The sequence below is a fragment of the Clarias gariepinus genome, chromosome 1, assembly GCF_024256425.1.
Source record: "Clarias gariepinus isolate MV-2021 ecotype Netherlands chromosome 1, CGAR_prim_01v2, whole genome shotgun sequence".
NCBI classification, from domain to species: domain Eukaryota; kingdom Metazoa; phylum Chordata; class Actinopteri; order Siluriformes; family Clariidae; genus Clarias; species Clarias gariepinus.
In genome coordinates, this window is record NC_071100.1 from 21,433,674 (window position 1) to 21,497,762 (window position 64,089).

General features: G+C 39.7%; 2 protein-coding genes across 4 annotated transcripts; both read right to left on the minus strand.

Annotated features, from left to right (window-relative positions):
* Nucleotides 1–491: 491 nt before the first annotated feature.
* Nucleotides 492–21,979, minus strand: LOC128526220 (butyrophilin subfamily 1 member A1-like). Its single transcript, XM_053497845.1, has 3 exons — nt 21,965–21,979; nt 11,200–11,332; nt 492–1,018 (listed from the first exon to the last, which is right to left on the minus strand). Exons 2-3 carry the CDS (start codon nt 11,327–11,329, stop codon nt 531–533), a joined length of 618 nt encoding a protein of 205 aa, XP_053353820.1. The 5' UTR covers nt 11,330–11,332; nt 21,965–21,979; the 3' UTR covers nt 492–530.
* Nucleotides 21,980–35,475: 13,496 nt separating this feature from the next.
* Nucleotides 35,476–56,879, minus strand: LOC128526199 (E3 ubiquitin-protein ligase TRIM39-like). Of its 3 annotated transcripts, none has more exons than XM_053497820.1 (13): nt 56,787–56,879; nt 54,606–54,632; nt 50,295–50,321; nt 48,682–48,708; nt 47,357–47,383; nt 45,286–45,306; nt 44,029–44,055; nt 42,944–42,970; nt 41,695–41,721; nt 41,433–41,459; nt 41,163–41,189; nt 39,232–39,252; nt 35,476–36,336 (listed from the first exon to the last, which is right to left on the minus strand). In XM_053497820.1, exons 2-13 carry the CDS (start codon nt 54,628–54,630, stop codon nt 35,786–35,788), a joined length of 834 nt encoding a protein of 277 aa, XP_053353795.1. In that variant the 5' UTR covers nt 54,631–54,632; nt 56,787–56,879; the 3' UTR covers nt 35,476–35,785. The 3 variants fall into 3 exon arrangements, with proteins under 3 accessions (XP_053353795.1, XP_053353801.1, XP_053353808.1); XM_053497833.1 differs by lacking the exon at nt 35,476–36,336 and adding an exon at nt 36,780–37,520; XM_053497826.1 differs by lacking the exons at nt 44,029–44,055; nt 45,286–45,306; nt 47,357–47,383; nt 48,682–48,708.
* Between the last annotated feature and the right edge of the window lie 7,210 nt (nt 56,880–64,089).

Here is a 64,089-nt window from a genome sequence, read left to right on the forward strand (position 1 = left end):
TTCTGATTGAATAAAAATCCTGGAGATTTCATCACTGAGGCTTTGTTTAGTTGGACAAAAATGATTATAAACTGAAATGCCGTTTTTTTTTTATTGATTATAGCACAAATAAAAAAAAAATGTAATAGCCTATTAACAATAACTCAATTTCATATATGATTATATCCAAATACAAAATATATAATCAAATTATATGATAAAATATATCTACATATTTAGTTATAAGGCTAATATGATGTTTTATTGAAAAAATAAACAGCACTAAGCAGGAACTCTAAATTTTTAAAAGAACTGTAATATTTTAAAGAGGGGGTTGGCGTTTTATCCTGAACACACTTCCTTACTTTCTCGACATGTTTTGTCTGTTTACAGTGTTTGTGTTTATTTCCTGCACAATAACATTGTCTTAAATCATATTTTACATGACTTATTTGGATTTTAGATGTACATTATATGATGATTTTGGCCTGCTGTAAAAAAGAATGGTATAATCTATAAATCAGGTATTTATTCAGTAACGTCAATAATAATCACTGGACATCATTTTTCCATGTAAATAAGTATGCATAGAGGTTTTCATTGAAGGACTGACCAGTAAAAGAGTAGATATGAGATCGGGACTCCACATCATAAAAGGAGACCAGACCCTCGACATAATCCACAAACACCCCCACTTTCTCCACCTTCTCTCTCAGTGGGAGGGGGACATCAGTATCAGCGTTAGCTCTGTAGTGATTCCCCAACTGTGACACAGTCCAGAATCCATAATGAGGTTTCCATGCTAACCTCTCCTTCCTATTAACGTTTTCTCTTACCACTCCTAATGTCCATCCAGTTTTCTCTACGACCTGAACCTCATAATAAAATATCTTAGAGGAGAAACTCTGCTTGCCCACAACACTGTGGTTATCAGAAAACCTCTCTGGTGGATCTGTGAGATTTTCCTGTTGTGTGTCTCCTTGTGGTACTTTTTGTCCTTCAGCAGTATAAGCTGTATCAGGATCCAGAGTCACATCCACTGTGAGGGACACACACACACACACACACCAAATTATTTATTCAGACAAACAGTGGGGCTACACACACTGCAGTTCTTATATGGAAAAATGTTAGAAATAAACATTTATGAACTTCTGTCTCTCTTTATATATCTTTCTCACACAAACTCTCAAGATATCTTTATTACATTACTCCACTTTTTGCAACATCAATGAAAGATACAGTAAGCAAGCATTCCTATTCCCATTTATCCTGGATAAGAATATCAAACAGAAATTGTATCAATTCAGTAAAATTGTGAGCAGCATGAGAATAGTGTCTGTAAACTGTAAAAACCTGTGCAGAAGCATGTCGTCTCGTTTAGGCCTACAGTGACCATGTTTCTGTCACACATGAGGGACACATGACTGTGTTTTACCAATCACATGTAGCAACAATAATCACATGACTGTTAACTAATTAGCCACAAGAACAATTATCATATGTAGTCACATGACCACCCACAAACTGGTGGCATAGCAGGAAAAACCTCTAGCCGTGGTAGACAGAATGAGAACAAACAAAAATAAATAAATGGCAGAGGCATCTGTCTCCAATGGTACAACAGAAGAGGATGAACACCCCTGAAATCATATACAAAGCACTTACATACAGTGCAAAAGAACAAATTCATAATTCAGTGTTTTTTTCTGTCTGCCAAAACAGACAGACTCTTCAGCATATAAAAACGTCTAACCTGAGGAAACATGTTGCGGTTAGTTTAGTTGTTTTATTTAATGTTGAAATGTTAGCATATATAATTAGCAAATAAGCTAGATGCTAAATATATTATATTTATTACATATTTATTAAATATATAATATTTAAATACGTTTCTTATATTTGTTCTGCTGGACGGAGTTTATGGTAAAGTGAGACCGCTTATACACATTTTAATGTTATTTTCTATCTGCTGAGACATTTGGAGGGCAACTGAATATACAATATATACACTAGTAATAGGTTACACTATTCAAACATACATACAGTATGTTACCTATAGTAGGTATTTGTTTCAAAAGTTTTATGTTGAGAAAAAAAATTTATTAGGGAATCTGTGTTTCTTGTTCCTCGATCTGTTATTTTGTAATTATATATATATATATATATATATATATATATATATATATATATATATATATAATTACAAATATATATATATACACACACATATACATATATACACTGTCAATGTGTGCGCCTGTGATAGGCTTGGCCTAAACCTATTATCGCTCCTCGCTCACTCCGTAGGCTCTGCCAGGTCGGGCCGGCTGGCAATGATTGACGCTAATGGACCGCGAAGCGCGAAGTTTAATTCGGGTCTGAAAACACAGCAAAAGGTCACACGGTGAAATCATAGAAGAGTGGCACGACAGCAGGGCGATGTTATGTGCCTTAGAGACTTTAAAGGCAAGACCGGAAGGCCGCTCCTTTGATCCCTGCGATAAGGACAGGATGGGAAAAAACTGCTTGAGCTCCTGCAGCACATTCAGTCCCCCACAGAGCACGACTTCGCATCCCCGCCGCCGAAGAGGAAAATGCCAAGAGGACTTCACTAAGGCCCCTCATCCCAGCCAGGAAAGCCAACCCAGCTGACGGACGTCTAGGAAAGACTTCAGTCTGTGCCACCGGTGTACAAGAGTCGAACTCATTACAATATTGTAATGTGTTGTTGGTGGTCTTTTAGCTGCTCCCGGCAAGGTGTCGCCACAGCACCGGTGGCACATGGTTTAACGGATGCCCTTCCTGACGCAACACTTCTATTTTATCCAGGCTTAAAACAGACACTGCATCCAGTGGCTGGGATCTAGGCACTGATGAAAATAATAATAATTACAGTATAACAGTGATCAGTGCTGTTTGTTTGTGTGTATGCGTGTCTCTCTTTCTCTCAAACACACACACCTTTCCCTCAGTCTTACCCATTCTTTCACTCTCTCACTCTCACACACACCTTCCAATCTGTCTTACATGTGTGCTCTCTTACACACACACAGACCCTGTCACGAACAGGGTGTTGTGGCAGGTGTTAAACGCCGTGGGCGGAAGGAGCAGGCATAGAGGCAGAGGGGTTGTGTAATCAAAAAGAGTCTTTTAATGATGGTTAAACACAAAATATAAATAAAGACACAAACAAAGGAACAAACAAACTCAAACAATACTTAACTCTGTGCTAACAGGGGCTCTCTGGCAAGACACAGACTGGAGGACAAACACACATCCTGTGGAGAGACACAGGCAGGGGGACACAACACGCCCTGTGGCGAGACACAGGCAGAGGGACACATAACACGCCCTGTGGCGAGACACAGGCAGAGGGACACATAACACGTCTTATGGCGAGACACAGGCAAGGGGACACATAACACGTCCTGTGGCGAGACACAGGCAGGAGGAGGACAAACACATAACAGGACACACAAACTATGCGTGGAGCTGAGACCGGACACTAGAGGGAGACACTAGAGAGAGGGGAGACACTAGAGGGAGACACCAGAGAGAAGAGAGACACCAGAGAGAAGAGAGGCACGTAGAGACTAGAGGGAGACACGGAGAGACTAGAGATGAGAGACCAAGAGAGAGACGGGACGAGGGCTAAAGACATGGCAATCAGCTAGGCATGGCTTTTAGCTAAACATGGTTAAGCTGTGCTTAACCATGGCAGTTAGCTACACATACACCTAGCTAAGCATGTCTTTAGCCCCAACATGCACTAAGTTACACTTACCTAATAGCTTAACACACACTAGGGAATGGGGGCACAGAAACACAGACAGAGGATACCCAGTGGCTAGGCGAGGCGGCCCTCCAAGACTAAGCGAGGCGGCACTAACAAGCTAGTCGGTACTCCAAAGCTAGGAGGGGCGGCACTCTAAAGCTAGGCGCACTGAGACACTACGGGGATAGGAAACACAGGACAGCTGGAGACACAAAGGGGCTATGGCTAGAAGCATGCTAGTTACTGTAACTCAACATAGATTTTAGCTAAACACGCTCCTAGCCAAACACACACCTAACTACTTACCTGACTCTAGCTAAACACACAAGAACACAGGAGGACAACAACCACAGTACTTACGTACATTTAAGACAGGACTGAATCAGCTCCACTAACACAGACACACAAAACATACACAGAAACATTGCCAATAAGAGAGCCCAAGTCAACACAACTAAAATCAAAATAAACTAAACAAAGAACAAAAACAAACTAAAACTAAATGCCCACACAAGTGACAGTGGTGATACCAAAAATGTTCGACCCAGTTTCCCAGTCTAAACAGCTAATTATAGAGATGGATTGATGGCTACCTCGGTTCAGGTGTGCACTCGCATCACCTGACCGAGGTGCCTGCTGGGAAACTGAGTCAGCCAACAAAAAACTACAAAATGAAACAGTGACCTCTAGTGGCGGACCCTTACAGTACACCCCCCCCCCCTTAAACCGCTCCTCCGAAGCGCTATTGGTGGTCCCGGCTACTGGACGAAGGTGGGGGTAAAAGGTGGGGGCCTCCACATGAGGCTCGCTGGTGTTGCTGGGACCTCCCTGTGGCGCTCGGCGGCTGCTGCTGCTGCTGTGGCCTCCACGTGAGGCTCGAAGACGCTGCAGCTGTGGCCTCCACGTGAGGCTCGAGGATGCCGCTTTGAAGTCCCAGCCCCCTCTGCTATGCCTTGGGTGGTCGAGCATTCTGTAACGAACGGTGTGTTGTGGCAGGTGTTGAACGCTGTGTTAATCTTCGACAGACATCGTTATAAACCATCTAACGTAACAAAGGTAAGCATAATATAGTTTTCCGACTACGTACACAGTTTGCAACTAGACAATCACCTTAATGCATTGTTTATTATAAACGGGCGATTAGGGATTATATAGAGACGGATGTACACAGAGAAGAAGCCATAACCATGTTCTATGAGAGTATAAGTTAACTTACACTCCGCATTCATCGTGATTATTAAAAAAAGCGATCTGCAAAGAATCATAGAAAAAGAAATTACTCACTGAGCCTGGTGAAGATTTACATTTACATTTAGGCATTTGGCAGACGCTCTTATCCAGAGCGACTTACAAAAAGTGCTTTAATGTTTACATCATTGGTTATATACTTACACTGGGTTAACTAGGTTAATAACTAAGTGCCATTAGTCCAACACAACTGGAAAGAGGTTTTTTTTTTTTTCCCTTGGGGGGGAGTTTAGTCCAAGTACTGGAGAAACAGATGCGTCTTGAGTCGTCGTTTAAAGATAGTCAAAGTCTCTCATGTACGGACATCTAGAGGAAGTTCATTCCACCACCTAGGTGCCAGAACAGAAAAGAGCCTGGATGAATGCCGCCCTCGATCCCTGAGAGATGGTGGGATGAGGCGAGCAGTGCTGGAGGATCGGAGGAAACGTGGTGCAGTGCGTGGTGTAATTAGCGCAGAGAGGTAAATGGATGCTGGGCCATTTTTAGCTTTGTAGGCAAGCATCAGTGTTTTGAATTTGATGCGGGCAGCTACAGGAAGCCAGTGCAGGGAGCGGTGGAGTGTGGTGGTGTGGGAGAACTTGGGGAGGTTAAAAACGAGACGTGCTGCTGCATTCTGGATCAGTGCTGCTGCTGGATCAGTGCTGCTGCATTCTGGATCAGTTGCCGAGGACGAATCGTGGACAGAGGCAGGCCTGCCAGGAACATGAAGCATTAGTACAGATCCATTTTTCAGGAGCTGCTTCCTAGTGAAACCTGCTTTATATTGACCCGCGTTTATAAAGCAGTCTGGTGAAAAATGATTAGTGCAAACATGAAATCATTTAGGTAGATCGGTGGGGACGTCAGCTTCAAAAACAAAATTCAGCCACTGTGTCCTCAGCGGCTCAGATGTCGGTAGTGAATGACGACTGCTGTGTTTGCTATTACACCCAACAACTGTACATCACACTCGCTTAGGCGACATTTTGCTCCAGCGGCGAAAAACAATGGCCGACAGCTTCTTCTCACTCGGGGCGGGTCTTTGCTAAAACACCAGTGTCAATCAACTAGTGTACGAGCGGCCTCTTGTGGTGTGGCGTCACAGTGACAGGCATTTGCGATTGGCCTGATTTCAGAAAGTTATTGTATTAAATGAAAAGAAAACCACTGGACGGCTCTATCATCGTAGAGTGGTTGTGTACGCACTCTTCTAACACACAGTTCAGTCCAAACAGCTTAAAAAAGTGCATGTAGGCCTGTATGACCCCTTTAAGTTATTTTCGCACGGGATTAGTATTATCTGGGGAACTCATGTGATTTGTAATAATTGTGGAGCTTTTCTTTGATCTTAATCTTAATTTTCTTTGATCTTAATGCCGTGCTCCCCTGCAAATTACTTTCCATATTTCACCGAACATGAGGTCCTGTAATAATATTAGTTCCGTGCAAATCAGCATGTTGGCAGGGTCATATACTGTATATTTGTTTCAAAGTTTTTGTTTCCTGTGCGCCTTTTCTTCCGTAAAGTATGGAGGCTGCGTTCTAATCTGACTGCGCACCATCTAATCATTTAATTCATGCGCGTCCACATTTCATGCAAACTTCCGTAATATTCTTTTGATTGTGTAAAGCTGTTTTTGTGACAGTGACAATTGTTAAAAACGCTATACAAATTTTTTTTAATTGAATTGAATTAAATAGCGTTGGAATGCTTTAAAAGTATTTTGAGTGCCAGGTCATATGACATTTCCAAACAAAAGCCTATTTAAAATAGTGCACAATTAAGTGAGGAGGTTCACATCATAATTCGAAGTAAATTTGTTACAGATCCAGGGTACAGCTCAAGCTATTAGATTTTAACCGAGTGAAATGTAAATGACAAAGGGCACAATAACTATATATATATATATATATATATATATATATATATATATATATATATATATATATATATATATACACGCAACTGTGCAATGAGCAGCATAAAAAGTGACAGTGAAATTTAGTATGTGTGTTATAGCAAAGTATGCAATAATTAGAGTAACTGAGCAGATCCTGAAGCTAACAGACAAGAGTTATGTGTGTTCTACCGTGATGTAAATAGCAGACTAGCCTAGTCTAGATCCACTAGTCCACAATCCCTACTATATGTTCTTGTAGTAAGGTGTTGAAGAGCCGAATGGCTCTAGGGACAAAGGATTTTCTAAGTCTGTCGATTGAGCAGCTTCGCGACAGAAGTCATCTCCAGCTGCCATACAGACACTCCAGCTGCCATATGGTTAAATTTGCAGATGACACAGCAGTAGTGGGACGCATCACTGACAATGATAAATCCGATTACAGAGAGGAGGTGGAACAACTGGTACAGTGGTGTAGGGATAACAACTTCTGCATCAATGTAAAAAAGACCAAAGAGATGGTGGTGGATGTCAGGAAGGACAAGCGAACTCCTCTTCCCCTACACATTGATGGAGCTGCTGTGGAAGTGGTCCCCAGCTTTAAGTTTCTGGGCGTCCACATAGCTAAGGACTTAACTTGGAGTGTTAACACCTCGGGCCTGATTAAAAAGGCCCACCAGCGCCTCTACTTCCTCAGGAGGCTAAAACGAGCAGGGCTTGGGAGGCTGGTTCTGAAGAGTTTCCATCAGGGAGCGGTAGAAAGCATCATCAGCTCCTATATTACTGTGTGGCACAACAACTGCACCGCAGCTGAGAGGAAAGCCCTGCAGAGAGTACAGAAGTTAAGGCTGCACAGAGGACAGTGGGTAGCAGGCTCCCCTCTATCACCGAACTGTACACTGCAAGATGCAGAGGAAGAGCCCTCCACATTATTAAGGACTCCACTCACACTACACACAGTCTATTTCAAGCTCTTCCCTCAGGCAGAAGACTAAGGAGCCTTCAGTGCAAGACCACCAGGTTTAAAAACAGCTTCTACCCTGAGGCAATTAGACTGCTGAACTCTAGCCATGCACTGTAGGCCCTCTCCCATCAAACACAATTATACACAATCACAAAATGCTAACAATAGATAGTATTTAATTACAACATATCTCTATATTTTAAGTGCAATATATAATCCTATGGTGCAATACATATATAACTCTACTAGCCCAATGTACAAAGTGTGCAATATAGTTTCTGTAAATGTGCAATACACTATGTATAGCTTACATCTAATTCTTGCATAATATATCTCTGACTGCTCTTATTTATATACATGTATATACATATATAAATCCTCATATTTATATCACCCTGTTATTTATGTGGCTTAAACGGGACCTGGGTACTAATTTCGTACCATAACATGGAAGTGTGCTGGTATGACAATAAAGAATCCTTGAATCCTTCTGCTGGACACACTCTTCTGGTTGCAGAAAACTTTGTGCAGTGGGTGGTTGAGGTTGGCTTATGACTGACTCATGACTCATGTTGAGGTTGGTGATGACTGACTGATAAACCATCAGCACAAGCTCTTTACAGATGTTGAAAGATTCTTGTCTCCTAGGGAAGAACAACTGGCTCTGACCTTCCTTATACAGATAGTCAGTGTTCACTGACCAGTCCAGTTTATCATCCAACTGTAACCCCAGATATCCATATGACACGACTTTCTTATCATCTATTCACTCTATGGAGACAGGTACTGTAGCAGGGGAGACCCGGACCAGCAAAAGTCAATAACCATCTACTTGATCTTGATAATATTTAGTTGTAGCTGGTTTAGATTGCACAAGCCACAAAGTCCTTGACCAGGCTTCGGTACTTGCCATCCTGTCCATCCCTAATACACCCCACAATGGCAGTGTCATCTGAGAACTTCTGCATGTGGCATGACTCGGAGTTGAGTTCTATGTAAAGTCTGAGGTGTACAACGTGAACAGGAAGGGGATGAGGACAGTCCCTCGTGGTGCTCCTGTGCTGCTGTTAAGGGTTTTAAAGATGCAGTTCTGTCATACCTCAGATGTGATTTCTAAATCACACGAGGTCCCCAGATAATACTAATCCCACTGGAAAAGTACTTTACTGTCTTTCTCTCTTACACACAAACACACACACACACGCACACCCTTATCTCAGTCTTATACGTGCTCATTGCACTATTTCCATACACACATAAACATTAATTTTCTCTCACACCTGCACTCTTCTAGCACAATTTCACTCTTGCATTTACTCTTTTAATGACACACATACTCTCACTTTATTATCTTGCCTTACATTTAGATTTTCATGATTGTTAAAGTTAATAGTTCTTATAGTTGGTTTGATCATCTTTAGCTTTGATCATGGCGCATTCACTATGGCATTATTTCAACCAACTTTGCAATGTTAGGTTTATTTTCATGCACACATTTTTGGCTTGACATTGATAATGGAAGAGTCAGACTGCTCCATAAAGTCTTCTCCATCACATCCTAAAGACTTTCAATACAGTTAATGCCTCTGATGAGGCCAAATCATGCACTGATGGAATACCCATAAAATACCTTATTTTATTTTTTGCCACATAACATTGCTGAGCAACTGAAACAACCCCAGTCCATAATACTGCCTCCAAAGACTTGTACAGTAGCCACTACGATGGGTCCATCACTTCATGTGCTTTTTTTTCTTACCCTGATGTGCCCATCTCTCAAAGTCCAATATTTATGCTTCCTAGCAAATTAAGACCTTTTTTCTGATGAGTCTAACTAACAAGTGGTTTTCTTATAAACATGCAGATGATTACTTTCAATCCAATGTTCTTGTTCTTGAATTACATTCATGTGTAGAAATGTTCTTAGTTGAAATATTAAATATACAAGGGGCGGTCAAAGTAAGACTTCGTCAGTGATTGTGCAGAATAACAGAACACAGTTATGAAATTAAAAGCTCTCTTCATTTTTCTATATAATCCTACAGTATGCTACACTAATACACTTATTCCAGTGTTTCACTAGTGCTTGAATACAATCAAGGTAGAAAGAATCTCAGTACATCAGAGCCGTAATTTGACTGCCTCCTTCATGTCTGTAATGCTGGCCCCAAGGAACTCCTTTAACAAGCCAAACATGTGGAAGTGGCTTGGAGTGAGGTCAGGGCCGTATGGTGGATGTGGCAATAAAAAAAAAAGGTGTTGTTGAATGATTGTGTGTACAGTTTCCAGACAGATGCGTCTCTTCCAAAAGTTGGAGTCAAGTTATTCATTGATTTTTAAGAAACAGCGTTACAGTTGCTGAATGTTTACAGGAACGACTTCAGTGGGCTCTGAGCCAAATTTCCTAGAATTTAACTCTTCCCTAGAACACTTCAGGGTACCTGGCTACTGACCTCAGCCTCAGATTATTTGCCTATCTTTTTTCTTCTTAGTTAATTTTTTTGCTTCTTTCTATTTGAGAACTAGACACTGTAACAACCTAAAAGAGGACACTGTTGGTGTGTCTGGTCATACACTGATTGACACCAGCATATTGCAACAGTGTTCAGCAGTTATATTGCTAAGTATAAAAGTGCTTTCATGATCATTTTTGTTGTTGGTTTTATTTTTAATTGAATAAAATAAATTGTAATTCTGCTGCAATGAAGTTGTATTACATTACATGTTTAGATTGTAGACATACTGGCTTTATCTCAATTGTGCATACTGTAGTGGTTCGACAAGTGGAGTTCAAAGGGGATGAAACCGATGGGGGCTTGGGGAGTTTCCACAAACTCACCACAAAGATACTGCAAAGAGCACACTCAGAATAAGCTGATTATAATCCCCCTTCCACTTGTCCCCCACTACCTGTAGCATGCTTTTTAGTGTCTCGTTGAATCTTTCAACAAGGCTATCTGTCTGCGGGTGGTAAAAAGAGGTCATATGCAACAGTTGGCGCTGTCTTCTGGCCATTCAGGCTGCCTGGATTTCTTTTATATTGTACTGCTGGGACACAAGGTGTCCAAAAGGTGTGAAATATAATCGGTATGATGCCAGATGCATAATTGTGTCTGCGTTGGCTTGTGGCACTGCAAGGAGGTAGCAAGCCTTTCCGTGCATATGATATGCATATGATTCCGTACCAGGAAGTACAGTAGGAGGCATGCTGGGGCTGCAGGGTTATGTCGGCATCACCTTCAATCTCTAGTACCTGTTCCCAGCACTGTTTTAGGCGGGGTCATCCTTTTGTTGTTGCACAAAGCTACCATCACGCTTTACCTGCTGATACAAGAGAAATGGATTAGCTTCACCTTTTGCCTCTGCGTCCATGTTATCATCCGGAGATTGCCCCACCCACGAAGGTCTTCGCCACCTGGCAGAAATGTCAAACACATTCTTGGCATGTGATTCAGCTTTGCCGGAACAAACCAGACCATTCATAACCTAAAAGTAAAGAGACAGGCAGATCAAGAAAAATACCCGCTTTTAGATTGCAGAGCTCCATTCACTTTGACGCAGGGTGTGGGCGCCACAGCAGGTTCTTTGACCCATTTGTGGTCCACACAAAGGCCCTTGTTGGTTGTCCAGCTGATTTCTGGTTCGGACAGCATGGATTTATCGCGGAATGACTCCATTCTCGGCAGTTGTGAAGCCAGTACGTTGAGGAGCACAGGAAAGAAGCAGGGGCTTTTCTCTTGCGGATATTACCCCTAAGGGCTGAGTGATAGAGTAGTGAGAGCATATTTCAGCATGCACAACATACTGTATTTCACATAGTTGTCATTTGTTGCATCACTTTTCTCTTCTCTTTCAAGAAGGAGCAAGGCACACAGTTCATCTTGACTCTCTCAGTGACCTTGAATGAAGTGAGATGCTCAGGCTGGAACCATCAGATTGCGATTTGTGACAGGCAATCTGGCTGAGCTCTTGGTGCAGTGTGTGGGTCATATATCCACCTGTGGAATTTATGTGCTAAAGAGGTCACAGTGTGCAAGAATGTGATCATAACTTTCGGCATCTTCGTCGGAGAGAGAAGTATGCATGATGTGCTTCACCTAGGATAAGAATGCTGCTCCACTCCCTTCAAGGCCAGCCTTCCTGCTCTGTAGTCTTTTCAAAGATGCGTAGAAATGCCTCAATGTTGTCATGCGGTGTGAACTTGGTTAACAGGTGCTGCACATCTCTCTATGGGTCAGGCAGGGTCCAGCAGAGCTCAGTGCAGGTTGAGTCCCCAGAGTCACATCACAGCGTGGCAGCACGTGGCACGGAGCAGGAGGCGGCAGAGTGCACATGAGGGCATGCAGCAGTCTTCTTCCTTCTAAGTAAAGTTTGTCAAAAACTAGTGGAATCCGTGGAATAGGACATACACATAAATACGAGTTATGCCTTCCACCAATATATATATTAAAAAATAACAGATCAAGGAACAAGAAACACAGATTCCCTAATTAATTTTTTTCTCAACATAAAACTTTTGAAACAAATACCTACTATAGGTAACATACTGTATGTATGTTGGAATAGTGTAACTGTAAGGGTCATATTTCATTCTTGTGATTTGTTGTTGTGTTTATTTCGTTTCAGTCTATCAGTTAGTTCAAGTTCAAGTTCAAGTCGGCTTTATTGTCACTTCAACCATATACAGTTAGTACACAGTGAAACGAAACATCGTTCCTCCAGGACCAAGGTGCTACATGCAACATAAACTTTCAACATAAATTAACAGAGAAGCTATACTAGCTAACTAAGAGGCCTAGTTAGCTGGCTAGCAGAGACAAGACAGTCCTAACATAAATTACAACATAAATTAACAAAAACTAACTAAAGACTAACTAACTAAAAGACTATCTACAGGTTTTACAGACAACAGACAACATAAAGTGCACGTGCAAATGTGCAAACGAGCAACAACAAAGTGACAGTGCGAGTGCGACAACAACGACATATCAGAACATAAAATATGGTGTTGAGGTAGTAAAACATAGCAGCAAGAATTGAGATTTGTGCAAAAAGTAATGAATATTGTGCAAAAGAGATAAACAGTGAGGCATTTACAGATGTGTGTACGATAGTTTGGTGGTGTAGGTCAGTGTGTCTGCGCTTGTGTTGATTAGTCAGTCCAGTCTCAATGTTTTGATGTATTGATGTAGTTGAGTTAACCTGAGTGATAATGTTTGTGTGTGTGTGTGTGTTTATCAGTTCAGTCCCTTTTTGTTGAGGAGACGGATGGCTTGTGGAAAAAAGCTGTTGCACAGTCTGGATGTGCGTGCCCTAATGCTGCGGTACCTTTTTCCAGGTGGCAGGAGTGTGAAGTGTGTGTGAGAGGGGTGTGTCCGATCAGCCACAATGCTGTTGGCTTTGCGGATGCAGCGTGTGGTGTAGATGTCTTCAATGGAGGGAAGAGAGACCCCGATGATCTTCTCCGCTGTCCTTACTATCCGCTGTAGGGCTTTGCGGTCCGATATGGCACAATTCCCAAACCAGACAGTGATGCAGCCGTTTAGGATGGTCTCGATAGTCCCTCTATAAAAGGTGATCAGGATCGGTGGTGAAAGCTGGGCCTTTCTCAGTCTTCTCAGAAAGAAGAGACGCTGTTGGGCTTTCTTGTGTAGGGAGCTGGTGTTGAGGGACCAGTTGAGGTCCTTCTCCAGGTGGACACCCAGGAATTTGGTGTTTTCGACAATCTCCACAGAGGAGCCGTTGATGCTCAGCGGAGAATGGTCGCCTCGTGTCCTCCTGAAGTCAACAACCATCTCTTTTGTCTTGTCCACATTCAGAGACAGGTTGTTGTTGTTGCACCAGTCCGTTAGCCTCTGCACTTCCTCTCTGTTCGCTGACTCGTCGTTCTTGCTAATGAGACCCACCACAGTCGTGTCATCAGCGAACTTAATGATGTGATTTGAACTGTGTGTTGCTACACAGTCGTGAGTCAGCAGTGTGAACAGCAGGGAACTGAGCACACAGCCTTGTGGGGCCCCAGTGCTCAGTGTGGTGGTGCAGTGTGGTTAAGCATTAAGCACTAAGTATCATACTTATAATTTTTATTGTGACATCATTTCATGAGTTGTTCTGTGACATTATCTCACAGTTATGTATTTATGTCTATCACGCACGTTAGTTGTTTAGTTGTTGTTAAGACACGGAAGGATACAGAAAGGTGTGGAACACACAAGCTCTTGACCGTGAGACAGTAAGCTAAAAGGAATACAGTAAAATGAGTTGAGTAAAATGAGTAATCTATCGAAGCAACAGAACACAGCAAGCGACTTGTCGTGACCACAGTGGATTTATGCAAGAAACTGTAACAACCATTGTACTTTGATGTTAAAAATAAACAAGAGACAAAGAAATCAACGAAATGTCTGGAGTCTTCAGTGACACTGTGTAACAAAAGACACGCGTCAGAACTTGTGAATAATATGCACGTACAGTAACCTATTACTAGTGTATATATTGTATATTCAGTTGCCCTCCAAATGTCTCAGCAGATAGAAAATAACATTAGAACATGTGTATGAGCGGTCTCACTTTACCATAAACTCTGTCCAGCAGAACAAATATAAGAAACTTATTTAAATATTACATATTTAATAAATATAATATATTTAGCATCTAGCTTATTTGCTAATTATATATGCTAACATTTCAACATTAAATAAAACAACTAAACTAACCGCAACATGTTTCCTCAGGTTAGACGTTTTTATATGCTGAAGAGTCTGTCTGTTTTGGCAGACAAAAAAAAACAACTGAATTATGAAGTTGTTCTTTTGCACTGTATGTAAGTGCTTTGTATATGATGCTCCAGTCTGGCCGTGGAGAAGGGCTGACAACCTGGCTGCCCATAGAACAAAGAGTGTGTGCTCATTTTATGAGAGATGCGGTCACTTGTGCACATAACACACTCACACGCTCTCACAGACAAAAGATTAAAAGATAAATTTGTTTTTACCTGAAAATGTTTTCTTCTTTTTCAAAAATTCTGTGAAGTATGAAGCAATATATTTTATATTTTTATATTTTATATAAATTTAAGTAAATATAATTAGATCCAAGAAAACATAATAAAATAATTAATATTTGAATAATATTAACTTTTCATAGTTTTTAATTTGTACTCAAAAATTCATATGTGGTACGTGCACAATCTCAGATTATACTTAAAAGCAATTTTGACATTATAGTTTGACCATGCAGAAAATACAGAACATTTTTCACATTATTCTGCCTTCAGCATATTACTTTTTGTTCTGTCTTTTTTGCACATTTCCTGAATTATCCTTGACATTTGGAAACCTGAATTTATTTTTGAAAAAAAAGGCAAACAGTACAACACAATAAATTACATGAAAAGAGTGTACCTTGCTCAAAATCATTTGATTATGTCTAACAAGCAAATATTTATGTCAGTGAACATGGAAATGCTATCAGAAAAATTCTTTCTGTAATTGTTTATGAACAAGGTAGTCACAATACTGATTTGGTCAGTATAACAGTGCACTCTGAAAGTATTTACTAATCAAACCTGGGACTAATAATTGATGACAATAATTGATCAGTTTCAAATAATAATCAGTTTCAATAATTCAGCAGTGAAAAGTCACACATAACTGTATTTGGAACAATGATTGCAAAAGATGTGACAGTATTTACTTTTAACCTTTTTCCTAATTGACAAGACAAAAGACAATGCTGTTTTAAACTAAAAAAGAAAAAAATGCGTTGGAATTAAAATGCTGTTATTTAACACTTTCCTGACTGTCAGGCCACCTATTCTCTTTCACATCACAACACAGAACTCAAAGACAAAATGTAAAAATTTTAAGTATAATTAAAGGAAACAGCAGACAGATGTCCATAACCATTTGCACAAGTGACCAGATAAAATAAAGGTAGCAAAATTTGGTTTTGAGAATTTCAGATTTCTTATTCAAGGCAGCACAGTGGTGTATTGGCTAGCACTATGGCATTGCAGCTCCAGGGCTAGGGTTAGATTGCTAGTGTGCTTTAGTTTTCTATATTGGATTCTTCTCCACTGGTAAGGTAGGTTTTTAACTTTTGTACTGTTTTTGAAACACGATTGATTCTTACTGTATACTGTACTAGTTTTTGCTGTTTGGTAGTGTTGATTGCAGTGTGATTGAAATAGGTCTAAAGCAATTTGTTCTCAGGTAATTAATAAAGAGTAGTTTCAGGCTTCCTTAAGGTGTGAATTGTGGGCAGGGCTTAGCTACATATATTGAAGGTGGCTCAATATATACTCAGCAAAAAAAGAAACGTCCTCTGACTTTCAACTGTTTTTACTTTTAGTAAACTTAATGTGTAAATATTTGTATGAACACTAAAAGAGTCAACACCATAAGACATAGACTAAAAATGTTTCACAATGTGTCCCTGAATAAAGGGAGGCTCAAAATCAAAAGTACCAGTCAGTATCTGGTGTGGCCACCAGCTGCTTGAAGTACTGCAGTGCATCTCCTCCTCATGGACTGCCTATTGCGGATAGTCTGAGCACTGATGGAGGGATTGTGTGTTCCTGGTGTGACTCGGGCAGTTGTTGTGGCCATCCTGTACCTGTCACGCAGGTGTGATATTCGGATGTACCGATCCTGTGCAGGTGTTGTTACACGTGGTCTTCCACTGCGAGGATGATCAGCTGTCCTTCCTGTCTCCCTGTAGCGCTGTCTTAGGCGTCTCACAGTGCGGACATGGCAATTTATTGCCCTAGCCACATCAGCAGTCCTCATGCCTCCCTGCAGCATGCCTAATGCACGTTCACGCAGATGAGCAGGGACCCTGGGCATCTTTCTTTGGGTGTTTTTCACAGTCGGTAGACAAGTCTCTTTAGTGTCCTGCGTTTTTAAAACTATGACCTTAAATGCCTACTTTCTGTAAGCTGTTAAGGTCTTAATGACCATTCCACAGGTGCATGTTAATTAATTGATTATGGTTAATTGAACATGTGAACATGTGCAACAAAACTGTACTTGATAACACATCTGTTCTGGAATAGTTCTTGCAAAGATTATATTGATAAGTGCATTTGCAAAACCCATCATGCACCGTGATGAAACTGGGCCTCATGAAGGTCATCCCAGGGAAGTAAGACCAAAACTTACTCCTGCTACAGAGATGTTTGTTTTGAGCTACCAGCCTCAGATTAGAGCCATTATGAAGGCTTTACACAGCATAAGTAGCAAACACATCTCAATATCAACTATTCATAAGAGATTATTGTATATTTTGGGTGCCTTCAGCACTGTTTTACAATGTAGATATAAATGTAAAAAAAAAAAAATTAAAAAAAAAAAATATATATATATATATATATATATATATATATATATATATATATAATAATAAATAAATAAATAAATAAATAAATAAATAAAAAAGACCATGTAATTAGATGGTGTGTGTGCAACCCTTTGACTGGCAGGGTGTGTGTGTGTGTGTGTGTGTGTATATACACACACACACGAATGAGCACTGGTACTGGTACTTAAAAAAAAAATATATATATCTAAGCAAAAAGTACCAAAGAAATCACAGTGATAAAAAAAAAAAAAAAAACATTACAGCGCATGTTATGATGAGTTTCATTTTTAAGGTGTGTGGAATTCTCTGTCTCTTCCATTTCAGGGATTAAAAACGGTAACAATGTCCATCTTGTCCTTTACCACGCTACGTAGAGTTTCAGTGGTACGCGCATAATCTCTCGCGGACGAGCCTTGTTCTGAATGCGCGTTCCCAGCGACAGTTTCACGGGCTGGGGCTAAGAAAACACATTTCGATGAAGGAACCAACCTGTTTGTATTTGCTAGAGAAGCTACGGAATATGTTTATTAATCAATTTTTTTTTCTGTTTTCTGTTAAGTTTTCCTTAAATTATTTAAAGGTCCTACACATTATATTTTTCATTAAATGTTAATATGATCTTTATGGTCCTAATGAAAAGTTTGCATTATACGTTAATTAAAAATTCAAAAGGATTGTGTAAAAAAACCACTACTTTTACCTGATAAAAACTAGCTCTGTTCTCAGCAACCTGTTTCAGTACTAATTTAAATGCTCATGACCTCTGCTGAGCCCGCCCCCCCCGTTCTGTGGGGCGTGACACGTGGGGTATAGCGACGGAAGTGTAGTCCAGTGCGGACAATGCTTTGGACTGCATTACCCACAAAGCATTGCCACAACGCAGTGCTTTGTGGGTAATGCAGTCCAAACTGGAAAACTATGGATTATAGAGCCCGAGCCTGTTTTCTTCAGTCGTTTTTGGTTTGATTTAAGTACGGAACCTACGCGGAAGTTTGTAATATCGCCTGACAGCACAGAAATTAAAAGAATGGACATGCATCTGTAAGCATATTTTAATCAAATACGTATGCATGTTTCAATCAACTTATATTCATGTAAGCATGTTTAATTAATGTACATTTGTGCAGGCATAAATATAAAAGGCCTATAAGTATACCAGTATAACAGAAAGACAGGACAGGAGCAAGTCAGAAACAGTGGTACCAGGAGCTTGGGAAATACCTAAAAACTGCCCATGCAGATAAACAGAAACCAAGGCAATAAGAGAAAACATAGAAAAACCGCAAAGACCAGGTCATAGGAAAAAAAACAGAACAATGAGAGAAGTTAATTAAGGGCACAGTAACCTATGTAATAAATTATGTCCTCGAAACCAAACTTAAAAGGAGCAGGAATTTCCCTAGAACATAGGTGTAAGGCACCACGGGCACAGGCCGGTACGAACAAACAAAGAGCAGAAAAAATCAGAGACACAGAGCCAGTCTTGTGAATAATATAGTTTAATAAGAGTAGATACAGAATAAAAATGTGTATCTACATGGTAATAATATAAAAATACAGAGTATAAAAGCCCAACGTACAATACAAAATCATAAGGGGCCAGGGTGAAGCATCAACAGAAATAAAGTTACATATCAAACCTTCTTTGAGCTAAAACAACACCAATAGGAAGGTCAGTGAGAGGAATAAAAGCAGAAATGCCACGATTTAACAATGGAACAGGTGCTTGAGGAAAATCTGTTTGAGTACCAACAGTAGCTGTCTCGTTGGTCTGTGTACTAACAGACACTTTAAAATCAGTTTGGGTACCAATACTTACATACCCTCTAGGCTTTCTGACAGATGGAGCCGGAGTACTAGACTCTGGCCTTACTGGCTGAAAAGAACAGTGAGGACTCTCAAAATCCAAACGCCGTCTTTTAGAAGGACCAGGTTTGGAATCATCTTTCCTAACATAGGTAAATCCTTTGTCACGTAGATAATGCATTAAAGAACCAGACAACTCAGAATCAGTTCGGACAGGACTCACGGAGGCCTGTTCCATAACAGGTTTAGTCGGGTTGTAGTCCTCAGAAGGAACACGATCTGGACTGCCTTGGCTGTCTGAATTATCCAAAGGGATAAAATCATCAATGGAGAAGTCGTGGTTAGCTATAAAATAGAACAAAATACATGAGAAACATTGAAACAGGTAAAATAAGGCAAATAAGTAAAATAGTGCAAAGGAGATGCTTACCCATGGCTGGTCTCTTGAGAAATGAAGAACAAACCAAAGAAAAACGAGAAAAAGCCTTGAGAACAAGCACCACCCTATATTTTTTATAAGAAAGATACGAAAAGTGAAAAGATAATGGAAAATAAATATTAAAGAAAACGATTTGTAATGGGAAATTAATAAACGTAGGAGGAGTCAGATAAGCGCAGGGAGGAGTCAGATAAGCGCAGGGAGGAGTCAAAAATAAAGAAATGTAATTATAATGGAAATATTAATTGACATAAACTGGATTATAATGGAATAAAATTCTGATAAGGTCAAACGAGGTGAAGGTACAGGGGAGGAGACTGGAGATCCCCCCCCTCAGAAACTGTATAAAAGAAGCATGATTTTGACTGAGAAAGTAGTCTGATTTTGGCATTGCTTGTGATCTGATCTAAAGCATTGCTAATCCGGCTCACCTGGGTTCTTATTGCTGCAATAAAAGCCTGACTTACTTCATCCAGCTCTGCGTGGCGTAAACTTCTTTGATTCTTCTTTAATTCTATTTGTTTATGATTTGTTAACTGATTGATATTTTAAACTAACAGCAACATCAACAGGTGGAAGAATTATCTCCCACACATCGACTCGATTTGTCTTTCTCATCACTGCATGTGCATGAATTAACGGGCTGTTGCGCTGCCGCGAGCAACAACAGCAAAAGCGGAGAAGCTTACCGAGAGAGATACGGACGCGATGTGTTTACTGATGTGTTTACATGACTTCTTAATCTTCGACAGACATCGTTATAAACCATCTAACGTAACAAAGGTAAGCATAATATAGTTTTCCGACTACGTACACAGTTTGCAACTAGACAATCACCTCAATGCATTGTTTATTATAAACGTGCGATTAGGGATTATATAGAGACGGATGTACACAGAGAAGAAGCCATAACCATGTTCTATGAGAGTGTAAGTTAACTTACACTCCGCATACATCGTGATTATTAGAAAAGGCGATCTGTAAAGAGTCATAGTAAAATAAATCACACTCACCGAGCCTGGTGAAGATGAAGCAGGAACACGAAGCGTTAGTACAGATCCATTTTTTAGGAGCAGCTTCCTAGTAAAACCTGCTTTATATTGACCTGCGTTTATAAAGCAGTCTGGTGAAAAATGATTATCGCAAACATGAACGCATTTAGGTAAATCAGCGGGGACGTTAGCTTTAAAAACTAAATTCAGCCACTGCATCCTCAGTGGCTCAGATACCTAACCCTAGGTAGGTACCCTAGGTCACTAACCCTAGGTAGTGAATGACGACTGCTGTGTTCGCTATTACACCCAACAACTGTACACAACACTCGCTTAGGCGACATTTTGCTCCAGCGGCGAAAAAACAATGGCCGACAGCGTCTTCTCACTCGGGGCGGGTCTTTGCTAAAACACCAGTGTCAATCAACTTGTGTAGGAACGCCCTCTTGTGGTGTGGCGTCACAAGGCAAGGCTTTTGCGATTGGCCTGATTTCAGAAGGGGGATGTTACTGTAATAAACGAAAAGAAAACCACTGGGCGGCTCTTTATCATCGTAGAGTGGTTGTGTACGCACTCTCCTAACACACAGTTTAGTCCAAACAGCTTAAAATAGTGCATGTAGTGCTGTATGACCCCTTTAAAAGCGTGAATAAATTTTGAAACAAAAGCCTATCTATTTAATGAATTAAATTAACTAATAAAAAGATCTATGAAATTGCATAAAAATATCACACAACTCTAGTTTCCAACAGGTACTGATCAGACTCACACTGTTCTGGTAGATTAATGATATTCTATTTGATTAGATGGTTGTTGGTGCCAGATAGTCTGGCTTGAGTATTTCAGAAACTGCTGATCTCAGGAATTTTCACACACAACAGTCAGACTGACTGGTCAGCCAAGAGTGACTTTTTTTTCTGTGTGTGAAAATGCCTTGTGGATAAGAGAGTTAAGAGGAAAATGGCGAGATTGAATCAAGCTGCTATTAGGGGAATATTATAGGTTTTTTTTGTTTCCAGTGTGGTTTTAAATTAGTAAATGTTTTATGGTTTTGCAGCGCACAAGAATTTGCATATGTTTATGAGCTACCGTGAGCATGTTGACAATTTAATGCATCTGTTTTTGAATGTGCATGCTTTTTCTGCATCTAAAGAGCATGCAACATGTTGGCCACCACGATTTTCATAAAGAACTTTTTCTTTAGAAAACACACAACTTCACACATCACCTGTGTGCACATGTTTGTAGAATGGTGGCACAGGGTTCTTTATTATTTTATTATTTCATGATAATAATGAATAACAAATACTTGGATATACACTATAGCATTTGGAAAGTTACCAACCAAGAATACCAGCAGTTTTTTTTAATGAATATTAGCCGTGAAAGTCAGCATGTCTCACATATACAAGGAAGGCAAGATTTTATAAGTTGTATGTCCCTAACCACCCCAAAGATCAGCTTTCTCAATAAATTTTAATTCAACCCTCCTGTGCACATGAGTGTATAAGTGTTTTATACCTGAATGAGCTTCCATAAAGCTGTAGAGAATCAGGGGAATTACACACGAAAACATTACTCCTGGAAGAAAAATTTTCATTATTGGTTCAGGCTTTCATGAAATAAATAATATTTAACAAATTGTAACGGAAGCATTCTTTACCACATCAGTTCTATTAAAAAACTTTACTCATATTTATTTTTAAGGTTTATTTATTTATCTTTATAAGTACTGTATATGCGAAAGTCTCACTAAATTAGTCAACTTTCTGGTCTGCTGTGCTTTTATTTGTTTAATCTGCTTTTAATACATTTTTTTTTCCAAAACCATAATTATAAGAAAGTTAGGCCCTTTGAGGTAAACAGCTGTGCTGACCATTACAATTGCCCAAATTAAAACAGATTTATTTATTGACCTTATGCAAATACAGTAAGTACAAACAATTTACAATATGATAAAAATGTTTATGCTCAGAGGTTTTATGTAAAAAAGTTTTTTTTTTCTCCATTAGTATAGAGTGAACTTCTATGTGCCTCATGTCTGTCATTTTATTGATATAAGTGTCGAAGGTCATTACGATCAACTTTGAAACATCTTCTTTTGCTCCTACACACTTGTTTAAAGACCAGGGTCCATATTTACTAATCATTTAAGAATTACTCATAGGAATTGTGCTTAAAGTTTATTTAGGACTGAAAATATTCCTACCTCAACGTAGGACATAAAAGTTATTCATAAAGCTTCCTATACTTACTTTAGGACTGCACAGAGGAAAACATGTGACGTCACTTTTTACAACACTGAGAGCCGTAAAGTAGGCTGCATGTTATAGTGGGTGTTGTAGTTTATACAGTTTTTAGTAGGTTTAAAACAGTGACAAAGCAACAGTGCAAGAAATAATAAATCAAACTCCGCTCTTACAGCACCGCATAGCATGCACAGATTCATACATTTCCCCATCACACAGGGTGACATGAACGAAAAACAAGCTGCATTCGTGGAATTGTGGTCATCATCCATGGCACACACATTAAAATAATCACATCTATATATACATTTTATAAATGTATATTAAACTATTTGAGTGTACACTTTTGTTTTTCTTTTGATTCTCCATTATAAGCAGCACTTCATCAGTTCATTAACATGGCACATCCCTGTTTTTCACACTCCTCGGGGGTACGTCGGCAAACTGACACTGATGCTTTTACAAATTGCGGTCCACTCCCTGTTTAACTTTAGAGGTAAGAGTTAATGAAAGCAAAATTTTGCTTTCATTATGTCTTCACATTTTACTCCCTTCTCCGCAAACAAACGCTCTCATCCTCATTCTCCTGTTTCAATTTCTTTTTCGAAATCATTTTGATCAGATTGACAGTCCTACACAGCACTATTATGGAAGCTTTAAATAGTAGGACTACAAAACCTCCGATAACTGCAACTATAAAAAGGATAAACCATAATGTGCAGTCTACTTTGTGGCTCTCAATGTCATAAACAGTGATGTCACATCCTTTCCTTGGCGCAGTCCTACTCCTCGATAAAAAAATAAAAAAAATAAAAAAATAGAGTAGGAAGCTACTCTGAGCTAGGAATATTTTCAGTCCTAAATGAACTTTGAGTGCGATTCCTAGGAGTAATTCTGAGGTGCTTAGTAAATATGTGCGATTAAAATTACTGAAACTGGGTTAATAACCCTTTAACACATTATTAAAACCTATTAGGACAGTGCCAAACCTTTAAAATCATGAAAGAAATGTGGAAAGAAAACTAATCATGCATGTACTGTAGATCACTTAAACACTTAGTAAAGATGCTTGATTATTAAAAACAGTAAAAATCACAGCTACTGTATGTTTAATAGTGGATGTAAGGCCATTTCCACAAACTTACAGGATTGGGATTTAACAGCTGTGTGGCCATAATGAAACCACTTGATAGTGAGACTAATCGGGGGGAAATAAACTTAAATTAGCTAGGGAGCATAAACATTGAACTTTGGAGCGACTGATGACCTGAATGTACTAAATGACCAGGTTATTATATCTATGGCGTTCTTCCTACCTGATGGCAAACAATGACGTTGGAGTGAGTTTTTTTTTTTTGTTTGTTTGTTTGGGCCAGACAGCTTATGTAAGTGTAAGTGTACATACTGTATGTTTTTTCTTCTAGAAAACACTTTGAGTCAACTGCTGCTGCTTTAAACATGCTATTTTAATAAAATGACTTGATTTGGCTAGATAATTCCCCAGTGCATTCTTTACTTTGTTCCCATCTCAGTCTGGTCATGATTGTGAAAAAACTCAGACAAAATTTAAATAAATGAGCCACCAGCCCAAGTTTGGCAAATAAACAAAAAGATGCAATCAATCAACAAAAAAGAGATCCAGGAGGGGAATATAGGGTAAATGTTCTGTTTTTTAAGCAGGCAGTAACTGTACACCGATTAGAAGATGTGCTGTCTTTTGAATTAATTGTTGATTCTTTTATTTTAAAATGGAGGACTTTTATTTTGAATGCGCCAGTTACTTCCGGGTTTTAATAGGGAGAAAATAGTTGTGTTAAAACTGTTGGCAAAAACTTTCCTCTGGTTCAATCCCTCAGAAAGCAATGGCTTTTCACTCCTGTTTACTGGGTCAAATTTGAGGAATTAAAAGGAGCAGATGCTGCTCATTTCTGGACTCAAACGGAGTTTAGCTTGCTGTTATTCCACGTCAACACTTGAGAAGTAATACACGTAGGAGGGACAGTACAGTGAAAAGCCATGAATCAGAGGGAAACGAATTTTCCTAAGGAAGGGGAAAATATCAGCCAAAACATGCAATTACAGACCAATGCACAGAGAGAAAAAGCACAATCAGTGACCAGCTCCAAATGTTCTGTAACTAGTGCTGCAGCAAAAGCTAGGGCTGTGGCAGAAGCAGCTCGTGCCAAAGTTGCATTTGCTAAAAAAGAGCTTGAAATCAAAAAACAAAAGGCTAAACTTGACTTGGAGATGGCGGCATTAGAAGCCGATCTAGAGGCTTTGGAAATAGAAAAAGAGGCAGCTGCAGCAATAGCTGAAGCTGAAGTTTTAGAAGCTGCTGCTGCCAAAGAATGCTTTGATGCCCAAAGTATTAAAAGTAGCATCGCAGCACAAGTCACAATGCAACGACTTGAGGAATATTTACAGAACCAGGCTGAAGTCAACAAAAATTATACCAACCTCACTACTTCTTCTCTGCACAGTTTATCATCTCACCGTATGAATGAACACTCATTAGTGGAACAGTTTAAGGATGCCGTATATGATTGTGATCAATGTGTACCATCAATACTGAAGCAGAATCAGGAAGGCAAGTTTTTACCATTAATAAAGTTAGCTAATAGCCTGCCTCAGATCCCACACTCTACTCCATACACATGCAAAAAGGCTTCACCTGAGCTAAATATCTCTCCACCTTCACCATCTAGACACCCAGATTATTCTAGTTGTCATCCTCAACTAAGTGGACAAAGTCAAGATGTAAATATGTTAACCTTTGCTAAATTACCAGGCTTACTAAATTTGATGATCAGCCAGAGAACTTTAGAGCATGGCAAAGTTCATTCCTCAGCACCATTCAGGGCTTGGAGCTGACCGCCAATGAGCAGCTAGATCTCATGGTAAAATGGCTTGGAAATGAATCAGCAGAACACATCAAGAGAATTAGATCTGCCTATGTTTCAAACCCTCCTGCTGTTCTTCACTTGGCATGGACGAGACTTCAGGAGTGTTATGCGACCCCGGAAGCTATAGAGAGTGCTTTGTTCAGACGTTTGTCTCAGAGAGAAAATGTAAAGCTCAGAGAGCTTGGAGATCTCTTCATGGAGCTGCTTTCAGCTAAAGAAGACGGCTACTTACCTGGTCTGGCGTACCTAGACACATCACGGGGGATAAATCCCATAGTCGAGAAACTGCCTCCAGGTCTTCAGGAGAGGTGGCTCTCCATTGGCTCACAGTATAAAGAGCAATATGGGGTGAGTTTCCCTCCTTTCTCATTTTTTGTCCATTTTGTTTGTACTTAAGCACATGCAAGAAATGATCCTGGCTTTATCTGGTCACACAATACTAGTACTCATAATAGAAATTACAGGCCCTTGATGAAGCAAGATGGCCATAGAATTCCTATATCAGTACACAAGACAAACGTGTCGTCATCAGTAGATTCAGCTTACGAAACAAGAAAAGACATTGATCTAAGCAAGCACTGCCCACTCCACGATAAACCTCACCCACTTTCAAAATGCAAAGCCTTCAGAGTGAAACATTTTGCAGAGCGCAAAAAAATTGCACAAAACCCCACAATGCACCATTCGCTCAACGATTAGATCTTGGATGGGTTATTGTAGGTGAAGTTTGCATCAATAAAACTCACAAACCAACTGTGAATATCTTCAAAACAAATGTCCTTCATAACGGCCGTCCATCTTTTCTTGCTCCTTGCCAAAATCAAGTAAGAGTGAAAGAGAAAGCAAGTTATGGTGGGGAGTTTTATCCTGGTACGTCTTTTCCTCATGTCTCCAGGGACACAGTTAGTACTACATCAGCAGTAGACACATTTGCATATGATGTGTTTGCAAAAACCAAACATGACAATAAATGTGCCATGTCTTTTGAGGATGAGGTCTTTCTCAAACCGATGAATAAAGAGTTCATGCAAGACGAAAACAAGAGCTGGGTTGCCCCTTTACCTTTCAGGGAACCTAGACTACATCTTCCCAACAATCGAGAGCAAGCCTTTAAACGCCTTGTTTCTTTGCGGCACACACTAAACAAACGGCCAGAAATGAAGGAGCAATTTGCAGCTTTCATGCAGAAGCTATTTGAGAACAAACATGCTGAGGAAGCACTCCCAGTCCAGGAAAATTAAGAATGCTGGTATTTACCAATTTTTGGAGTGTACCACCCACAAAAACCAGGCCAGATACGCGTCGTGTTTGATTCAAGTGCTCAACATTGTGGAATTTCTCTCAACAGTGTCCTACTGTCAGGTCCTGACATGAATAACTCACTGCTTGGAGTGTTGATAAGGTTCAGGAAATAACTTTTTGCAATAACTGCTGACATTGAGCGAATGTTCTATGGTTTTTTGGTTAGAGAAGACCATAGAGACTATCTGAGATTTCTTTGGCATAAGGATCATGACTTTACCAAAGAAGTGAAAGATTATCGCATGCGAGTGCACGTTTTTGGGAATAGTCCTTCCCCAGCAGTGGCTACATATGGGCTACGACGAGCTGCCCAAGAAGGCGAACAAGAGTATGGGTCTGACACACGTCATTTTGTCGAGAGACATTTTTATGTTGATGATGGGCTTATATCACTACCTAGTGAATCTGACGCAGTGGATCTGCTCAAATGCACTCAGGCATCACTCCAAAAATCAAACCTGAAATTGCATAAAATTGCCTCAAACAGCATAAATGTGATGCAAGCCTTCCCGTCTGAAGACCGGGCCACAGGCCTGAAAGATTTACGCCTTAAAAATGGAGCCCTGCCCATGCAAAGAAGCCTTGGATTGAGTTGGGTTATAGATTCTGACACTTTTACCTTTAAAGTTGCAGTCGATGATAAACCGTTCACACGTCGCGGGGTGCTTTCCACTGTCAATACTCTTTTTGACCCCTTGGGTTTTGCAGCACCTGTCACGATCCAAGGCCGAGCACTACTGAGAGAGCTGTCTGCTGATGTTTCTGATTGGGACACTCCATTGCCTCAAAACAAAAAAGAAAGGTGGGAGACATGGAAGAATTCCCTCCAAGATCTGACCAATCTCCGTGTTCTACGTTCATACACATTACAGTCACTCTCTAAAGCCGAATACACGGAGTTGTGCCTCTTTTCAGATGCTTCCAACTGGGCAATCGGTGCAGTAGCATACATACGACTTATTGGTGACAACTCGTGCCAAGTTGGATTTGTGCTGGGAAAATCTAAGCTAGCCCCTCAACCTGAACCCACAATACCTCGTCTTGAATTATGTGCAGCTGTGCTTGCAGTAGAAATTGCGGACCTGATTCTAGATTAATTGGACTTCAAGCCAGATGCAGTTAAATTTGATTGTGACAGCAAAGTTGTCCTTGGTTATATATGTAGTGAGTCCAAACGATTCTATGTGTATGTGCACAACCGAGTGCATCGGATTCGACAGACAACTCCTCCGCAACAGTGGCACTATGTGCCTACACACCAGAACCCAGCGGATCTTGCAACAAGGTCACTTTCTGCATCACAAATCAGCACATCCATGTGGTACAGAGGGCCAGAGTTTCTTTATCACACTGTTCATCCGGAGAGCCACGAGCCTTTTGAATTGGTCAACCCAGAGCGGGATGTGGAAGTTAGGCAACAGGTAACTACACTTGCCACTCACACCAAAGAAAGACATCTAGCCTCAGAGCGATTCCAGCGTTTCTCATCATGGAGTTCCCTGCTGGGTGCAGTTGTATTTTTGATCCATCAGGCTCGCTCTCAAAAGGCTGGCTGTACAGGGTCAGCAAACCCAGGAAAAAGATGGCATCGGTGCAACAAACCTCGCTCTCCTGAAGAACGTGAAGCAGCCAAAAGGGTCATAATGGCATCTGTACAGAAGGATGCATTTTTAGAGGAATATAGTGCCTTACAGGAGGGTGGAGAGATCTCTACAACAAGCTTACTTCTCAACCTAGACCCGTTCATGCATGAAGGCCTTATGAGGGTGGTCTTAAGCATGCTTCTCTTCAGAATGAGGTAAAAAATCCAATCATCCTTCCAAAACACAGTCATATCACCAAATTATTAGTGAATCACTACCACGCACAGGTGAAGCACCAAGGGTGACATTTTACAGAAGGAGCTGTCAGAGCAGCAGGTCTGTGGATCATTTCTGGTAAGAGAGTAATTAATTCTGTTCTGCACCACTGCATAACATGCCGTAAGCTTCGAGGGAAATTGGAGATGCAGAAAATGGCAGATCTCCCCCCTGAGCGCTTGAGTACCTCCTCTCCTTTCACGTATGTGGGTTTAGATGTTTTCGGCCCTTGGACAGTAGTAACCAGGCGCATGAGAGGAGGAGCAGCTCAAGACAAGCGTTGAGCTATTCTGTTCACTTGTATGAGTACCAGGGCAGTACATATAGAGGTAATTGCTTCTATGGACACTGATAGTTGCATTAATGCTCTTCGGAGGTTTTTTGCAATAAGAGGACCAGCAAAGCAGTTGAGATCCGATAGAGGAACGAATTTTGTTGGGGCCAGTGTGGAACTAGGCATGGGATCTGATTCCAAAGAGCAGTTAAGGATCTTAAAGTATCTACAGGAGAACGGATGCACGTGGGAATTCAACCCTCCCCACGCATCGCACATGGGTGGCGCATGGGAACGCATGATTGGCGTAACAAGAAGGATTCTTGACTCTTTACTTCTGCAGTCCAAACATGCTTATCTGACTCACGATATACTTTGTACACTAATGGCAGAAGTTTCCGGTATTATTAATGCAAGGCCGTTAGTCCCTGTTTTATCGGATCCTACTTCGCCCTTCCTTCTACTGCAATGCTGCTCACTCAGAAACCTGCCATGTCTGCTCCACCTGGAGACTTCACAGAGAAGCATCTCTATAAGCGACAGTGGAGACAGGTACAAAGTATAGCAGATGAGTTCTGGAACCGGTGGAGGAGTAAGTACCTTCACACTCTCCAACCCAGGAGAAAGTGGCAAAAGTCGCAAAAGAACCTGAAAGAGGGTGATATCGTGCTATTGAAAAACAGTCAGCTACCTCGAAATGAGTGGCCCATGGGGATGGTCATTTCCATCTTTCCAAGTACGGACGGACGGATTCGGACAATAGAAGTCAGGTCAACGACTCAAGGCACTGTTAAAAATTATATCAGGCCGATCTCTGATGTTGTTTTTCTATTTTCGGAGGAGGACTAAAGTGTAGTGGGGGGAAGTTTAATGAGTTTATAGTGGCATTTATCCAATGCCAGGTGGGGAGTGTGCTGTCTTTTGAATTAATTGTTGATTCTTTTTTTTTTAAATGGAGGACTTTTATTTTGAATGCGCCAGTTACTTCCCGGTTTTAATAAGGAGAAAATAGTTGTGTTAAAACTGTTGGCACAAACTTTCCTCCAGTTCAATCCCTCAGAAAGCAATGGCTTTTCACTCCTGTTTACTGGGTCAAATTTGAGGAATTAAAAGGAGCAGATGCTGCTCATTTCTGGACTCAAACGGAGTTTAGCTTGCTGTTATTTCATGTCAACACTTGAGAAGTAATACACGTAGGAGGGACAGTACAGAAGATTTATAGCACAGCACAAATAGTTATTGATTAATTATAAAAAGCAGCACAGGTTAAATTTATACAGAGACACAGATCTGAGAATTAATATTTAATTCCACTTTTCCCCTATACTACATGTGCACCTGGAAGGAATTCAAGTACAAGGTAAAAGATCATTTATAGTTCTGTAAAGCTGCTTTGTGGCAATGTGCATTTTATTTATTTGCCTTGCCTGTTTATGTTTTTTTTCAACTTTTTTCTGTTCAGTCTTTATGCTCTTTAGATGGTCCTTCACCATCTTTCCTTCCCCACAGTACATGATGTACATGTTAGCATATGCACATTTTTTTGTTTCTCACTCCCACTGCACGTTCCCTTCCCTTCCCTTCTCCTTTCACTTTTATTTTCCCGAATGTTATATGAATCGCGTAAAGTATCTTAAAATAACGTGAAAAGATCACGTCATAATGTGAAAATATCTTGTTAAAACGTAAACAAAAATGTTATCATTATTCCATGTCAGCAATGCGCTTCCGTACGTGTTTGTACTTAAGCCAGTGTACAGTACATTAGCATGTCCCCGTAACACCCGCCCATTTCTCTCATTATTCCCATCATGGCCTGTAAGAAATGGACGGTGCCAACAGCCCACCTGAGGGGGCAGAAAACAACTCCAACTCCCAACGCAGTTCGGTCGTTATGCCTAAAAACTAATGGTAAACACTGACCCGCCCGGACCGTGGTCTTCGCCCGTAGTGCTTGTGCGCAAAAAGGACGAATCATGGCGTTTTTGTGTGGACTACCGGCAGTTAAACGAGGTGACGCGTAAAGAATCTTATCCGTTACCGCGAATAAATGATGCGCTGGAACACGTCGCGGGCTCGGCGTGGTTTAGCTCGTTGGATTTGCATAGCGGGTATTGGCAAGTAGAGCTCGCCCTGGAAGCACGACCAAAAACCGCGTTCTCGATCGGGCAAGGGCTATGGCAATTTCGGCGCATGCCGTTCGGCCTCTGTAACGCTCCAGCGACGTTTGAACGGTTGATGGAAAAAGTGTTGACAGATATTCCTCGAAACCGTTGTGTCGTTTACCTGGATGATTTATTGGTGCACGGCAAGGAGTTCGAGGTCGCGCTAGCTAACCTATGTGAAGTATTTTTGGCTATCCGGCGGGCGACTTTGCGGCTCAACCCCCAAAAAGTGCCAGCTGTTGCGGTGAGAGACGGGTTTTCTAGGACACGTAATTAGTGCTAGAGGTATTGCCACCGATCCAGCAAAAATTGCGGCGGTACAGAATTGGCCTGAACCACTAAATGTGTCACAACTATGCCCCTTCCTCGGGTTAGCCTCTTACTATTGCCGGTTTGTGAAGGATTTTGCCAGGATCGCCAGTCCGCTGCACGGGCTCACAAGGAAGAATCAGCCGTTTCCCTGGGACAGGGTGCACGCGCGTGCTTTCACTCGGTTACGGGAAGCTTTGGTCACGTCGCCCGTTCTCGGATATCCTGATACATCTCGTATGTTTATCCTCGACACGGACGCAAGCGATGTAGGGCTGGGGGCCGTCCTGTCTCAGGTTTCCAAGGGTAAAGAGCGTGCTATAGCTTACTTCAGCCGTGCGTTGTCAGGACCGGAGAGGAACTACTGCGTCACCCGGCGCGAGCTGCTAGCGGTCGTCGCGGCCCTTAAACATTTTAGGCCGTATTTATACGGGCAATCCTTCCTGCTGCGGACCGAAAACTGCATGCTAACGCCGATGCTTTATCCCGTCGGCCGTGCAGCAAAGATCGTTGTCGGCATTGCGAGCGGGTTAAAGAGCGCGTGGGTGGTTGCGACATCGAACACTCTCCGACCCCCGTGATGCAGAATGTTCTCCGTGCGCAGTCCTCCGGAGCCCCCGTCGGTAGTCAGCTGTCCGAGCCAGCATGCAGCCGAGTTATTTCGTCGCGTAAACCATCGCCTGTAGTCGTTTCGCCTGTGCCACAGATGGACTGTGATCAGCTAATTGCCGAGCAGGAGAAGGATCCGGCGCTGCAGCGGGTACTGGGGTGGGTTAACGCGGGCCAGAGACCGGATTAGACCGCTCACCTGGGGCCCGAGGAAAAATCTCTCCACTCGCAGTACAACAGACTAGCGTTGCCGGGAGGTTTACTCTACCGCCACTGGGAACGGCCGTGCGGTGCTGGCGGATCTTTTCAGCTGCTGGTGCCGCGGAATCTGCGGGCACGAGTGTTGGGAATGGTGCACGGGCATGCGACACTCACAGCCGGGGGCGAGACTTTGCTACTGGGGAGCAGGTGTGAGTGTATTCCCCGGAAGGAAAAGGGGGCTCTCGCCTAAGCTCATGTCTCACTGGGTGGGCCCCTGCACGGTCATTGCCCAGCTCTCCGATGTAGTCTACCGGGTGCGGTTGACGGGGCGGTCGCGAGTGGTCGTGCTCCACCGGGACCGTCTCGCTCCCTATTGGCCCAACACCAGTGAAACACCGAACTCTGTGGAGGCCGGTCCGCCTCAGGAAGAGGGCTGCACCCCTCCTTCCCCCGCAAAAAGACTCTGGCGTTCACAACGCCAGCGCCGACCACCGTCACGCCTCCAAGACTGAGTTCGCCATGGTGACCGGGGACGGTCACAGCTCGGGTGGGGGCAGTGTGGCATGGGTGGGGTTTGAGTGACAACCATTATGCTTTGCGGGAGGGGTTGTTATGTGTTCACCGTGTTGGGGAAAGGTGTTTGGGGTAGTGGTTTCGGCCAGGCTGTGTGTGTGTGGGTAGATGTCTGTTTTAATTAGTGTGGATGTGTATTTATGGAGGTTGGATGTGCTGTTTTGTGCTGGTGTTGAATAAAGTACTCCCAGCCATTTGCATTGGGCAGCCAGGAAGCTCACTCGTCTCTCCAAGTTCCTTCTTAGCGGGAAAAACGCTACAATATATATATATATATATATATATATATATATATATATATATATATACTCAACAAAAATATAAACGCAACACCTTTGTTTCTGCTCCGATTTTTCATGAGATGGACTTAAAGATCTAAAATTCATTCCAGATACACAATAGTACCATTTCTCTCAAACATTGTTCACAAATCAGTCTAAATGTGTGATAGTGAGCACTTCTGCTTTGCTGAGATAATTCATCCCACCTCACAGGTGTGCCACATAAAGCTGCTGATCTGACATCATGAGTAGTGCACAGGTGTACCTTAGACTGCCCACAATAAAAGGCCACCCTGGAATGTGCAGTTTTTTGCTTTATTGGGGGTATGCTCAACGGGTGACATGTCCGGTGAGTATGCTGGCCATGCAAGAATTGGGACATTTTCAGCTTCCAAGAACTGTGTACAGATCCTTGCAACATGGGGCCGTGCATTATCTTGCTGAAACATGAGGCGATGTTCATGGATGTATGGCACAACAACGGGCCTCAGGATCTCATCACGGTATCTCTGTGCATTCAAAATGCCATCAATAAAATGTACCTGTGTTCTTCGTCCATAACAGATGCCTGCCCATACCATAACCCCACCACCACCATGGGCCACTCGATCCACAACATTGACATCAGCAAAGCGCTTACCCACACGACGCCACACACGCTGTCTGCCATCTGCCCTGAACAATGTAAACCGAGATTCATCCGTGAAGAGAACACCTCTCCAACGTGCCAGACGCCATCGAATGTGAGGATTTGCCCACTCAAGTCTGTTACGGCGAAGAGCTGGAGTCAGGTCAAGACCCCGATGAAGACGACGAGCATGCAGTTGAGCTTCCCTGAGACGGTTTTTGACAGTTTGTGCAGAAATTGTTTGGTTATGCAAACCAATTGTTTCAGCCGCTGTCTGAGTGGCTGGTCTCAGACGATCTTGGAGGTGAACCTGCTGGATGTGGAGGTCCTGGGCTGGTGTGGTTACACGTGGTCTGCAGTTGTGAGGCCGGTTGGATGTACTGCCATATTCTCTGAAACGCCTTTGGAGACGGCTTATGGTGGAGAAATGAACATTCAATGCACGAGCAACAGATCTGGTTGACATTCCTGCTTTCAGCATGCCAATTGCACGCTCCCTCAATGCTTGTGGCATCTGTGGCATTTTGCTGTGAGACAAAACTGCACATTCCAGGGTGGCCTTTTATTGTGGGCAGTATAAGGTACACCTGTGCACTACTCATGATGTCAGATCAGCATCTTGATGTGGCACACCTGTGAGGTGGGATGGATTATCTCAGCAAAGCAGAAGTGCGTACTATCACACATTTAGACTGATTTGTGAACAATGTTTGAGAGAAATGGTAATATTGTGTATCTGGAATGAATTTTAGATCTTTAAGTCCATCTCATGAAAAATCGGAGCAGAAACAAAGGTGTTGCGTTTATATTTTTGTTGAGTGTGTGTGTATATATATATATATATATATATATATATATATGACCCAAGCATGCCAATACATGAAAGCTGAGATTGCAAATCAGGGTTATCCGACCAAATACTGATTTCTGAATGTTCCGTTGTTAAAACATTAGTATCATGGTTTTAAAAAAAAATAATAATAAATTAAAATCGTTTTGTTATATGTTACATTTTCTTTGAATAAATGCTCTAAATAAAAATGTTTTTTATTTGAAATTTGGGAGAAAATGTTTATTTTACCAAAACACATAAGTAAAATTTGAGCAACTAATAATTTTTTTTAGTATAATTGGGTATTATTATATAAAAATTAATTTTAAGGACAATAGTTACCTTTTTTTCCCTTCCATATGTCAAAAATGACTGAATATGCATCTTTGTTTGAAAGTTTTCCATAAATATTTTATATACACTAGATTGGACATCCATCAGATGCACTCCATTAACACTGCACTTCATTAGATGCCTTCTGCGTTATGATGGGTTACAAGCATTTAGACTCATGTAAATGGTTAGATCTCCACAGTTAAGCAAATCCTAGACCATGATGCTAGCCAGTCCTAAAGCAAACCGTTGTCTTCTGGTGTACTTTTCACTAATTTTCATAATATTTTATGTAAAATATATGTTTAATGTAGTATCTTTTTCAATTGATAGACGAAAAGGTCCACATAGTCTCTCCTGCACGTTGGAGTTGTGCAGATAGTTTTTTATTATTATTTTCAACTTTAAAAAGCTTTTCTTGCCTGATGCCTGATCCGTAAAAATCATGTTTCAGAAATCAGTCGGTTTCTTGTGTTGTTTATTTATTCCTTTTTTTCTATTTTTTGTTTAAAAACAGAATGATCTTGACAGGTTTATTACTAAAACATAAATCTGATTATGCTTGTATTAAATGAGGTCTAAAGGACAAACAAACATACCTGCAGCTTAACATCACATATTTTATTATATGTTCATATTTCATTTAAAATGACAAAGATCTATGATAATTATGTGTTTTGTTTATGCAAACAAAGGTATTAAGAAACTGTACAGCACTTGAATATTATACAATAATCAATGTATGTTGAATATAATGAATATATTTTTCTAAAAAAATACTCCATTCAAATCATTTTCAATCATTTTCATTTTCAGGTCAACATTTATTCAGTCTTACATACAGGAGTGATGATCAGTGGTGTTGAATTTTTATTGTCTGCATTATTCCATGGACAGAGAAGTGGATAGAGTTTTTTCTCATTGAAATACTGACCAGTGAAAGAGTAGATATGAGATCTGGACCCCGCATTATAAAAGGAGACCAGACCCTCCTCATAATCCACAAACACCCCAATCTTCTCCAGCTTCTCCTTCAGTGTGAGGGGGGTTTCAGGATCAGCACAAGCCTTGTACTCAGTCTCATCCCATAGTCTTACAGCCCAGACTCCTTTCTGAGGACTCAGGTCAATATGCCCCTTCCTGTTAACATTCTCCCTAATGATTCCTAAAGTCCACCGACTTTTTCCGCTGACCTGCACCTCAAAATAAAATCTTCCAGAGGAGAAACCACGCTTTCCCAAAACATAGCCGTTATGAGAAAACCTGTGTGGGGTATCAGGGAGGTTCTTCCATTCGCCTACTTCATTCACTTGTTTACCATCAGGATACAAAGTGAGATGCGGAAAAGCTGTATCAGGATCCAGAATCACATCCACTGAAAGACAAACACAGAGTGAAAAAAAAAAAAAGATTCATTACCAGCGGATCAGATTCATTAGGATTTATGTATGGTTTGTAGAAGATTAAAAAGTGAAACATTTAAATTATCTCTTGCAAACAGAGAAAACGTATAGAGTTTATGTAGAAACCTGTCAAAAATAAGAAATATTCAGTGTTTTGCTTCAGAAACTTTATTGATTTGTGTTGGTAATTTCTGTTCTTATGCAAAATCAATCAAAGAGTAACAAAAGATGACAGAAGCTTTTCAGGAACAACTTCATCTTGATGGAGAAAAAAAAAATAGTTCAATTAGAGAGGAGGGAAGCTAAGGATTAATAATGTGCAAATTTAAAGTGTGTGTAATATAAATAATAAAGTATATTGATTTAAACATATCAGTAGATTATTATTTACTTATTATTTTATTATTATTCATCATTAGTAGTAGTAGTAGTAGTAGTAGTAATAATAATAATACTTAACATAAATTATTGATGCAAGAAATTAATGTCAGGTCTTATGCAAGCTCCACAAACTGTTCACAGTTTGAACTGAGCAGTTTCACTCCCTATGGTTTGGAATCTTCCTTAAAATGTCTGAATACCCTGTGCAGCCTATGCTTCGCATAATGGAGTGCAAGAATGTTCTCTTTTTCTTCACAGAAAAAGGACAGAAAACATCATAAGTCAAACATCTTGATCATGTAAATTCACTAATGCATCAAAGAATGCAAAACGCATCTGTTCCCCCACATTTCTTAAAAACCACAGAGTCATCTCAAAGTCAGTCTAGAAGGTAGGAGGGAAAGGATCCAACAGATAAACACTAGATTAGTCTCAAAATCCAAACAGCAATGCAGTGTCAAAGTCAAGAGATGAACAAACGGCCTGAGAAAACTGATCCGGAGACACAAGGTGAAAGAAGAAGTTGTGGTCAAGAAAACTAGATCAAGGTCACCAGAACAAAAAGATCACAAAATAAATGTGCAAGAGAATTGGGTTTGAAAAGGACGTAATAATCCAGTAACGAGAGATGGTCTAAGTCACCCTTATACGCCGGTAGTGTGGAGCTTACCAATGAGTTGTGTAGAATTTGCCAGAAGTTAGCAGAATGCAGAGTTAAAGGTGGCTAGACAGTGTGGGAACGGATTATGGGCCGGACCATAACACATAAGAAGCACTGCCATATAATAAATAGGAAAGAGCATAAGGGAACAAAGGGCAGGCATGGGAAAGTTAACACATTCAAATCAGAAAACACTAACATGTTAAAGGGAACTACAGTACTTGCTAATCAGAATACACTTCTTGATTACTGAGCAGGAATTTAAAGATAATCTGAACCAAACAGAAGCCAAAGAAGGCATCAGGACCTGATGGGATCCTTTAAAAAAATTATTAAACACACCAGCTCTAAATTCCAATCAGCTATTTTAAAACTCTTCAATCTGAGTGTGGGTTTTTCACTGAGATCTGAAATTAAGATCTAATAACACTGATCTATAAACGTGGAGATACCTTTGTCCCTAGTAATAAATCTGAAGATTACATGCAGCAAAACTTATTGCATTTCTAAATTCTTTACCAAGAACAGTAGAATTTAGATTGGATTTTTACTCGAGTACCGCATGACTGATCACATTTACAGCCTACACACTCTCACAGAAAAATATCTTGTTCAAAATAATTCTAAAATATTGACCTGTTTAATTGGCTTTAGAGACATTTGGCTCAATTTAGTGTTTTATAACACAATAGAAAGTGGTGTAGGGGTAAACCATATGATCGCAGTAAGTTTACAGATATGTACACAGGAAAGAACGCAAAATAAGATATCTCGAGAGCCTGGAGTGAGAATGGGTTTTATCCTATTTTGTGGCATTACAACGTGCAATTATTTGTTTCTTCGTCTCTGACCTATTTGGAGAGCTCCTTGGTCTTCATATTGCTCGCATAGTGTTGCAGACTGAGGGGCTTTTCTGACCAGACGTATTTACACTGACATCATGTGACAAATCACCTGACACTGACTACACACTGGTAGACTTTATTCAAATAATTAAGATACTTCCACAGTCAACTGGTTGGATCACATCTTATTTGGGGGTTTTATAGCAATAATAACTAATAATAATAAAAAAGATTTTTGGTTCTTTGTCTCTGTCACAATAAAAAAATACTTAGCACCTTCAAAATTGTATGTGGATTGTAAATCCATTTTTATATTTTACAGTACCACTATGCAAAACACTTCATACTTTATTTGAAGTACATTTTTAAAAGGAAACACACTGTTGTCAAAATGGAGACAACATGAAGATATATAGAAAATCTTAGCAGAATATTTACAATAAAGCAAAAAATGTGCAATTCCAAATAGAGACAGATCGCACTTCCTCAGTCACTACACTAAATATAACCACATTCACAATGAATTCTTCAGCAAAATTAACCAAATTATCACAGACTTTTTAATTGTTTAAATGTCTTTTCTATTTTTTTCTTAGTTGAGTAATGCTGTTTTTTTTCTGCACACTTTCTATCTAATCTAATTATTCATAAATATTATCTAAAATAGTACCAATTCACTAGGACTAGCACTGGGACAAGGGTGAGGGTAGGTCAGGTAGGTGTTAGTACCATTTTTTTTTTCATTCTATAAAATAAGATCACAATTGCTTTCATAACCTGTCACACTGCTATGCTAAATAGTTGTAGCCATAATTCTTTGTTAAACGGAATGTGGCACCATTTAATCTCAATTACCTTATTTTTTTTTTTATAATCGGTGGAAGTGCAATTGAAAATTATAATAGAAAATAAAATTAGATTAAATGTACCCCCCCATTATTATTATTAATTAACCGTAATAAAAAAATATATATTCTTACCTGCATACTGCTTTACAGCCTCTGTGAAAATGTAATCAAAAAACTATTTATATCCAAATGCAGTTAGATTAAAACAAAGCATAATAATACAATAACAATTAATCAGCATTTTTTTCCCTTTATAAAGTGGCCAGTTAACAGTTAGAGTAAAAAAAGTACCATGACAAGTTTAGTATTTGTGCTGGATGACTTTAGGAAAGTTTAAATTTGTACACATACTGTATGTATATGTAACAGTTAATAAAATAAATATATTGATGTCTATTTTTCTATTGATGTCAACAGTTTGACAGCAAAATATGAGTTTTGGACTTTTAATCATTTTGGCAAATTATTTTCTGGCAAACAAGACTGTCTATAACAAAACATTTAATGTACAAAAGCTTTCATTTAGAACTTTCACAATTTAGACAAACCATGTTAGATAGTGGCTGCATTTTTTTTAACAAAACCTGAAATAGTCTGACAAGCAAATCGCATAACTTCTTTCTGGAACGTGATCAGTAAAACAAAATTATTAGCTCAGCTGCCGTGAGTGATTAAAAACATTTTGGAGAATACAAAACCCAAGAAAAAAAGAATTACATTATATTAAAGTAAAACTAAACTTGGAACAGGAGTAGGCTGATGATGCTGTGAACTAATGTTTTAAATGTTCCTCATTATCTTCAACAATCTTCAATCTTTATAATTAAAAACATTTTGTGTGCAACAAAACTCGAAAATTTGATAATTAATCAAATAATTAATGGCAACAAAAAAATAAATAAATAAGAAACTGCAAATGAAAAAAGCAATGCCTCTTTCAGCAGGATAATGCACCCTGCCACACTGCAAAATAATATGAGTCGAGGAACAAAAATGAGTTGGAGGTGTCGACATGGCTCCAGATCTCAATCCAATTCAGCATCTCTGGGATGTGCTGGAAGAAGAAGTATGATCCCTGAAGGCCGCACTTCACATGACATGATAACTTACAGGATTTAAAGGATCTGCTACTAGGCTTTGTGACAAAACTCTCGGAGGTGCAATTATGAATAGGGAAAAAATGACCACCTTCATACCCTAAACAATTTTGACACATCATTTTGCCATTTGTGCTTTTTAACACTATTGTGATGCAAATAAAACATGCAAAATATTCTCTTTTAGTCTTTGCTTGATAAAAAAAAGAAGAAAAAAATATTCTTTTTTTTCTCAAAACTACAGAAACTGAGTTTGCATTTTGCTGTTAAACTCTTCATTTGTACATGTTAAATATTTATAGGATAAAGTGTCCATACATGTCTATACAGGCATCCATACACCATACAGTGATACCGATGTTAGGTTAAGTAAATAATGCATCAGCATCATCATCATCAAATTTAAGATGTTTTATGAGACCTACTGTACATTATCTGACTGTGAATATATAAAGTGAAGACACTTGAAGATTAGGACAGGTTAATGCTTTAATATAAGCTACTCTGGTGTGTGTGTGCTTGGGTGAGTGTTTACGCTTGCTTGCTTACATACAGGTTCTAGTGCTTACAGGTTCCAGTCCGATCAAGCACCCACTCGGTTCATGGACGCCCCACCATGCAACCTTCTCTATTGCCCTGTTAAGATTGTTTCTTATGTCTATGACTGTTTGGGTGCTTTTTATATACTTATAGTCATAATGTTCTGTCATCAGCTGCTGTTTTTCCTTGGTCTGTTCGATGTCTTGTTCTTAGTATAGCATTGTCTCTTTTTTTCAGGCTATTCCAAATTGTTGTATTGAGTAAACCCAGTGCTTGCTCTGATTGAAAACTAAATGCCTTCAGTGGATAGAAAGAAAAAAACAATAGAATTGGCCCTGCTTTCCAATTCTTTCAAAGATGATGCATATATAACTGTATATTCAACTCACAAAAGTTCTAAAGGTTTATAAGCTTGAGTGTAATTACCGTATTTCTTGTCCTGTTTCAGCAGCCCTGAAAAGAGAAAAATGTTGAAACCTATATCACAGTAGTCGCAATAGCAACATTAACAACATCTAACAAACCTCCTAGGTGCCTTTGTAATTATATTTATTGAGAGTGAAGACACCTCTTATGACACTTCTCAATGTTTAAAACGTTTATAAATTTGTCTGCAGGTTTGTTAATTGGTTGATAGATGTTTCTTTAATTTGCTTAATGAAACAATCTGTACGATCACACAAATTTTCTTCTTACCTCTGTACAGCACCTCCTTCTGCATCTCTGGGGATAAAAAAAACAAAACATTTTTGGAATATTTTCTGTACCTTGTACAGTATATAAACAATTTTATAAAATGGGCGAAAATTGATTCAGTAATGTATCATGATTCAATTGTTACAATTATTTGGGTAACTGGACTCAAATAAAGCTGTTCTCATTCTCAAACAATATCCTTATATTTCTTGAACACATGATCTCGACTTTATCTCTATTGGAAAATATATAATAGGTTTACCTGCTTCCATCCTCCGCAGCTTCCTCTCTGAAAACAAACAATATTATGATGTTAATATTAAAGACATTACAGTGCTGATATAAAAAACACAGTGATGACCTGTAATACAGTAGGTGTGTTCCTCCATTATTAGTAGTAACTATTTGTAAAAGGAGTATATTAGTTAGCACTCTAATGGAGAGGCTTGTAGCATTAGAGAAGTCCATCCAGACTTTACAGAGGGGTAGTGAAAGTGGCATCGATTCTGCAGAGGAAAGTCTGGGTGCCTTAACTCTGGCAATAGAGCCCTCACAGCAGGGGGAGTGGGTGATGACTCTGCTGCACACTCGCTCAGTCAAAGCTAACAATCCCCCACTGGAGCACCCTTCCTCTGCGCTTCACATGTCCAACAGGTTTGCTCTCCTGAGTAAAATAACCGCTGCTTATAAGAACTCTGCTTATAGGAGACTTTATACCAAGTAATGCAAAATTAGCTAGGCCCTTAGGGGCACCAGCGACACTTGTTGGAGCCAGGGCACCGGGCATAGCATGTAATCTTAGGATCTTAGGCAAACATACAGTAGGTCCTCAAAGTTATACATGCTGGAGCTAACAATACTGTACACCTTCATCCATCAGAGGTTGGTAAGAGTAACCCTGTATACATATCTAAATTAGTGATTAATAGAAAATCTTGGCTAAAATAACACAGTTCTGTTATTTTAGTCTCTTTCCCTGTATACACTCCTGGACTTCCGCATTCCACCACCAAGTCTCCTTGTCCACTTTTCCCTTACCTGATGATACACCAAGTACCCTCCTACCTGTCTCCCTCATCACATTGGCTGTAGTTTTCCAGTCAACTGAAAGCCCCTCCTGACCACCCATAGCCTGTCTCAACTCCTCCCTAAAGACTTCACAACATTCTTCATTTCTCAGCTTCCACCACTTTGTCCTCAGCTCTGCCTTTGTCCTCTTCGCCTTCCTCACCACCAGGGTTATTTTACACACCACCATTCTGTGTTGTCTGGCTACACTCTCCCCTACCAACACTTTGCAGTCATTAATCTCTTTCAGGTTACAACATCGACACAAGATGTAGTCGACCTGAGTGCTTCTGCCTCCACTCTTATACTGTAAGATGCCTAATTCCATTTCTCACTGTTTAAATCATTTATTAATTAGTTATCTGTATACTGAAGTCTGTTGGATGATTGGCAGATGTTTCTTTAGTTTACAAAATTAAACAAAGCACAAATTTTCTTCTTACCCATGTCCTGCTTTTGCCACTGCATCTCTGAGAATAAAACATGAATTTGTTTAGATTATTTTGTGTACCTTGTATATTGACTTGTATAAAATTACTTTAGCCAAAAACATTAGAACTATTGCATATACATAAATATAAAATACCGGTTCATTATTCATCGTTTCATTTTCTACACTGTTTATCCTGTACAGCGTCGGAAGTAGACTTTGGGGACGAGATGTTTGTGGTTGATTACATTTGTGGCCTGTTTCTATGTTGGTGGGTGTTACAAGCTTTTTACTCTATGTTAAAAAGCTGTATTCTTTATGCTGAGGAAAGGCTACTATCAACGATTAACGAGGAATGTTTTTCTTTGTTAGTGCAGAAGGTAAAGTTGTGATTTTAATCAATACCTTGAATTTTATACACATTTTGTCACATTTTATACACATTTCCATAATTTTCTTTTAAGTCTGTAAAGCTGTTTTGTGACAATGACCATTGTTAAAAGCACTATACAAATAAAATGGAACTGAAATCTTACATCTTTCATTTTGTTTAAAAAACAAAAAAACACTTGACATGACATTTGCTTTACTGACATTTAGAAATCTTAAATAACCCCTTAAATATCAGACTGATATCAACTGACATCAAAACCGCTAAATAAACACGCCTCTCAGACTGATTGCCTTGCAGAAACTAGTTGTACAATGCATTTTTGTACACTTTACGTACACCAAACAGCAAAGGTAGCCAAGTGCAAAACTGCACAAAGTAAACAATCCAGAATGCTTTACACTTAGTACACTTGCTGATATATTTATCATTGTATTCATACTGTATTTGCATAGTTTTGCTGCTCAATCTTGGAACGTCCAGTGAACTCTAGTGCAATTACACCATGCATGTAATACCTCACGTCATAGGGATTAATTAGACTGTAGTAAAATGGTATTTCATTCTCTTACAGCCTCATTATAACCTTAGTTACTCCTTGTGAAGCCTCAAGGTTAAAAGCATCAGTGTCACATGCACTGCTGACAAAAACATGTGATATCTACTCACAGTTCTTCACAGTTATTGGAAAACTGAACAAAGTTCACCTGCTTTTATCCTCTGCAGCTTACTCTCTAAAAAAAAACAGATGATATTATGATGTTAATATTATACCTGTTGATATAAACAATACAGTTCAAAGTACACTTAAACATACTAGTGATGATCTGTAATACAGTACAGTCTGTAATATTACTATACAAAATAATTCAAGTAACAACCTCAAATATAAGATAAGGACAACCTGCAAACACAAAATATCTTTTTTTTAAAATACTTTCATTCATAAATGAAAAATGTATGTTATAAAAGTATGTTTTATTAACACTTGTGGTACAGGTCCAATTTTTTTGGCTGAATGGCGATACACAAAATATATATCTCAGTGCTTTCTACAAAGTGGACAAAGTATACAGTTATAAGTAAAAGCCACATATATTGCCATCACAAGCACTTTTATTAATAACATTGAAAAAAGTTTGTTGAAACTCATATATTCTATATTTATTGCATGTAAAGTGAAATATTTCAAGACATTTTTGTTTTAATTACAGTATGAGGATTCCAGCTTCCAGTTCATGAAAATCAAAGATACTGTATCTCATGTTACTGTAGACATGAGATGAAATAATATTTCATTTCCAGTTTGAGTAAATTGCTGTTGATACTGTATACAACGACCAGTCATAACACCACATAATATTACCATATTAACATTAATCATAACTATACACTGGTGACAGGTGACAGGATCAGGAGCACCCAGGGCTCACCCATGCACCACAGAGACCAAAGGCCAGACCCGTCCTCTGATCCCACAGAAACACCCCCTCCAAAAAATTATCCCCAGATTGGAATCCAGAACCAATGCGATGCATCAGACAAACAAGTCAGATCTACTGTACAAAGGACAGGCTGGGCAGTTTACATTTCTACTTTTTCACTTTACTGTACATTTCTGTAGATAGTAGAAATGTCTTGATTAACAGATTATGTTTACCTCCATGACATCAGTTAAAATATTATACAAATGAATTAATTAATTACCTACTCAACTGACTGTTTAATGTTATTATTGTCTGAATTCTGTTTCAAACACTTTTTTTGCAAAACATTCATAGTTACAGTAGGCTCAATAACAATTGTATCAAACATGTGAAGGCACATGTAATGACACTTGTCACTGCTTAAAACATTTATTAATTACAGTATTTGACTAACGGTTGGAGTCTGTTGGTTGTATAATAGATGTTTTCACCAATAAACAATTATTTTTATCTCAAAAGCAAAAATTTCCTTCTTACCTGAGTCCTGCTTCCGCATATCTGAGAATAAAACACAATCATTTTGATCATTTTCTGTATGTTGTATAAAAACCATTGTATAAAATGGCATAGTTTTCTTGCTAGAAACTGTTACGTGGTAGGGTTGGAGAGCCACACCACAAGATGTAATAATATTATAAGGTTTCAGATGGGTCAACGAAATAGGAGTTTGTAAAAATGCTAATGACATGAATGGAAAGACCGTCCTGTTTGGAGAAAGCTAGGGGTTTTTAATTAATGAACTAAAAAAGAAACAAAATTGAAAATACAAAATTAACAGAGCTCTGCCAAGACCAGATGAAAAACTATATCCTCTCAGGGTCTATGCCCTCTCTCTGTATGCACACTTTGTCTTTTTCTTTGGTCCTGATACCATGCCGGTGCTACTGTACCTAAATGATCGCACGAAGTGCGGATGTATCAGACCCCTTACATAAACACGCCTCCAGGTGCGGCGCGCTCAGGCTGATTGCCTTGCGGGAAACTAGCTGTACAATGCATTTGTGCACACTTCATGCACACCAAACAGCAAAGGTAGCCAAGTGCAAAACTGCACAAAGTAAACAATCCAGAATGTTCTGCAGTCAGTAATTAATTTATCACTGATAAATGTATTAGTTAATTTTAGCTAGCAATACAGCTATATTCTTTGTGTTGCTGAGGGATAGGCAATATGAACCAAAAAATATATCTGGTTGTTTAGTGCATTACTTAGTGCAGAAGTTGATATTGTAAATCAGTCAACACCTTAAATTTTACTACGCTAACTTACATCTTTTGGGTGCAAGACAGCTCCTTTACTGGTAATTGGAGTTTTCAAACTAAATGTTAGGAAATTTCATTCAGAGTATGCGGTTACACTTTTTATTTGAGAAGAAAATGGGCAGAGTATTTTTCTGGTGCATTTCAGCAGCACTATACCTAATACAATGCTCAGTTGTGAATTAAGCAATAACACACACGGAGTGCTGTACTGCTAAATACAGCATGGCTGTGATGCGGTTGTAGGCAAGAAGGTAGATCCTGTCACCCACCACATATCCAGAAATACAGCACGAACACAAGAGTGATATTACTTTTATACAACAGTTTCACATACACCATTTATTATAATATTATGATTATGATATGATTTAATTTAACCAGTTATTTTTCTCCTCCAACACATATCCTTCTTCGACTAGCAGAAATTTCTAAATGCACCTAGTGGAGCTGGCAGATGACAGTTACTGTAATTTAATGTAAATGGAAAGCTAGTGTGGGGGTATAATTAATTGTCACACACACAAAGTAGGGCCTTTAGGTTTTGAATGTTTTTTTTTTCGGCAGGCAGTTCCTCTCTCTTCAGTAATGGTGACCGTACAGACCTACTTTCACCCACACTGCTCCAATACTAGTGTAATTATAATGTGCCATTTTGTGTTGATCTATCAGATAAAACCCTTGTGGTTTGTGCCTATTTTGTAACATGGCAAAATGTAGAAAAGTTCAAGGGGTATGAACACTTTTGCAAGGCACTGTATCTAGGAATAGCAGGAAACACACACAATTATACACTATGGTCAATTTGGAAACTGTAATCCACCAACCGTTACCAATCATAAGGAAACCCACCAAGCACACAGAGTACCTGTACAGTAGGTGCGAGGCTATAGTTTTAACCACTAAGTCACCATCCCACCACAATAATTATACATCCTATGATTATACTATTTACACATTTCTAATTCTGAAAGAATGTTAATATTTATATTAATTATACATATGTTTTATACAGTATATTTATAATTATAAAGCTGTTACTGTGTTTGTATCTACATTAATTCTGCTACTATATCTTATAAAATCCAGTACAACTACAGTGCAGTTACAGCAGGCATGTAATACATAACATGTTACAAGCATTAATTAGGCTGAAGTAAAGGTATATCTCATTCTCTAACAGCCTCATTATAACCACAGCACTCCTTGTAAACTCTCTGCATTAAAAGCAGTGGTATAACATGCATTGCTGCCAGAAACCCAATAATCTGACATGTAATACATTTACCTGCTTCCAGCCTCTGCAGCTTCCTCTCTGAAAAATAAAAAAACATTATGATGTTAATATTAAAGAAATAACAGTGTTGATATAAAGAACACAGTTTAACACACACTTAAATATACAGTAGTGATGATGTTTACAGTGCTGTGAAAAAGTTTTTTTTTTTTTGGAGGGCATATTTGTCAAAATTAAATGATTAAGAACAAATTATAATATTACGAACCTGCCCGGGCATATGTAAAAAAAAAATAATAACTGTCCCCTTTCACCCCCAATAAATCATGAAAAAATTGTGATTAACCACATTTTTTGGAAAGTTTAGTTAAATTTTACATCACACCCAGGCTCGATTAATGCCAGACCTGTTGAAGCAAGAAATCACGTAAAACCTGTCTGACAAAGTATAGCAGACCTAAAGATCTAAAAAAAAAAAAAAAACACATCATGCCACACTCAAAAGAAACCCAAGAACAAAGTAATTTAATACCATGTATCAGTCTGTAAAAGGTTAAAAAGTCATTGTTAAGGCTTTGGGACTCCAGCAAAACACAGTGAGAGCCATTAACCACAAGAGAAGAAATCTTGGAACAGTAGTGAACCTTTCCAGCAATGGCCGGCCTATCAAAATTACTCCAAGAACACAACAACAACTCATCCACCTAGTCAAACTCCAGACTTGTATCAGATTGCGATGCTGTGGCATGACCTTAAATAGGGTGTTAATGCCTGAAAATCCTCAAATCTTGCTGAATTCAAACAATTCTGCAATGGAAATTTAATGGCAGTTATTGCCCCTAAGGGAGGCACAACCAGTTGTGAGGTTTAGTGGTCAATTACTTATTCACGTAAGGCCAAACAGGTTTGGACAGCTTAGAAAAATGCATTTTGGGTTATTTTTGTAAAATATAAAAATTTGTTTGATGATCTAAATCATGTGACAAATATGCAACTAAAAAATAAATAAATCAGGAAGAGGCAAATATTTTTTTCAGATCACTGTATAAGGTGAGTACTACATTTAGAGCATTTGGCAGACACCCTTATTTAGAGCGACTGACATTTTTTAAAAATCTTATTATACATCTGAGCAGTTAAAGGTTAAGAACCTTGGTGGGGTTTAAACCTGGGACCTTCCTGACTGTGAGCCAATGTCTTAACCACTGATCTACTCCTGACCTGACATTATTACACAAAATAATGCAATCAACAAACTCAGCTAAAGATAAGACAGCCAGAGTAAACAGAAAATACCATTTTAAAAAACTTTAATTTATCCTCATTAAAAGCGCTATCAATCAGTTAGATCTTAGAAACATAAATGTGCATTTTACCTGTGTCCTCCTTCTGCCACTGCATCTCTAAGGAAAAAAAATTTTTTTTATTATTTTGTGCAACTTGTATTTAAACAAGTGTATAAAATACCTAAGCACTGTAACAGTGACAATTGGAAATATGTATTTGGTAACATACTGTTAAACTAAAAAAACAAACTAAGTGATATCAGTCGTTATCAGTGTGCCAGTGATAACGACAATGTGCTGTTGAAATGGACACCACATTCACCTGACTTGACACCTTGTGATTTTTTTTATAGGGCTATGTGAGAGGATCTTTATCCCCAATCTTCCTACAAATCTAGAGGTACTCGAGCAGAGAATCATTGAGGCCCAAGAGAATGTAAGGCAAGATAAGTTACAGCGTGTTTGGCAGGAGCTGGACTACCGGCATGACGTGTGTCATGTCAAAGGTGGTGCGCATATTGAACATTGGTGAAGCTTTGTAAAATCATTATATAATATCTATATCTGTTTGAATATGTTGTTTATTTAATTTGCCCAGGACATGTAGTTACTCAGATATTCATATTTCAAATGATGTCAAGTTTTTTGGCCCAAAACATCAAACAATTTCATTGGCACAGATATGAAATACAGGGTGAACTGATGTAGCTTACTGTAGATGTTAAATAAACATAGTAAATGACATGAGTATTTAACATCCTAATAGAAAAATAGCTGCACAATGCATAATCTAGAACGCACTGCAATCACTAATTAAGTGCCAGGAGTCAGTCAGCCGTGTCCACTGCTGCAATATGTTGTAAAAATCACACAACACGATAACACATTTAAACAGGAAACATGCAGAATTGCATTGATAATCAAAATAACGTCAATCTGTAAAACAGCAGCATTAATACTTACTCGATTAGCTAGTTAGTACTTGTTTACATTTACTCTAAGCTAGTTCTCATTACCATTGAGTTGAAAAGACAACTACTAACATAATAACAGCCCACAAACATAATAAACCACAAAAGTAATAAACTATAAATGTAAAAATATACAGTGGCTTGCTAAAGTAAAGTGAATCACAAAGTGAATCACACGTGAGAGGATATAGAAGGTCTGCAAAGACATTGTAGCGTGAAAAATTGCCTGACCAGTGTCCGCATCCCATAAGCTGGACACAGATTTTTTGCGAGATCTGTAGACAACACACAAAAACCTTACACCCAAACAGGCTTCAATATTCACTGGGTCGACCTCTTTCTAGGTGTTTCCATTAACTCTTCTCCCCTCCAGGTTTGTCATGACATTTGTAAAAAATGTTTGGAATCATGTATGATTTTCGTTCCACTTCTCACGTGTACACCACTTTGTATTGGTCTTTCACGTTCAAGGGGGCCGAATACTTTTGCAAGCCACTGTAAAACGTAAAAGCCATAAATGTAAAAATCTCACAACTAGGATTGAGGTGCATCTCATTCTCTAACAGCCTCAATATAAGCACAGTCACTCCTTGTAAATTCTCAGCATTAAAAGCAGAAGTGTAGGATGTATTGCTGACACAAACACATGATATGCACTCACTGGTCTTCTGTTATTGGAAAAATATATAATAGTTATATATAATATATAATATATAATATATAATAGTTCACCTGCTTCCATCCTCTGCAGCCTCCTCTCTGAAAACAAACAACATCATGACATTAATATTAAAGACGTTACAGTGTTAATATAAAAAACACAGTTTAAGGTACACTAAAACATACTTTTCATGATCTGTAAAAGTTGAGTAATATTATATGCAATAAAAAAGTTCATTTTAATATAAGACAACCTAAAACACAAAATAGGCTGAATTGCAATACACAATATACATCTCAGTATGTTCTATAATGTGGGCTATGTGTTTAGTTTCAAGTCAAAGCCACACGTGAGCCACCAAAATAAAAGGTACAGTAAACACGTGGAATGGGTTATCTGTTTGAAACAAGCTGCAACACTTGGAAATGGAAAAAAGTATACATGTTAAATAAAATAACCTATATTAAATGAAAAAAAGGCCTATCTCTTTGGATCTTCCTTTTTTCTTAACAACAACAACAGCTGAATATTAAAATACAGCTAAATACAATCGTCAACATTGTAAACAGAAGAAAATGGAGTAATTAACCCTCATGTTGTGTTCGTTTGTGGCTCACAGTCATAATGTTCCCAGTCACTTTTGACTGGATCATTTTATTTCATTATCAATCCACAACAATACATATATTATTAACTAATGTTGTATTAGATCTTTTTATTAACTTCAGCTCTTGTAAACATTACAAGTTTTAAACTTGTATTTGCTGTGTATGCCCTGCACGCCTCATTTATCTGAGCTCATGCCACTATTTTTTTAGGGAAATTAACATTATACTGTATATTAAATATTATTTTGACTATAACGAACAGTAAAATAAAACCTATCATACTATTTATCACGGAGTACTTCACTGAAATGTTTATCAAAGTTACATTTTTTAAACTGTGGCACAAAATAACAACTTTTATGTTCCCGGTCAAAACTGACCAGTATGATGTATTGAAAACAAAAGCTCAAATGTACACAGGGAAAACTATATTACAAATATAATGTTTTACCGATACACAGTATGACCATATTTACAATTTAAAAGGAGCGCTACTGTCATTTTCTAGGACCTGCCCTGCAGGTGTCAAATCAATTCTCCTGATTTTTCAGGAAACCATCAGCTAGTTTGTTTGTGTACACTTGCATGTTCCAGGCATAACATGTCTTTGCATCACATGCTGCCCATATATTTATACCATACTAGGATGGTTTGTTTGGCATATACTGCTTAAAGCCAACAAGAAAGTCAACAGTGATGTCAGGTGCTGGTTTGTGGCAGGTGCTACTTCTGCCAAACTTCCCAGCTTGTCTCATTGACTGTGGGCTGCTCTTGTTATCAAAGCGAATCACACGTGAGAGGATATAGAAGGTCTGCAAAGACATTGTAGCGTGAAAAATTGCCTGACCAGTGTCCGCATCCCATAAGCTGGACACAGGTTTGTTGCGAGATCTGTAGACAACACACAAAAACCTTACACCCAAACAGGCTTCAATATTCACCGGGTCGACCTCTTTCCAGGTGTTTCCATTAACTCTTCTCCCCTCCAGGTTTGTCATGACTTCATATCATCCACTTGGGATATGGCATATCGGGTTAGGGCTTGGTTCCATTTTTGGACCAAAAGGAGACTACAACTTCAGCTCACAGTCAACCTGGCTTCTCTCCTCCTGATCACTGTCATTGTCAAATATAATTCCACATCTTCACGTGCAGTATATCTCTTGGCCATCGTGCTGCATCGTGCTGCTATGTGTTCAAATGCCATGTGTAACCAAGGTCATTAAACCTCATGAGAAATTAATAGAATTTACTGCCCCCTTTTTTCTGTAGAGAAAAAACCATGTAAATCGGTCAGATTTGACCGGAACACAGCATGAGGGTTAAGTATCGAGGTAGACTGCTAAGGCCCTAGAACTGTCAGAGATATACTGAGGGCACATTTTATTCCACCAAGTGCTCGAAATTCTAAATTTAAAATGCTGACTATAAAATTCATGTATAGACAGTGCATCTAAAAAAGAAAAAATATATATCAGTGAAAAGTTTTTTTTATTTTTATTTTTATTTTTTTTGGCCCCAGAATTACATTTAAAAAGTGAAACTTATATATTCTAAACTAGCGTAAGTACCGAGGTGTTGACTGGCAAAGAGTTTGTAAAAAAGAAGTGAAAGATTAAAGCTAAAGATACGCTGATAAGCTTTAATATAATCAGTGATATTATTTTAAGCTGAATTCCATGGGATGCGTCTGAAAAACAAGCCCAATCTACAGAGTACCCACCTTGAAACCCATATCACCCAAAGGAGCTGCTGCAAGACATGAGAGCAAACCTTAAGAGGTCTTGTGAAATTATGGCCTGAGTGGCAAGAGCAGCCCCGGTGGCACTTGGAAAACCCAAAAACTACTGTATAAAAACCACGATATCTCGGGCTAGCTCAGTATTCAAAACCACAATATGAATATGAGTTCTTCTGGTAACTTTGTCACACTCACTCCTTTCTATTTTTATGCAAATACCAGGAAGATGGTCTGTCTTGTACTATATATTTTTTCTTTACAGCCATGCATATGTTCTCCTGTAATGTTATTTATTTATTAATTTTTAAGTTATATATGGAAATACTGAATTATTTTGTACATAATTATGCAGACATGATAAAAATATACAGTATAACAAAATAAGCACAGCATATAATATGGTGCCTAAGACTTTTGCACAGTACTGTATATAAGTTGGACATTTCTTTCTTTATAAATGCTTTATGATTGATATTAGAAAATATTCTTAAAATATTTTGAAATAGTGGACCTCTGATTTTTATGAGATTCATGTGATTTTCATTAATACAGGTAAGAGTGTTGAGAAGGACAAGGCAGGAGATCACTTTGTCATGCTGATTGAGTTAAAATAACAAACTGGAAGCTTTAAACTAAGGGTGATCGACAGCATGCCAGGGCGAAATTCCAAAAAAGGATCAACACTACAAATACTGATTCTTTGCAAAAACTTAATGTAATTGTTAATAAAAGAACACTTAGGAAATGCTTATAATTATACTTCAGTATACCATAGTACATACCACAAAAAAAATCTAAAACACTGAAGCAGCAGACTTTGTGCCAAACTTTTAAAGATAGGTTAGTGAGAGTAGCACTGTTTATGCAGGGAAAAGTCTGGGTGCCTTCGGTGACACCCAATCCGCCCAACTCCAGCATTAGAATCCTCACAGCAGGGGGAGTGGAGGACAACTTGGCGGCATACTCGCTCACCCAAAGCAAAGGCTCGCCCACTGGAGCACCACTCTTCTGCTCTTCATGTGTAAACAGGTTTGCTTTCCACAGTGAACCATATGCTGAGAAGCCTAAAAGAGCTGAAATTAGCTAGGCCTTTAGGGGCACCAGCAACACGAGTTAGGTGTATCTCAGGAGTCAGGGTGCAGGACATACATGGAATGTAATCATAGGATCTTAGGCAAGCATTGGTTCTCAAAGAAAGTTACAGTATACAGTACATGCTGGAGCTAAGGATATACAACTTCGTCCATTAGAGGTTAGTAAGAGTAAATATGTAGACATGCTTAAATTAGTGATCAATGGAAGATTGTGGCCAAAATTTAACACAGCTTAGGAAGGAAATAAATGTTGTGATGTTGCACGAACCTGTCAACAATGAATGTGTCAAAGCTAAAAGGCAGTTCATTTAAAAGCATAATCAAAACTCATGGCATGTCATTTAAATATTAGCGTGTGTGACTATATTTTGGCTAGACTGTGTTTATTTCAAATTTTTCACTTTACATTTCTGTAGATAGTAGAAATGTTTAACAGATTATGTTTACCAATTCTGTTATGTTAGACAATTTGCTAACCCACAACCTAGCTAACATTAGTTACAGTACTTCCGGTTTTATAATTTGTCATTTGTGAAAGGGTTTGCATAGTCAGAGAGGCAAAAAAAAAAATAAATAAATAAACCTGAGTGAGGTCAGTACATTTACCTGCATGAGGTCAGTAAAAATATTATACACATTTAAGAATTACCAATTCAACTCACTGTTGAATATTATGATTGTCTAAATTCTGTTTCAACTAACTTTTGTGTGAAACGTACATCATTACAGTAGTTTCAATAACAATCTTACAAACCTCCAAGATGCCTTTGTGATTATATTAATTTGGGGTAAAGACACCTCAGATGGCACTTCTGTTTAAAAAATGTATTCATTATTTGTCTGTAGGCTGGGGTCTGTTGGATTTTCGTAGCTGTTTCTTTAGTTTTAATTGAGTTTGCTCAATAGAACAAAGAAATTAAACAGGAAATTCCTTCTTACCTATATCCCCCCTCTCCGACTCCATCTCTGAAAAAAAAAAAAAAAGTGTTTTGATTATTTTGTGTGCCTCGTATATAAACAATTTTAGAAAATGACTAAGTATGGTAAAAACAGATTACAATTATGAAATGCAAATTTCCATTAATATATATTTGGTTATATACTGTTATATATTCAGTTATTATTTGCTTAGGCTTAAACAACAGAACTATTTTACTGGCATGGATATTAAATACAGGGTAAACGAATGTAGCTTTTGTCACACTTGTTCAGTTTGATATAATTATTCCCTTTAAACTGAAAAAAAGCATTTTGTTTCTTGAATAAACATAATATATGACATGGTACTCTTGAACTAGAAAAATAGCTATACAATATGAGCACTTTATTTACACCAAACAGTAAAGGTAAGCAGACTACACAGAGAAAACATCCCAGAATGCACTACAATCAGTAATTAAGTGCCAAGAGACAGTCAGCCGTGTACAGTACACTGCTGCAATATGTTGTAAAAATCACACAACACAATAACACAGTTAAACAGAAAAAAATACAGCATTTCATAAGAAACCTAAGAAACCTTAACCTAACCTAAACCTTCATAAGATAACCAAAATAACATTAACCAGTGAATCATTTTCATGTTGCTGACTGTAGACTCACTCACTCATTTTCTAAACCGCTTTATCCTGGATTCAGGGTCGCGGGGGCCTGGAGCCCATCCCAGGAGACTTAGGGCACGAGGCAGGGTACACCCTGGACAGGGTACCAATCCATCCCAGGGCACACACATACACACACTCACACACTATCCAGTCTGGCCGGGAATCAAACCCAGACCCTGGAGGTGCAAGGCGACAGTTCTAACCACTACACCGCCGTGCCGCCTGCTGACTATATACTTAAGAAAAAACTTTTGTAAGACCATAATAATATCAGATTATCAAAGTAATAGTTTTTTATAGCTAAGCAAAATCATTAGCTAACTCCATTAGCTAGCTAGTACTTGTTTTCATTTACTCTTAGTTCTCATTACTCTTGATTTATAAAATGACAATTAAACAACTAAATTACTGTATATGAGCTGTACCTACTGTACCAACATAATAACAGTTATTATTGTAAATTATCAAATCTGCAGCTTCTAATATAAAAATCCCACAACACCTCCCACAAATGTAACAAATCACTGCAAATGTAAAAGGCTATTATCTTTGTGGGATTATTACACTCTATTTTATGCTATACTGCTTAAATATAATAAGGTTTTTTTTTGTAAATCCAGTATTCAAAACACAACATCATAAAAATGAGAGACTGACAAAACAACGGTGACTGACGTGGCTTATATTTAGGCTATCACAGCATGTATTATTAAATAAGTATTTCTATAGCATTTTTATGTCAACACAAATAATCCGAGTTTTTTATTTATTTATTCTTTTTTTTTTTTTTTTTTTTTGCCTTTGTGGCTACGAAAACCTTTTCACAAATGTCAAATAACAGACATAACCGGAAGTACTGTAACTAATGTTAACTAGGTTGTGGGTTAGTAAATGTGAGGGTAACGAACATGCTAGAAAGTTCGAGAACAAGTCCGTTTCCAGTCTGTCACTTCCTCGCGCTCTCACTCCCACTGCAGCTTTTCTCTACTTCCCTCCATGTCCCCTTTCACTTCTACTTTCGCTTTTGTTACTACAGTACGTGAAAATATCTTGAAATAACGTAAAGGCATCGCCATATAACATCTTGTACCACTTAAGAACATATCATATCATTTTATTATTATTATTAGTTGTTGTTATATTATTTGTTATTATATTCCTTAGCTACATGTGCTTCCAGACGTGTGTGCATTCTCATATCACTATACTAATAATAGTCCTAGGCCCAGGAAAATTATTTCTTTCTACTTCAGCTCAGATACCGGTATCATAACCGGTATAAAAATAAATAAATTAAAAATAAAAAATGTTAGATGGTGCAAATAGCTCACATAATTGGACAAAATGAACTTTAGACCATTCTGTCCATCACAGGTCGGTCGTTTTGCCTTAAAGTTACCGATAATCACTGAACACTTTCACTTTCGTCTAATACGCTTGACTGTGTGATGTAAAGGATTATAAAGGATTATAGAGCCTTAAACTTCTTTACTAGCACTTTAATGATAATTCTCACCTTAGATAAGATCCCCTGCTCACAAAAATCGCATGTAACTTTTCTTCTGCTTTCTTCCTGTTTGGGTTAAAATGTCACGTGGCGAAATTGTACCTTACGTTCCATAACCACAAGATGGCAGCACTCAATGCCAAAAACGATAGATGTGCCTTTATATTTAAGCTCCCGCATTTTATCTCAAAATAACTCTGAATGGCGTCTATTGTTAAGTTGCAAAGGATATTCAAGTCATCCAACAAAATGGGTTTTGTTTACCAATGAAAGTCTGGCTTTGTCTCCATTCAGTGGCATAGGCATGGGAGGGCTTAAAAATTATGCAAAATGTTTTCAAAATTGACTACATATTACAATAATACTTTAAGTAACGTTTTAGTTCAATAAACAACCAACATAAACATTCTATAACAAAAATAATGCACTCACATAAAAACACCATGGTAAAAACACCAAAGAGCAAACATTTTATCATTTTTTTGGATAACTTGATATGTAAATGTTAATTTAGAAAATACCCTATTTCTGTTAACTCAACATTTTTATAGTTTCAACAATTAGATATCAAATTCAAATTCCAATTTTATTTTTCACATACACAGTCATACACAGTACAAGATGCAGTAAAATGCTTATACAACCGCCAGTGACTTTAGAAAAAAATAAAAATAAAAACTTATACGTAAGAAATAAATATGAATAAAAAGAAATACTAAAAATAATAAATTTAACTATTAAAATAAACTGTACAAATAATGGCATAATAAAAAATATAACAGAATATAGAAATATAGAAGAAAAAAAGTATATATATAAAATTTGAAAGTGATTGAAGAGATTTTTTAAATAGTTGATAACTATCTAACTTTTGTTTAGTCATAAAGCTTATTTGTACAGCTCCATGAATTGTCCAGGGATTACAGGTTTGTAACATGGATAAAAAAAGTTTAATTTAAAGAGTAAAGAATCTTATGTGAATTTTATAGAATAAAGTTTTTGGTTATATTTGTTGGTGTATAAATGCTCCCCTCCGGTGGCTGTTAATGGTACTGCAGACGAAGTATTTTGTCCCCCTTCTCTTTCCGTACCTCAGCAGATTTGCGCGTAACAAGTTTCTTATAGCCAGATGGCTGTTTAGTTTCAAACCTGTGAGCTCTATTTGCATTGTGCATCTGGAAATTCTTATAATTCATCTCACAATTCAGTTTTTTTAACATGCACCTTCACTAAGTGTTTAAGTGATCTCCATATATATATATAATAATATGAATGTGGCAGGGTAAATGTCTGTTTTGAAATGTGCTTCGTTGGGGGGTGTGGCTATCAGATTAATACGGGGAACGCAGTCTATTTAAGGACCCTTATTTTGACTAGTGGTGTTGTGTTTGTGGTGTCTGGGTCCTCTGCAACCTGGCGTGTCCCTTTTCGTTCCTGATCCCTGTTAAGTTTAATTCTAGGGAGGTGACGGCATGGACGTGTGGGCTATTCTCGGCGGAGCGCGCTTTTAGTATCAGCGGCGCTAGCGGGATGAGAAGGCCGGCCGGTAGATTGAGCTGCGGCATCGGCGGTGAGTACTCATGCAGCTTCGTGCGGGCGATTGTCTAAACCAAGAGTGTGGTGGACTATTATAATTTCCTCGCCTTATTCCTAGTTGATAATGCTAGCGGCGACGCCATTGCTGTTTTGCTTATGTGTAAGAAGATTGCTTGCTTGTGACTCGGCTGCTTTGTAGGCCGTGGGGCTGGTAGCTACGGTGTGCATGCTGTTTAAGTTTCTTTTTGTTTTCTTATTTTTACTTTTGATTGCTTTTTGTTCTTGTTTTGTGTGAATGGAATTGCCTTTCCTGGCTGATTGTTTTGCATGTCTGCTTTGTGTATTCTGTTGTGACGGCGCGAATGGTTGTGTTGTTGTTGTCCTTTTGTTGTGTTAATTTGGTGCGTTTAGGCACCGGTCTCGGTCGTATATAGGATTGGGAGACGACTTGGTGCCCTCCTCCATATGCTATTGAGTCTGTGAAATTGTTTATTTTGTTTTGTTTATGTTTGTGATTATTGTTTAGTGGGAATTGTGTGGACTTTACACAATTGTGTTTGCTTTGTGTGTGTGTGTGTGTGTGTGTGTGTGTGTGTGTGTTCTTCTCTTTTTTTTATTGTTGTGAGTAGGAGCCAGGCACTGTGCAGGACAAAGAAAGCTGGCTGCATGCATTTGTGGTGTGTGCTTCACCGATTGCAAGGGTATCAACATAATTCTTTCTTGTAGTGAGTGCATGGCACTTAATTTGATGTGGATTTGGGGGGGGTTTTGAATGATTTGCTGAGCTGCAGCCGGCCTGCTTTGTCCTGTAGGTTTCTGTTCCCTTTTTCCTCTGTCCCTGAGGACTGTTTTTTATAAATTTTCTTTGATTGCTTCTGTGTCTCTTGGGAGCAAATAGATATTTGTCTGTTTTTAATAAATAAACCATCCTTTTTGTACTGCTACCCACGTCTCAGGTACTCATTATTCTTGCCTTTGATAAGTGGAGCTTACATGTGTGTCTTTATTGGGAGTATTTCCCTGGCGCCCCACCAGGGTGGCGTAGTCGGATTAAATTAATTTTGTAAATTCCCGCCTTTCGGGATATAACGGTTGCCACATTTTGGCGTAATCGGCAGGATCCACCTGGTAAGGCAAGGAATTTTCTTGAGTCGTGGGTATATTTATATTTGGTGATTTTGTTTTTTTTGTGTTTTTTTTTTTTCATAAGCAAAACAGCAGTGTGCTTTAGATTTCGTGGGCAAGTATGGAGGATGAGATGCAGGAGTTGCGAGAACTGGTGGCCCAGTTGAGGACGGATAATGACCGTTTGCGACGTGAGCGTGAGCTTTCCGGTTCCAATGCTGTCCCTGTTGCTGCTGTAACCACACCTGGCCCATCCCAGTCAGCGGAAGTCGATTTAGTGGCACCGGAACGATTTGTTTTTGTGCCTAGGGATCGGCGGTGTCCAAAATTTTGTGGTAAATCGGGTATAGGCATTGAGGAGTGGGTGGAGGAGGCCGAAGCATGTATGCGGGTTCGTTGTTTGTCTAAGGCTGATAGGGCATTTTTCCTCTTTGACCACTTGGAAGGTGAAGCCCGGGAAGAGATTAGACATCGTCCCAGTGGGGAACGGGGAGATCCGGATAAGATTATTGTGATTTTACGTGAGCTGTATGGTTGCTCCCAGTCATATGTAGCGCTCCAAGAAGCCTTTTTCTCCAGGAAACAGCAAGATGGGGAATCTTTGTTAGAGTTTTCCCTGGTCTTGATGTCTCTCCTCGAGAGGGTTAAACAACAGTCGGCCAATGCTATTCCTAATTCCGACATTGTGTTGCGTGATCAGTTTGTAGAGTATGTTGCTGATAGTGCCCTCCGCCGGGAATTGAAGCAGTTAGTCCGTCGTCAGCCCGCCGTTACATTATTGGAGGTACGGGGGGAAGCAATTAGGTGGGAACGAGAAGGGATGCCAGGAGGGGCGAGGGGTAGAAGTCAGTCCGTCCCAATGGCATATGGCATCCAGTACGGAGTGCAAGGGCATTCTCACTTAGAGCTGAGGGAGTTGCGGGAGATGCTGAAATTGCAGCAGCAGCAGCTGGATCGGCTTACTCGAAGTGTTGCAGATATGCGGTTTCCTCAACGGGCTCGTCGGCCCTCTTGTGCCGAAGTGTTACTTTGTCACCGGTGTCAAAAACCAGGTCACGTTGCCCGTGAATGTGATGAAGAACGTGTTCGTTCTTCCTCTTTAGCTCGCCGTGAGTCACCTTCTTCGACAAGGGTTGGACCAACTTTTGTTCAGCCGTCGGAAAACTAGGTCCCACCGAGCTGCTGAGTCACTGTTCGGTAGGGAAAGACACTGACTCAATGACGTTAACTTCTTTGCCACATTTAATGGCATCATGTCCACACCTTGTTGTTTGTATGGGAGGTGTACAAGTACCCTGTTTGATCGATACTGGCTCTATGGTATCTACGATTACGGAAAGTTGTTTCATGGAACTCTTTGTACCATTGGGCCAGGATCGTCTCCGGGCATGTCATTGGTTGCAGCTTCAGGCGGCCAATGGATCGTTAATTCCGTACGTTGGTTATGTTGAGTTGGACGTGGAGCTTTGTGGCCAGGTAATTTCAGGGTGTGGCGTATTGGTTGTTAGAGATCCCCCTAAGGGCACTGGTGCTCGAGTTCCTGGGATCTTGGGGATGAATGTTTTAAGTCGGTGTTATCAGGAGCTCTTTGGGTTGCACGGTGCTGCCCTTTTTGATGCACTATCTGTGTCAGAGGCCTCCCAGTTGGTGGTCCAAGCATTACAACATTGTCAGGAGGTAGGTGCCACCCCTCAAGCAAGCCATGTTGGAAAGGTGCGATTGCGGGGTCGTCATGGCTGTCGCGTTCCAGGCGGCACTATGAAAGTGGTGGCTGCTACTTGTTCTGAGCACTTTGCTGGGGGAACTGTGCTTTTCGAACCTCCAGAAACCGGGCTGCCTGCCGGACTTTTGGCATCTGCTGCCTTACTACGAGTGACTCGGGGTACAGTTTATGTACCTGTTGTCAACGTAGGTAAGACTGACATAATGCTTTTTCGGAACTCCGTTTTGGGCACCTTGCACCAGGCATTTATGGTGAGCTTGCCTAGTGGTGTTTCAGAATGTAATTCAGTTGCTGTGTCCGTAAATTTACAGACTTCTGTTGTTCTTCCTTCAGTAGTGGAACAAATCAAGAGTCTTGATCTGTCCGTGTTGTCAGAGTCTGAACAGAACCAGGTAAGATCCCTGTTGTTAAAATTTCATACAGTTTTCTCTGCGCACGAAGGTGATTTGGGATGCACGCAGCTCCTTTCTCATGACATCCCCTTAATGGACTCGGTCCCAGTTCGTCAACGGTATCGGCGGATACCACCGTCAGAGTATGATGTGGTGAAAACGCACATAAACCAGCTACTAGAAAATAACATTATTAGAGAGAGTTGTAGCCCCTATGCCTCTCCTATTGTGTTGGTCAAAAAGAAGGATGGGACCATGCGCATGTGTGTCGATTACCGTCAGCTGAATGCAAAAACCCGAAAAGACGCCTTTCCCTTGCCACGGATAGAGGAAACCTTGGATTCACTGACGGGGGCCCGGTGGTTCTCCACCATGGACCTCGCCAGTGGTTATAATCAGGTTTCTGTTACCGAGGCGGATAGACATAAGACTGCCTTTTGTACACCTTTCGGTCTGTTTGAATGGAATCGTATGCCATTTGGGCTCTGCAATGCCCCAGGCACCTTCCAGAGGTTGATGGAGAGGTTGTTTGGGGATCAGCAGTGCCAGTCCCTTCTTTTATACTTGGATGACATTGTGGTGTTTTCTTCTTCCGTAGCACAACATCTGGATAGGTTGGAGGTGGTTCTGAGTCGACTGGAGCGAGAGGGGCTAAAGGCAAAGTTAGCTAAGTGTGCGTTTTTCCAACAGGAGGTAAGTTATTTGGGACACATAATTTCGGCTAAGGGGGTGTCGACAGACCCAAGTAAGATAGAGGCAGTGAAACAATGGCAACGTCCTACGGGGGTGGCAGAGCTTCGGTCGTTTCTGGGGTTTGCCAGTTATTATCGGAGGTTTGTAGAAGGTTTTGCCAAGTTGGCAGCTCCTCTACATCGTCTAGTAGCTGAATTTGCGGGTCGTAAGTCCAGGGGTCGAGCAGAGTCGAGGTTTGGGGTGGCTTGGACAGAGCAGTGCCAGGTGAACTTTGAGGAACTGAAGAGCAGGCTCACTTCTGCCCCAGTATTGGCGTATGCTGATTTCTCCCTTCCCTTTATCTTGGAGGTAGACGCTAGTCATGGAGGGTTGGGAGCAGTTCTGTCCCAGGAACAGGGAGGGAAGGTGCGGCCTATAGCCTATGCTAGTCGCAGTCTTAGGCCCACTGAGCGCAACATGTCAAACTATAGTTCCATGAAGTTGGAATTTTTGGCGCTCAAGTGGGCCATGACTGAGAAGTTTAGAGAATATTTGCTGGGGCAGAGGTGTGTCGTTTTTACTGATAATAACCCCCTTAGCCACCTGGCTACGGCTAAGCTCGGGGCCACAGAGCAGCGGTGGGCGGCGCAGTTGGCCTCTTTTGATTTTGAGCTAAGGTATCGTTCTGGGAGGAGCAACCGGAATGCGGATGCCCTTTCGCGACAGGGTCCTTCCAGTCAGGGTGATTTGGCGGGGGTACTACCTGGCATAGCGCTTCCCACTGCGGTACAGCAGGCTGGTGAGGTGGGGATGGCTTCTCAAGCAGCAGTTACGGTGCTGCCTGGTTTGGCTGTGGATATGCAGTCATTACAGGATGAGGACCCTGTTATAGGGGAAGTGTTAAGGTTTTGGAGGCGAGGAGCCCCACCTAATTTAGAGGAACGTCGACGGCTACCCAAGGCTGTGGTAACTCTTTTGCGACAATGGGGTCGGCTGTGTGAGGAGGACGGGGTATTGTACCGCCGAGTGTGTCGTTCTGATGGGGGAGAGGAGGTGTTGCAAGTGGTGTTACCAGCACTATTGCGTCACGAGGTACTGACACAGTTACACCAGGAGCACGGGCACCAGGGGGTGGAACGCACCACTGAGTTGGTGCGACAGCGTTGTTTTTGGCCAGGCCTGACAGCCGATGTGGTACGATGGTGTCGAGAGTGCGAAAGGTGTCAGGCTTCAAAGGATACACGACATCTTCCCAATAGTTTTATGGGTCATTTGTTGGCCTCGAGGCCGAATGAAATACTTGCCCTTGATTTCACTGTATTAGAACCTACCCGGTCAGGATTGGAAAACGTGCTGGTAATAACGGATGTTTTTACAAAATATACCTTGGCTGTACCTACACGAGACCAACGGGCAGAGACAGTGGCCCAGGTTTTGGTGGCGGAGTGGTTCTACAAGTTTGGCGTCCCTAGTCGGATTCATTCAGATCAGGGCCGTAATTTTGAGTCTTCCTTGGTACAGCAGCTTTGTGCACTGTATAAGGTGGAAAAATCGCGTACCACTCCTTACCATCCAGCAGGGAATGGGCAGTGCGAGCGTTTTAACAGGACGTTGCACAACCTTTTGCGTGCCCTGCCTGTGTCTAGAAAAAGGGACTGGGCCTCATGCCTTCCACAAGTGCTGTTTTATTATAACACTACCCCTCATCAGACGACTGGTGAGTCTCCATTCTTTTTAATGTTTGGGCAAGAACCAAGACTCCCTGTGGACTTCCTCCTGGGTAGGGGCCAGGAGGTTGTAGTTGGTGGTGTGCATGAGTGGATGAGGGAGCACCAGGCTAGGCTTCGGGTGGCATTTGAGGGGG

Excerpts from the sequence above, each read along its gene's own strand:
- LOC128526220 (XM_053497845.1), bottom strand. The coding sequence starts at position 11,329 with ATGAATGGTCTGGTTTGTTCCGGCAAAGCTGAATCACATGCCAAGAAT. Across the intron at positions 1,019-11,199 it reads CATGGACGCAGAGGCAAAAG|TGGATGTGACTCTGGATCCT; the intron begins GTGAAGCTAATC and ends TGTCCCTCACAG.
- LOC128526199 (XM_053497820.1), bottom strand. The coding sequence starts at position 54,630 with ATGGAGTCGGAGAGGGGGGATATAG. Across the intron at positions 50,322-54,605 it reads GTCGGAGAGGGGGGATATAG|AGAGGAGGCTGCAGAGGATG; the intron begins GTAAGAAGGAAT and ends GTTTGTTTTCAG. Across the intron at positions 42,971-44,028 it reads GCTGCAGAGGATAAAAGCAG|AGATGCAGTGGCAAAAGCAG; the intron begins GTGAACTTTGTT and ends TTTTATTCTCAG.